This window comes from Coregonus lavaretus, assembly GCF_964263955.1.
Source record: "Coregonus lavaretus genome assembly, contig: HAP1_SCAFFOLD_1785, whole genome shotgun sequence".
NCBI lineage: Eukaryota > Metazoa > Chordata > Actinopteri > Salmoniformes > Salmonidae > Coregonus > Coregonus lavaretus.
Window position 1 is genome coordinate 1 of NW_028165668.1, and position 72,089 is coordinate 72,089.

A 72,089-nucleotide genomic window follows, 5' to 3' on the forward strand; every position below is an offset into this window, starting at 1 on the left:
ATCCAGGGCCAAAGGCTTTCTCTATATGATTGTACGTTAATTCGCGTTTTAAATTGTCCTCACATATTTACATTTACATTTACATCATTTAGCAGATGCTCTTATCCAGAGCGACTTACAAATTGGTGCATTCAACTTATGATAGCCAGTAGGACAACCACTTTTTTTTTTTTTTTTGAATTTATTTAGGGCACAATTATATTTCATTTACATAAGGTAAGTAATGCCATGTATTTTAATTTCATATACTGTAGGCACACCTATTCTTATCGCTACAGGCTACACACTGCCAAAATCTGTCAAGATCCAACAGTTCCATTAGGTGCTTACATTCAGCTGTTGCAATGATGCCCCGGGGGCTAATGTGCTTTAATGACGCACTCCAGCTACCTTTTGAAATGTTCCTGTTGAAAAACAATATCCCAAGTATAAATACAGTAATATACACACTTAAGGGTAAAAAAAATAGCTTCAAGGGTTGGCCATCATTACTCTGACTGATGTCATCGGCCTCCATAGCCACAGGAAGTAAAGGTGCTGAGGGTGCTGTAGCACCCACTGATAAATCACAAGAAAAAATAAAAGAATATTATATGAAAAATATCCCCCAACACCCCCGATTAGAACGGTGCCTTCAGAAAGTATTCACACCCCTTGACTTTTTCAAGTGTTACAGCCTGAATTTAAAATTGATTAAATTAAGATTTTTGTGTCACTGGCCTACACACAATACCCCATAATGTCAAAGTGGAATTATGTTATTTATCTTACAAATTAATACAAAATGAAAAGCTGAAATGTCTTCAGTGAATAAGTACTCAACCCCTTTGTTATTGCTAGCCTCAATAAATTCAGGAGTACAAATCTGCTTAACAAGTCACATTATAAGTTGCATGGACTCACTCTGTGTGCAATAATAGTGTTAAACATGATTTTTGAATGACTACCTCATCTCTGTACCCCACACATCCAATTATCTCTAAGGTCCCTCAGTCGAGCAGTGAATTTCAAAGACAGAAACCAGGGAGGTTTCCCAATGGCTTGTAAAGAAGGGCACCAATTGGTAGATGGGTAAAAATAAAATAAAAAACAGACGTTGAATATCCCTTTGAGCATGGTGAAGTTATTATTTACACTTTGGATGGTGTATCAATACACCCAGTCACTACAAAGATACAGGTGTCCTTCCTAACTCAGTTGCTGGAGAAAAAGGAAACCACTCAGGGATTTCACCATGAGGCCAATGGTGACTTTAAGACAGTTACAGAGTTTAATGGCTGTGATAGGAGAAAACTGAGGATGGATCAACAACATTGTAGGTACTCCACAATACTAACCTTATTAACAGAGTGAAAAGAAGGAAGCCTCTACAGAATAAAAATATTCCAAAACATGCATCCTGTTGGCAACAAGGCACTAAAATAAAACTGCAAAAGAAAATTGGAAAAGCAATACACTTTTTTTCCTGAATACAAAGTGTTATGTTAGGGAAAAATCCAATACAACACATTATTGAGTACCACTCTCCATATTTTCAAGCATAGTGGTGGCTGCATCATAATAATAATAATAATAATAATAATATGCCATTTAGCAGACGCTTTTATCCAAAGCGACTTACAGTCATGCGTGCATACATTTTTTTTTTTTTAAATTTTTGTATGCTTGTAATTGTTAAGGACTAGGGATTTTTCAGGATAAAAAATAAAAGGAATGGAGCTAAGCACAGGCAAAACCCTAGAGGAAAACCTGGTTCAGTCTGCTTTCCACCAGGCACTGGGAGATGAATTCACCTTTCAACAGGTAAATAACCTAAAACACAAGGCCAACTCTACACTGGAGTTGCTTCCCAAGAACACATTTTTTTATTTAATCAATTTTGAATTCAGGCTTTAACAACAAAATGTGGAAAAGTCAAGGGGTATGAATACTTTCTGAAGGCACCGTACTTATCATAGAATTAAAACGTATACCTTCAAGGTATTGTATAGGGGTCATTAATTGGTGGTTAGTTTGTATGAGTTTAGTCTTACCTGTAAGGTGCATCCGAACACTCCGATCATGAGCATGGCGATACATAGGTATTCCGAGAACACATCCCACCATGGCTTTAGAACCCGGAACTCTGGGTTCTGTGATGAGGCAAAGTTCCGAAACTCAGTTACTGGTATCATCCTGATCACTGTAGCAAAGTGAGGAAGAAGAGGAGGAGGCAGAAAGAATGAGGAAGTGACCAGTTGAGGATTAAACCAAAAATAAGCATATCATAAACAACATATTACTATATCATAAAGTATGGCTTTAGTTATAGTCACTATATTACAACATATATATGTTTAAGGTTATAGTAAGCCCACCCCACAATAGAAAACGCAGGTTGACGTTTATTGTCATGAATTTTGCCCTGGAGGCAGAACCGAGTGATTTCCGCATGGCCAGCTGCAAAGTCAAAATCGGCTATATTGTAAAAATTCATGAAGACAAAAATGATCTTTTTGGTCTATATTTAAAGTTAGGGATTAGGGATAAAATCAGGTTTGATGTCTTGTGCCAGCTAGTGACCACTCTGCAGAGCTGCCTACAGGGTGCCCCAGTATCTGTGAGTTAGAAACCTCTAGCGCCCAGGAAGCTCCGATTCAATCTCCCATTCACCAACTCTGAAACGTTATAATGTCAAAATATGTTTGTTACTCACCAAAGAGTTTTGCTGAGCAACTATCTTCATTTACCACCGTTACGGCCGGTATGTGCTTTCAAAAAAGGTGTAAATAAAAATGTACAAGCAACCTTTTTTGGAAGTGCATACCGGCCATAACGGGAGTAAATGAAGATAGTTGCTCAGAGAACATTTTCTGAATAACGAACGTACACTCAATGGCCAATTTATAGGTACACCCATCTAGTACCGGATCGGACCCCCCTTTGCCTCCACAGCAGCCTGACTTTTTCGGGACATGGCGTTCAATCGTTGCTCAATTGCTATCGAAGGATCTAACATTTGCCAGGAAAAACTTCCCCACACCAGTACACCACCAGCCTGTACCGTGACACCAGGCAGGATGAGGCCATGGACTCATTCTGCTTATGCCAAATCCTGACTCTGCAATCAGCATGATGCAACAGGAACCGGGATTCGTCGGACCAGGCGATATTTTTCCAGTCCTCATTTGTTCAGTGTTGGTGATCGCGTGCCCACTGTTTTTAGCTGATAGGAGTGGAACCCGGTGTGGTCGTCTGCTGTAATAGCCCATCCGTGACAATGATCGACGAGTTGTGCGTTCTGAGATGCCATTCTGCATACCACTGTGGTACTGCTCTGTTATTTGTCTGTTTGTGGCCCGCCTGTTAGCTTGCACGATTCTTAACTTTTTTTTTTCTTTCACCATTCTCTGTAAACTCTAGACACTGTCGTGCGTGAAAGCCCCAGGAGGGCGGCCGTTTCTGAGATACTGGATCCGGCGCGCCTGGCACCGACGATCATACCACACTCAAAGTCGCTTAGGTCACTTGTTTTGCCCATTCTAACGTTCAATAGAACAGTAACTGAATGCCTCAATGCCTGTCTGCCTGCTTTATATAGCAACCCACGGCCACGTGACTCACTGTCTGTAGGAGCGATCCATTTCGTGAACTGGGTGGTGTGCCTTATAAACTTGCCACTGAGTGTATTTTGACATTATGACGCTTGCAGAGCTGGTGAATAGGAGTTTGAATCTGAGCTTTCTGGGCATTAGAGAGGTCTCTAATGCACAGATATCCAGGAGACCTCCAGGGCAAGATTAATGACACTAAATGCCAACTACTTAGAAAACTCATCTGACACAAAGACTGGATTATAAGCGACATGTCTCTACCTGATAATAACCAATAATTTAGGAAGAAAGATTTATTTTGAGTTTTCAAAAGGGGTTGGGGAGGGAATAGAATGTGTTTCTCCTGATGTGTCTCCTACAGTATCTATGAGCCTTGCATGGGAAAATGAGGGGCTGTCCTGTAGCCGGTACTGTAGTCCAAAGTGGATAAACTACGCTGAACAAAAACATAAACGCAACATGTAAAGTGTTGGTCCCATGTTCCATGAGCTGAAATAAAAGATCCCAGAAATGTTCCATACGCACAAAAGGCTTATTTCTCTCAAATGTTGTGCACAAATTTGTTTACATCCCTGTTAGTGAGCATTTCTCCTTTGTCAAGATAATCCATCCACCTGACAGGTGTGGCATACAAGAAGCTGATTAAACGGCATGATCATTACACAGGTGCACCTTGTGCTGGGGACAATAAAAGGCCACTCTAAAATGTGCAGTACACAATTCCTAGAAGCTGAAAATGTCCCAGTTCTTCCATGGCCTGCATACACACCAGACATGTCACCCATTGAGCATGTTTGGGATGCTCCAGGTTGACGTGTACGACAGCGTGTTCCAGTTCCCGTCAATATCCAGCAACTTCGCACAGCCATTGAAGAGGAGTGGGACAACATTCCACAGGCCACAATCAACAGCCTGATCAACTCTATTAGAAGGAGATGTGTCGCGCTACATGAGGCAAATGGTGGTCACACCAGATCCTGACTGGTTTTCTGAACCACGCCCCTACCTTTGTTTTAAAGGTATCTGTGACCAACAGATGTATATCTGTATTCTCAGTCATGTGAAATCCTTAGATTTGGGCCTAATTTATTTATTTCAATTGACTGATTTCCTTATATGAACTGTAACTCAATAAAATCTTAGAACTTGTTGCATGTTGCATTTATATTTTTGTTCTGTATAGTATGACAATACAACAACGGCTGATCAACAAAGAGAGGTCTCTCTCTTTAAGGAAAGTGATACAGTTGAGGTAATCATATCTTGGGTGTTCACTGTTGGTATAAGCCTCTAAATTCAAGAGGTACATGACCATTTCACAACAGGCTTGGTAATGTTGTCTCCCACGTGTCAGTGGATTTAATAGCCTAGCTAATGACTGAGAATGCAACTATTTCATTCTGAAAACTTTACTTATATTGACCAAAACTATGAACATTTCAACATGCTTTGTGAAAGTAGCTTACACTTTTATAGGGTAGCCAGCCTATAACTTATCCTATAAGTAATAAAACGGACACTTTATGACACATGTATTACAGTGCACTACCCAATGAATCAGGAAAACACAGACTATTGCACATGAGCCAATTGATTTTACAGTTCGTTATGGCCACCGCCATACCTTCTGAGAAAAACACCTGTCAGACAAAATTGAAGACCTCATCTTCGTTTACAAAAGTATAGGCTTAGACTATGAATTCACATAATCTCTTTTCAAAACAATTCATAGGAGTTATTTTTTAAGTTCAAATGTATTAAAGATAAAGAATACGTTTAAAGAACCAAAAGTTCTCATATATTTCTGATATGAATTGTTTCAGAGCGGGCAATTTACCTGAGCTCGTGCGAGATCCACAGGGGGAGGGGGGTAGTCCGCGAGTTGCTCTCCTAAAAGAAAGTATCAGAACGCCGACGCATTGCTGCCGGGCAAGTCAATAGGCTATTGATGCCGGGAAATCCTTCTTGTTTTCGGCTTTTAGTCGATGACAACATGGACCCAAGTTTAAGTTTGAGATAGTTGTTTGAGTGTGAGGTGTCGTTTAGTAGCCTACCACGCCACACATGATTGTCGAAGTCCATACAGGTAATACAAGCCTTCTGCCTCCTAAAACACGTACGACGCATCGACGCTCAATCTTCCTTTGACTGGCCCACCCAGTGACAGTCATGCCAAAAAAAATTATCAACGGATGTGTCAATGTTTTGCTTACATAGGCTATTAAATAGGAATGTCACCTTGACATTGATCTAGAATAAAGAGAAGTACATCATCATTATTATTCAGCATGTTTTGTTTCTTTCTTGGTCTGTATAATAATTTCTAGGCAGGAAAGTAGCCTAGCTGTCGCTAAGGAAACTCAACTCCATTAATTTCAATGGAGCCGAGTTGCGATGAGTGTCGGCAGTGGACCTCTGACTACATCGAGTCGGAATCAGTCGATACTTACAAAAATGCCCATTCTTTAATGTTTACCTTGTACCTATGTTTGTCCTGTGTAACTGCATTCCTTTATTTGGGTGCTGCAATCAGCAGTTTTTGATAAAAATAGCATTTTACCGACCTCCACCAAGGGAGCCGTTGTTAATGGAGAAGGAGCAGCTCAGTTTTGGCAGGGGATGCATAGAAAGCAATGTTTTAAATCAAAAACGATGCATTGCAACTCCCACTGACAACTCTATAACAATCAGGACAAGCACAGGTACACAGTTAGCATTAAATACTTGATCTTTATAAAAGTAACCAGAAGACTGGTAGTGCATGTTTGAAGTGGCAAACTTCATACATTTCGCAGTGCAATTTGACAGACATCACATAGAATGCAATTTTTTTGCAAAAACTACAGATTAGCAACACCCAAAGAAAAGAACGCAGATCACCATGCGCAATGCCAAGTGTCGGCTTGAGTGGTGTAAAGCTAGCCTCTAATGGACTGGAGTAGTAGAAACACGTTCTCTGGAGTGATGAATCAGGCTTCACCATCTGGAAGTCCCGACAGACAAATCTGGGTTTGGCGGATGCCAGGAGAAGGCTACCTGCCCCAATGCATTGTACTAACTGTAAAGTTTGGTGGAGGAGGAATAATGGTCTGGGGCTGTTTTTCATGGTTCGGGTTAGGCCCCTTAGTTCCAGTGAAGGGAAATCTTAACGCTACAGCATACAATGACATTCTAGACGATTCTGTGCTTCCAACTTTGTGGCAACCGTTTGGGGAAGGCCCTTTCCTGTTTCAGCATAACAATGCCCCCATGGACAAAGCGAGGTCCATACAAAAATGGTTTGTCGAGATCGGTGTGGAAGAACTTGACAGGCCTGCACAGAGCCCTGACCTCAACCCCATTGAACACCTTTGGGATGAATTGGAACGCCGACTGCAAGCCAGGCCTAATCGCCCAACATCAGTGCCCAACCTCACTAATGCTCTTGTGACTGAATGGAAGCAAGTCCCCGCAACAATGTTCCAACATCTAGTGGAAAGCCTTCCCAGAAGAGTGGAGGCTGTTATAGCAGCAAAGGGCGGACCAAATCCATATTAATGCCCACGATTTTGGAATGAGATGTTCTACGAGCATGTGTCCACATACTTTTGGTCATGTAGTGTATATGGAGTTGAGTTTAGGCTACTGTTCTAAATCTACTGTAGCCCAGTGCCTATTTGGCATTCCGCTGCCAGATTCACCAAGGGAATGCAAAATGTCAAGTCATCATGAATGGCCTGTACTTACTATTAATTACTGGGGTTATAGCCTACAGCTTGTAGTTACATAATAAAATAAGAAATAATATTGAACAAATATGAAACATTAAACCATTAATAATAAAATATGTAAACTATGAATGTTATTTTGCTAATTTAATCCAAAATCCACATCAATGTTATCATCAATAACTGGTATGACGAAAATCTGTGTTTAGGCGCCATCTTGTGGCAACATGATGCTGACCACAGAGTTTCTAAACCCAGAAGAGCAACATCGCGAGACTTCCGGGAACGCTTGCGAATCAGACCAGGCCGGGGTTTGGCCTTAGATAAGTCAATGAGAGAAGTGAAACATTCTTCCTTAGTTGTACATTTTTTCGAAATGTAAAAGGCACAACCTAGATTCGAGCCAATGTCTTAAGTAGTTGAGCATGTTATTACTCTAACCTCGTGAAATTGACAAACTGACAAGTTTTCATTTTCGTCAAAACTTTATAGCGAAGGCCGTGCCTTTAATTTGAAGGCCTGCACATGCGCAGTTCTGCGTGAGACGACCGTTAGACCCGAATACGTGTTCTGCGCATGACTTTAGCCAGCCAAAGTCGCCATAACGTCGCCTACAAGCGTGATCGGGGATTTCTATTGGATTAGCAGTTTCTGCCCATCTTCGTACTGTCTTTGTGCAGACACTCCCTGATCAGGGCCCGGTATCCCAAAAAGCATTAAGGCTAAATTCATCGATGGTCCTAACGATGAATTTAGCTTTAAGATGCTTTTGGGAATCCGGATCCAGGTGCCTTTCTCTCAAAGCTAATTGGAGTATTGCTAAACTAGGATCAGATCACCCTGTTAATCTTATTCATTATGATCGAAAAGGCAAAAACGTATCCTATATCAGCACTCCTAAAATCAGATGCTGTGTGAATACGAGCCCAGAACTGGGATTTCGACAAAGAAACATATGCCACGGTTAAAATAAACATTATTTTAATATACAATGTGTTTTGTACAGTGTGTGTTTGCTGAAAAATGTACAAAGCATTTCTTTATTCTATTACATTTGTTTTAACTTCTGAGAAGAGGAAAAAAAGTCCCTTTCAAAAGAGGCAACATATCTTTACAAATGTTCAAATTTAGGCATTCAACAGGCATGCCTAAATACAATGCATGCTGCGCATTAATCAGGAAAACAATATCAGAGTCAAATTTTAATACAAAGTCGTTGTTGTCAGTCAAAGCAAACAAGGCCAGAAAATGAATAAATAAAAAACGTCACCTCTTAAATTCTTCTGTACAAGACTCTATTGGAATAGAATATCAATGTACAAAACATCACTAAAAACTTAGTTTAAACCGCTGTTACAAATACATTTCTTTAAGTAGCCCTTCCTAAATGGCACCCTTTTCTCCATTTAGTTTTGGCTGGCTCCGGCCCACTGACATTTTCTTCTCCATCGACAGAGCAGCGGAATTCAATTCAGCGTGAGTCATCAGGCAATATTTAGTGCACAACTCTTGATAAGGGCCCATAGGGCTCTGGTCAAACGTAGTGCACGACATAGGGAATAGGGTGCCATTTGGGACTTACACTTTTCTTTTCTTCTCATTTAGTGACATTATCAATGTGACTTAATCCACAACAATGGTCACTTGACTTGTGGTTTGGCCAGATGTGTGTACAAGTGTTAAAACCCAATAGCAATCGCAAGGGGAGTTTGGAGATATATTTGTGTGTAATGTTTAAACATTCATTGACACTTTTGTCCTCATGGGCAGACCTTGTGAGTTTCCTACTCTAAAAACGATTCAGTGCTACAGTATTCTCATTCTCTTTATGATTGGTTTGCGACGGTATTGAGCCGATAGTATCTAGACTCAGTCTTGGGGCTCTCTAGGCGTACTTCGACCACTGTAGGCTAAGTCTCCAACCCTTGGCCCAAGCACCAACGCGCTTTCTTGCCACCTCAGGCACCAGAGAGTGGTCTGTATACTGATGATGGTAATCATGCCAGCAGGCATAGTAATTAATGGCACTTTGCATTAGGAAAACCCTAAAATTCCCCATATGTCCACAGACGTTGCCAAAAGTACTACAGATGTAGGATCTTTAATTTGAGAGTTTGCTACAGCAGGAAAATAATCCTGCAGCAACAGGAAATGTGAATTATGTGGATTATAATTAATGGACATTTTTGTGTAGGGGTTGATACATTTTTCGTTAGGGCAAATCAAATCTGACATTTAAAGTTGAAATTACAAACTTTAGAAGCCTTTTTAAACCTTGAATACACTACACATTTGCATTTACTGCTGTGCAGGAAAATTCTCAGCAACAGGTACTTTGTCTTACAGGTACTTTGTCTTTTTGTTGTTGAAAGTATGCAATTTTGTATATTTCTTCCCCTCCCCCAAATATTTGGTTTACAGGCTGGTCTTGAAATAGAAAAAAGTGACTACTAATTCAGTAGACAGAGGTTAGTTAGTAGCCTTTCAAATATATTGTACAGCCCTTTCTCCTCTTGGTGTAGACCAGGGAAACATTGGTCATTGGTCCAAGGGGGCGCTATAATGCTACTGTGGTGGTATGGGATGGAGCACATAGAAGTAGAGTAGAACAGATGAAACAATCTAGAACTCCTATTTCTATGACTTTGCCCATCTGCATTGTTCTCACAGGAACAGTGAGTGAATCAACGTGCTGGATCATAAACTATATCAAATCAAACAATTTATCATTAAACAACTTGTCACACATGACTGAAGTTGTGTGAAACCAACAGGGCTAGGGAGGGCCTCTGCGATCTTGTGTTTTTCAGAAGACCTGTGTTTCTGTTTTCTATTCAAGGCGGGGGCACTTTTCCATGGAAGACTGAGGACTGAAGAAGACTCAGCCAGGGATGGTGGCGAGCGTACGACTCAAGTCCCCTTGCCGAAGGCACCGTGTCTGGAGTTATGGTACGAACCCTCCTGTCCCTGAACACCCTAAACTACCACCCTCACAACCGCCAGTGACCTCCGTCCTCTCATGCTTCAGACACTGGGCCAGGTCCTTTTGGCAGGGCTCCATGGTAACGGCCACGCCCACGCCACTGCGGCCCGACATCATGCGGGTCACCTCCGACCACGTGTCGGTCTCCGGGTCATAACACTCCACGCTGTCCAGGAACGTGTTCCCGTCATAACCTCCTGTAGAACGGGGGAGGAGAGGAGAATCAATCTTTAGGACATACGATGGGATTTATAACACTTTTATAACATAAGATAATTGCATCTCAAATGTAAATAATAATACATGTATTTTATATAGTGCTTTTCATTACATGTTGAATCTCAAAGTCGCTTTAAAAAAACAAACCAAACAAAACAATTTAACAAAACAAAATGGAGGATCTGGCAGTTATTGGGCGATGGTCTTCCACAGCTTTAGATTATAGGCAGTTCAGAAAGGTAGTATCATGAGCGGAGGGAGCATTGATGGTACAGCCTGGCAGGGAGGTAGAGACATCTGACAGACCGGCCATGGAGCTCTTCATCGGGCACCTCGTCGTCTTCGATGTTCACAGCTCCTCCTCTGTAGATCAGGCTGGATCGTCCACTACTGAAATGTAGCACGCGCCTGGGTGATGCTTCGGCCACTGTAAAAGTGCCAGTAAGACCACCACACCTCAGCAGTAGTCCTGAAAAGCCCCCTATGACGCGAGCCTCTACACCACCTCCCTCTAGGAACTGGAGCAGGAGGCCAAAAAGCTGATGTTGTTGACCAGGTGTTGCTGCTGCATTATTCAAATCGAGCTAGCTGTCAAATATAAACTGACTTGCCATAATCAGTCCTGCAATTCAGTGGGTCACCACCAGATATATTACGTCTCAAATTATCAAAAAAAAAAAAAAAGTTCATAAAAAAAATAAAAATCACACAAAAAACACTTAAAAAAAATAAGACATGCTCTCTCTATGTCATCCCACTTGAGACTGTAAAACTAAAAGTGACCTAAAATCTGTAGTACTAAATACTGCTACTGCACATCATATGGGGGTTGATTCTGTCATAGTAGGCAAGACTAGAAATGTATCAGCTAAAACACATGGGTATTTGGGGCGGCCTCTAGGGCTTTGTTTACGGCATTCAAAGAAAGAATTCTTGCACCGAAGCAAATTACTCATAATTACACTGGAGCATTGTTGCACTGGCAACAGTTTTTACAATACCCACCCAGTACATAGATCTTCCCATGGTGCGCGGTGACCCCCAGGGCAGAGCGCCGGTGCCTCATGGAGGCTGCAAAGCTCCAGGTGTCAGTCTCAACGTCGTAGCGCTCCACTGTGTTCAGCTGGTTGGTGCCGTCGTAGCCCCCCATCACGTAGATACGGTTCCCCAGCGCACACACACCTGATGTGTCAAAGTTCATTATTAGAAGGCCCTTCTTGACACAGGTGGGACTTTAGGCCTACACACAGGTTTCACTCTGATTCTCTACCCTTCACCCAAAAAAGTGCATTTAAAATCCATTTGAAAACATTGGATTTGTGTAAGCATGGCTGGAGAATTTCCACCATATTCCTTACACCTGTCCACGCCTTTTAAATAAATGAAGGGGCGTGTAAGCGCACACTTCGGGAGAAGGGTAGAGAATCAGACCATAAATTCTGTCCAAAGTCAGTGTGCCCCCTTTGTTCCTCACCTGCTCCAGAGCGCACAGTGTTCATGGCAGACATGCTCTTCCACTCATCTCTCTCTGGGTTGTAACACTCTGAGGAGGAGAGGCGGTGGGTGCCGTCGAACCCCCCCACCGCGTACAGCAGCCGGTTGATCACCGCCACGCCCACCCCGATACGCCGCGTCAACATGGGGGCCACCAGGTGCCACTGGTCCCTGTCCGGGTCATACCTGAGGAGGAGTGGAGAGACAGACACTGTTAGTCAGACACACTGACAAAACCTGCGGAGCAGGATCGAGACAGAATCAACCAACTGGACTATATTTAGGTTGGAAAATTGTGACATCAAAGTCATTTCTTCCTGGTCTATTTTCAGGCACAATCAACAAATACTTTCCTTGAGATAAAAAAAATAATACTGTATATACTTCCTTGTATAAAATATGTTAAGTTCCATATCAATACGTCACTTTGTTCCGCACAAAATACCAAGTCCTATGACGCCAAGGGCACTGTTCCAATCCTACATATCTAACCAATCATAACCCCAATCTAAGGACACAAAACGCAACTCCCGCTTCCTTCATCAAACCTCCCAATCAGATCTCAGTTCTACGAACCTCTCCACGCTGTTATGATGAATACATCCATGCGACCCTCCAACAGCATAGATCATCCCGTCAATCACCCCCACTCCTATCCTGTTCCTTGGTACACTCATGGGAGCACAAGGCAACCAGCAGTTGTTCATGGGATTATACAAATCCAACGTGTTGGAGTCCATATTCCCGTCAGGAGCGTTGTTCCTTCCTCCAACAGCGTAGAACAGCCCAGAGATGACCACGGCGGCCAGGCCACTCCGGGGGACCTGAAGGTCAGCTAGCCTCAGCCAGGACCCGGTACAGGGGTTGTAGGCTTCCAGGTAGGACAGGGACTGGCGGAAGTACCCCCCTGCCGTGTAGATGAGCTGGGGCACCTTGGGCGTGCGGCACGAGATCACCTAGGAGGACCACAAAAATCAATCAATTGATCAATCAGGAGATTACCTTGGAGGAAGATACGTGTTGGAAATAAGTTCTGTTGTATAATGTGTTATCTTCTGGGTTTTGTACTTTTTAAACTTTATTTAAAATCAAGGTTCTTGGCATCATCAGGAAACAGTATTGGATGTTAAGTGCTAGATACAGCAGCAAGGTCATTGATGTAAATCAGAAACAACAAGGGTCCAAATGGAAAGGAGGGTTTTGTACTTTTTAACTGTACCATCAAAAAAAAAATTCTAAAAAACTATATCAACCACCCATCCATCTCACCTTGGTGGGCTTGTGGAGGGTGAGATCCTGGAAGATCTGAGCCAGGTAGTCTTTACACTGGTCGTCCCACTCCAGAGACTGCAGCTGGGCTTGGAGGAAGTGTGGGGTGAGGGAGTGGCACCGCACTGCCTGGAGCAGGGCCTGGACATAGGGCCGCCGGTTCTCCCGGTCGTACCGGACCCACGCCACACAAGCCTGAAAAACCACTGACTCACAGCGCACGTTGAGTTCGTCACGGCTGATGAGGGTGACCAGCTGGCATTGGGAGAGGTTGAAGAACTCCTCCTGGGTCGCCACCTAAAGGGGAGAAGGAGGAAAAGAAGGAGACTGTTTTAGACAGGCATCACTTGGTCGCCCGTCTAAAATGAAGTCATGGAGAATAACAAGGAATTATTGGATATGGGGCATGGGCAACTGTTAGGCTTTTAGAATTAAAAAGGGGAGTAATGAAGCATTTTGGAGAAAACAATTTTCAATGAGTACACTGAAGCACACAGTACACCTCTGGTATTCATCTTATTATGACTCATGATCATTCTTTTGGGTGTGTGTGTGTGTGTGTGTGTGTGTGTGTGTGTGTGTGTGTGTGTGTGTGTGTGTGTATATATATGTGTGAATCAGTGATCTTTGCAGAACATATGAGACACCTCTCTTCCTGGTAACCAGCCAGCCAACCAGCTCTACCATGTTAAGTTTCAGTCTGACTCCCAGTGAAGTTATGCAGACTGACTGCTAGTACATTGAACATACAGGTAAACCCCATGAGCCCGCCCACACGACTCACCCATTCCACACATTGCTCACCCAACACACGCACAAAACTAACCCAACACACACTCACCTAACCCACTACCACACAATAGCACAGGTATATTATTCATGTTGAGTGTTCACCAAGGGCCAATGCAGAAAAGACAGACTACAGAAACAAAGATGGTGTACAGACCAGCTGAGACTATTTACTTAGTAATAACACACTGTGGTGCAGGTGGTGATGCACCACCCTAGCAAAGCCTTGATGTTTCCCTTAACTAAACACAGTGATTCAGTTGAGGAAACAGTCTCTGGCTTTTCAAAGACACCAGTTACAGTAAGGAACTACAGATCTGAGAATAGCCATTCATCTTTATAGCAGCTGAATGGTCTGACACAGTGACAGTGAAATATAATATAATAATAATAATAATAATATATAATGCCATTTAGCAGACGCTTTTATCCAAAGCGACTTACAGTCATGTGTGCATACATTTTTACATATGGGTGGTCCCGGGGATCGAACCCACTACCCTGGCGTTACAAGCGCCATGCTCTACCAATTGAGCTACAGAGGACCACAATGAAACTAATGATAAGGTTGACTGAATGACTCATCCATATCAAATCGAGATTAGGAGAGCTGAACAGTATCTGCTTGAATCAATTCAACTGATCAGAGACAGGCAACGTGGTTATTTCCTGGAAAAACCCATAGGGCATATGGAAAGGTTAAGGAGCAAAGTGTCATGGTGAAACACTTGGTATCATCAACATGCTCTGGATACTGGAACTCCAGCTGCAGCCCAATTCACTATCCTTCTCTCCGAAGTGTGCACTTGTTCACTCCCTTCATGAGTTTAAAAGGATTCTACACTCTATGGTTTGGGGAAATCGCAAAACCCAAATAACTATTTTTTTAGGCAAAGCTGATCCTGAATCAATTATGAGGGGGGAAAGCTAACGGGATGTGTGTATTTTAAAGGGATTGTTCGGGATTTTGGCAATGAAGCCTGTTATCTACTTCCCCAGAGTCAGATGAACTTGTGGATACCATTTTATGTTTTGCGAGCCAATTCTAACTAGCTTAGTGAAAAGACGGGAAGTCTTCGGGTACAGCTAGCATGCTAGTTAGCATTGGCTTGCGAAACTACCTCTAACTTCCTTCATACTAAATTAGATGCAGAGACATAAAAATAGTATCCACGAGGTCATCCGACTCTGGTGAGGTAGATATTTGCTAAAAACCCGAACTATCCCTTTAAGGCTGTAACGTAACAAAATGTGGAAAAAGTCAAGAGGTCTGAATACTTTCCGAATGCACTTTATGTACGCCACATACCTGGCTGAAGTTCATGTAGATATATTCCCGGGCTTTCTGGTGGAGCTCCGTGCAGCTGATCTGCTCGGCGAAGCTGGCTATGCCGATGGCGTTGCTAGGGTCCAGCTGTGTAACCAGGAAGTCGCAGCAGGCCTTGACCACACTGTCGATCTGGTACATGACGGCGCCGTTCATGACGTGGATCACACACTTCTCCCCCACAGAGATGCTGGCCGTGTAGGCAAACTCTATCAGCCTGCCCATTACCTGAGAGAAAGGAAGAGAAAATATTGGAAATGGAGAGAAGAGATGGGGAAAGGAAAGAGTAAAGGAAAGGGGGTGGGAGGGCAGGAGAGAGAGAGAGAGAGAGAAGAGAGGAGAGAGAGAGAGAGAAGAGAGAGAGAGAGGTGGGAGAAATATTGAATGAGACGAGAGTAGAGCCACAGTTAGACAAGATCAAGGAGAAAACAAGGACAGAAAGGGGTTGATTCATTTCTATTATTATCGTTGCATGAGGGTCCAGACTGACACAAACTGCCTCAGTATTGAGGAACTACACAATCAAATAAAACTCATCTAAATTGTATTTGTCACATGCGCCGAATAAAACTTTACCGTGAAATGCTTAGTTACGAGTCCTTTCCCAACAATGCAGAGTTAAAAAGTAAGACAATTAGCAAATAAAAATTGAAAATAGTAACACAATAAATACTATTAAAGCCATGGCAGTGTGGCACAGTTCTGAGTTAGCCTTTGACAGAGAGCAGTCAGAGAGCTGCTGGCTTATCAGTTCCCTCATTAGTCAACATGGCTAATCCGGCACGCTCTGTGAGCTTGGCATGTCTGCCTGTGTGCGTGTGTCTAAAGGAAGGGGCATGATTACGATCTCTCTGAGATAACTCAGTGGGGCTGTACGCACCAGCTGGAACAAGAAAGCCAGCGATAAAAGCAGGTGTGTGTGTGTGTGTGTGTATGTGCGTATTCTTACTACTGAAATACAACTGTCTTTCCTATAGAGTCAATCTTTGGTCACTCGTAGGAAAATGTGGAGTGATTGCATTCCTATCTTGAATGCAACGTGGATAATTACAACAGTGATTTCTAAAAGTCAAGCTCTACTGTTACGTCTGGATAAAACGCGGCCTTCCCTTCCTCCTACTGACACTAGTCTCCCTCCTCTATCCAGTGTTCCCCACTATTACTCACTGATTCTCACATGATTTGGATACAGTGGGTTTCAATAGAGTTAGTTAACACTTTACTTTAGGCCAACAGGTATAAAGGTTTATTACATGCCTATGGTAAGTCTTATAAAATGTGTTATAACACTCACCCGGGGGTGTATCCCCTCGATGGGCACCACCTCCATCCCACACTCCTTCAGGCCGTTGGTGAACATGGCTCTGAAGACCGGAGAGGACGATGCCAGCACCACCTGTAGACGTGAACTGTCAGGTTGATATCTCAAACATATAAGTAGGGTTCCTACTGTATACGAACAATTCAATGAAGCAATATAATCGGTTATGCAACTTTTTCCAATTCGTTATGAGATTCCCCAAGATCGCCATGCACTCCTCTTTCACAAGATGGTTTTAAAAGGTCCCCCTCATTCACTAGCATAACCATTATTATTATTGTAAAAAATTAAAGGCCAAGTGCTTTCAAAAACGTGATTTTCCTGTGTTTTATATACATTTTCACACTGAGGTTGGAATAATACTGTGAAATTGTGAAAATGATGATAATGCCCTTTTAGCATAAGAGCTGTCCGATGGAGTTTTGGCCTGCCTGGTGACATCACCAGAGGGTAAATTCGTTAATAGACCAATAAGAAGGAGAGTTCCAAACCAAATAACAGCTAATTTTCAGTTTTCCCCTCCCTACTTAGACCACAAATTGCTCTTTGCTAGGAAGCTATTTTAGTTTATTTTTGACAATTTTAATTGAAAAACAAAATCACAGTAAGGTCCTTAATTGTTACCCAGAAATGATTTGATATGTCTTTTTTTTAAACGGCTGCATTAGAGCTTTAAAGGAGATCGGAGTGCAAAACAGACAGAATAGTGTTAGAAACAAGACATAGGATGAGGACCAGAAGGGAAGGGCACAGACCCCCCGTCGCCAAGGGGGCATGAGTGGTCCGAAGTCGGGAGCGTTACCGCTACACCAGACTCCGTCCCTAGCATAACCATTATTGACACAATGCTACACACCTTGTGTGCCACGAAGTCCACGGCCTCCAGGTCGTTGTAGCACACACGCAGCGTCACGTCACACAGCTGGCCGTCCAGCCGCAGCTCGTTCATGATGGCAAAGGCGGCCGCTGTGTGGCTCTCCAGCGTGTAGCTGAAGACGCGGTGGCCGTTGCGCGTCGATGGCGTCACCACCGCCTTGCACTCCGTCGGGCACTCGTTAGACATCCTGACTGACGAAGGATCCTTCCTGGTGCTTCTGTTGAAGCTGCGACAACAACTAAGAACGGTGTTGGGGGTGACTACTGCCGGACATCCTTGCTCGCTGAGGGGCAAGGAAACACTAGGGAAAGGTTGAAAACTGGAGAAGTTAGGGAGGGATTGTAGAAGGCTAGGACCCTTTCCCTAAGGTCTTTGTTGTTTTTGGTTGAATGTATGTCTGTGACTAGAGTTCAGAGAGTATCAAATCGGCTCTCTTAGAAAGGTCCGTAAAACAGTTTCTTAGCCCTTACTCCTTATTCCTCAATTCCAGCCATTGTGTCTATAAGAGTTTTTTGTACAGTCCTACTTATTCCACAAGCCCATACATAGTGTACATTCAGGTGCTAGTGTAAAACTAAAACTACTGCCAGTCATGGTTATGTATGCTATAACCAGGCCAATCGTAATCCACTGCGATTTATCGCATCATTCAAACCAGTGTTCTAGATTCTCTCCCACCTGCCCTCGAGTAAACTTCTCTTCTTCTCTTTTAATTAAAGGGACAGAAATATTTATGGTCTTTATGGCAGGAAGTATGCAGCAGGTCTTACAAGCCGCAGTAGGGAAATTATTTAACGTTTGCTTGTTGATGTGTTTTTCTCCTAAAGGGGAACTTTCTGAACAAAGGAGAGAGTCATCAACAGTCAGAAAAAGACAGACAGACAGATGCGTCTAGTACTCTGACATCTTCTCTCAAGTCCAACTACTCAGTTCAGAAGTTGTCTTTTTAAAAGTTACGTTATTTCAAGCGTCCACAGAGTCCAAAGACATCAATTTCCAACAGAAAAATGTTTTGCCTGTGAAGATAAGCGATCGCAGGTCAAAACTTGCTTATTGATTTTTCACTCTGAGGCCCAAGAAACAGACACTGATATACTGCTGCATCTTAAAATGGTGGTCATAATTATAAAATCAGGACATAGCTCATGGAGCTAGCTCCACTTCTGCCAGGAGTTGGGAAGAAGAGGGATAAGGATAGGGTGGTAGAGGGGTGTAAACTCCTAAACTCTGTACAGAGAGAAAAAAGAACAGGTGCCAAAAATGTCGTCAGCGTAAGCTAGCAGCCCTCAGGATTCAGGAATGAGAGGGAGAGCTCAGTTTAGTTTGGTTGATCAGTTGCTCCACTCTAGAAGCTTTCCCAGAAGTCGCCCCGCTCTGGAATCTCAATTTGTACTGTTGTGTTTACTGGGAAGGTCTGGGCGCCGTTGGCAACTAGAAGAGAAGAGAGAAAGACAGGACAGTTCGGTGTTAGGGTGGATAGTGTTTATCTAATAGTGATGGGGGAGGGGGGGAATCAATACATTTACATATCGGGATATTACAATAAAAATGTTGCACTAGTTGGCTGTATCTGCACCAAAATATCAGTATTTTCCCTTCATAGCTTGTTCGCCATCTTCTTTTAAATAAAGATCCTATTTGTTTTTAGCACTTTTATTTCCATGACTGATCAAAACTTGTTTCTCAAGGCTCTCTCCTGTCCCTCTGCAGCAGACATACAGTGAGCAATATGTTGGGAACATTGAATAAAATCACAGTATCGAATTGCAATACATATAGAATCGTGAGAATCGCAACACATATCGTACAGCCACCAAAGTATCGTGATAATATCCTATTGTGAGGCCTCTGGCAGTTCCCAGCCCTGTTATCTAACAGTTGTTTTATTGGTCAATGGTCATCCTTATTGACAACCATCTTCAGATGTTGTTTTTACATGTTTGGTGCCAAACCTTTTGCCTGGTATCCAAATTTAACCCACCCTGACCCTCTTCTTTGATTTTATTGATTTGCTTGTTTTCACTGTAATTTCTTTCACTTCAACAATAGTGAAACAGATAGCGGATTGAGTTTGAGTATCAATCTAGAGCTTTCATTTTTGAGCGAGAGTGATTTAGTGTTATACGACAAGCGAATGACTCAGCTAACGAACATTCCGAAGCGATCTAACCTCAATCACTCCAGTCAGAACAAAAGTCACACCCATGAATCCTCTTTGGAGGAGTCACAGTTTCTCTTAGTCACTGTGACTAGTGTCAATGTGCTTTTAGACGACATCACAGCTCTTGGAGAGCTTGAGTGTCTACAGATTCCACACAAGGGAATGCGGAGTCCCCCCCCCCCCAGACATGGGTTCAAATACCATTAGAAAGAATTTCAAATACTGCACCTGTGCTTGATTGAGCGTGCCTGTTGCAATGGAACCAATAGAGAAGTCTCAAAAGTGCAAACCCCACCCACCTGGCTCTCCAGGCAGACGAGCAAACGCTCAAAGTATTTGAAAGATTTCTAAAAGTGTCTGAACCCAGGTCTGGCGGGGAGTGGGTAAGATAGATCAGAGCCTCGGCTAGTGGTTGGGCTGAGTGACGTACTTCATTCTGAGGAAGACAGAGTGAGTGACTTATATTAGGACAGAATTGAAGTAGTCAGCGTGACTGTGTTTTTTTCCCTGGACTGTCCTGTGACCAATCTGGCTACAGCAGTGGAGAGTAGGAAAATAAACACACACACACACACAAGTTGATAAGTAAGCTACAGGCTATACAGGTGTTAAGCCTGTTCATTCACAACTAGGCCAATACAAAAGTCACTATAGAGAGAGGGTAATAGTTACTCAGCATCAATTGTTATCGTGTTATTGCAGCTGCTCTGGCCTGAGTGGGTAACATCACTGCAATGTTACGTTTTGCACTTAATGATTACCTGTACAAGTAGATAAGAAAACTGACTGGCTGGACTGAAGGGCTGGGAGGACAAGTTATATGGCCTACCTGTTCTAGGCTGCCTCCCAAATGGCACCCTATTCCCTATATAGTGCACTACTTTTGACCGGGGCCCATAGGGCTCTGGTCAAAAGCAGTGCACTGTGTGTACTCTTAGAAAAGGTGCCATCTAGAACCTAAAAGGGTTATTCGACTATCCCCATAAGAGACCCCTTTGAAGAACCCTTGTTGGTTCCAGGTAGAACCCTTTTGGTTCCAAGTATAACCATTTTGGGATCCATGTAGAACCCTTTCCACAGAGGGCTCTACATGGAAGCCAACATGGTTATACCTGGAACCAAAACGGGTTCTCTTATGGGGACAGCCGAATAACCCTTTTGGAACCATGTTTTTCTAAGAGTGTAGGGAATAGGGTGCCATTTGGGATGCAGCCTTAGTTGTATGGTCTGCCTACCTCCAGTTCTATGTACGTCATTCTACTACCCTCCCACTATATTACATGCAATCCTGTACAACTCACTGAAGTGAAACAAAGATTAGACTATTATTATATGGTTGGACCATTCTCTGTAATGAAGACAATGCTTACATTGGACAATGTTTGATATCATATTATTACAATGTGTAGGCCTAACTAAAGTATAGTTGGGTCATTCCTACAATGAGGTGCATTTTGGACCTCGTAACTTTTAAAAAAAGTTCAGAAAAGGACGTTTGACTTTCAGAAAAACATATTGGTCAAGCTCAGGTACTTAATTTTAAAAAAATGAGTTTTACCTGTTAGGTGCATAATCCTAACAGGGTGGAACTGTTGAGCCTGAAGCCATATCCCTGTGAGTGAGCAAGATTGAGCTAGCATAATGGTGAACACTTGAAAATGATTTTTACTTCTCTATCAAACATATTTTAAGCTTTTGAAATTTGGTGAATTCTCTCTATAATTTAGCCTAACAGGGTGGACATTTATGAGTTGGACATACAGACTAACAACATGAAACATGGACAAATAGATACAACTGAGTGTTTATATTTATTTAGCTTTGCACCGTTGTTTTCTCACCAAAGAAATTAAGGGTTGTTTTCTTAAGTGGAGAATTACAACAAACTAACAGGGTGGAAAGTGATATCAGGGGCACACAGAAAATCTTAAATAAAATACAATAATCATGAAAAAAAATGTATTGTTGAGAGATAATTTAACTAGGACTATAAAATAATGAAGAAAGATTCTAAATATTTAATGGCTTATATTTCTCGTGGAAGATGAATAACACCCAGGGACATGACAAAACGCCTACATCCACTGAAAGAAAACTGTTCCAAAATGCATTAAATTTCAGTTTCAAGATCCATATTTTTGTGTTTTTAGGGTAAAGGACACCTGACCTTATATTTAAAGCCTTTTGGAATCCACATTTTACACTAAAGAAGAAGTGATATTTCCTGGGGTAAGAAAAGGCACTGCATTGTAGGAATGGCCCAGTTACACTATGTTACTATAGTATAGTTATCCATTATAGCCTAACTAGGAGATGTAGGAGGTAGCTTAACTAGGAGATGAAGGAGTTATAGTTTAACTAGATGTAGGCTACAAAGCAGCAGTAGTAGACCTACAGTTGAAGTCGGAGGTTTACATACACTTAGGTTGGAGTCATTAAAAACTTGTTTTTCAACCACTCCACAAATTTCTTGTTAACAAACTATAGTTTTGGCAAGTCGGTTAGGACATCTACTTTGTGCATGACACAAGTAATTTTTCCAACAATTTTTTACAGACAGATTATTTCACTTATAATTCACTGTATCACAATTTCAGTGGGTCATAAGTTTACATACACTAAGTTGACTGTGCCTTTAAACAGCTTGGAAAATTCCAGAAAATGATGTCATGGCTTTAGAAGCTTCTGATAGGCTAATTGACATCATTTGAGTCAATTGGAGGTGTACCTGTGGATATATTTCAAGGCCTACCTTCAAACCCAGTGCCTCTTTGCTTGACATCATGGGAAAATCCAAAGAAATCAGCCAAGACCTGGTTCATCCTTGGGAGCAATTTCCAAATGCCTGAAGGTACCACGTTCATCTGTACAAACAATAGTACGCAAGTATAAACACCATGGGACCACGCAGCCGTCATACCGCTCAGGAAGGAGACGCGTTCTGTCTCCTAGAGATGAATGTACTTTGGTGCGAAAAGTGCAAATCAATCCCAGAACAACAGCAAAGGACCTTGTGAAGATGCTGGAGGACACAGGTACAAAAGTATCTATATCCACAGTAAAACAAGTCCTATATCGACATAACCTGAAAGGCCGCTCAGCAAGAAAGAAGCCACTGCGCCAAAACTACCGTAACAAAGCCAGACTACGGTTTGCAACTGCACATGGGGACAAAGATTGTACTTTTTGGAGAAATGTCCTCTGGTCTGATGAAACAAAAATAGAACTGTTTGGCCATATTGACCATCGTTATGTTTGGAGGAAAAAGGGGGTTGCTTGCAAGCCGAAGAACACCATCCCAACCGTGAAGCACGGGGGTGGCAGCGTCATGCTGTGGAGGTGCTTTGCTGCAGGAGGGACTGGTGCACTTCACAAAATAGATGGCATCATGAGGAAGGAAAATGATGTGGATATATTGAAGCAACATCTCAAGACATCAGTCAGGAAGTTAATGCTTGGTCGCAAATGGGACTTCCAAATGGACAATGACCCCAAGCATACTTCAAAGTTGTGGCAAAATGGCTTAAGGACAACAAAGTCAAGGTATTGGAGTGGCCATCACGAAGCCCTGACCTCAATCCTATAGAAAATTTGTGGGCAGAACTGAAAAAGAGTGTGCAAGCAAGGAGGCCTACAAACCTGACTCAGTTACACCAGCTCTGTCAGGAGGAATGGGCCAAAATTCACCCAACTTATTGTGGGAAGCTTGTGGAAGGCTACCCGAATCGTTTGACCCAAGTTAAACAATTTAAAGGCAATGCTACCAAATACTAATTGAGTGTATGTAAACTTCTGACCCACTGGGAATGTGAAGAAAGAAATAAAAGCTGAAATAAATCATTCTCTCTACTATTATTCTGACATTTCACATTTTTTAAATATAGTGGTGATCCTAACTGACCTAAAACAGGGGATTTTTACTAGGATTTAATGTCAGGAATTGTGAAAAACTGAGTTTAAATGTATTTGGCTAAGGTGTATGTAAAATTCCAACTTCAACTGTATATTGTGTATTTGTTGTGTGAAAAGCAGGAGTTTGAAATCTCATGGAAGGCCTATCCCTCCCAGTTTCTTGAGAAAAAAAAGTCACAGTTTAGTAGTAGCTTGTTGCTCAACACTCACTCTGACAACTCACATAGTATGCTCATCATGGAAGAACTCACCCCTTCAACTAGCTGTGTTTACTCAACTTCATGATACATACACTAAGTGGACAAAACATTAAGAACACCTTCCTAATATTTATTTGGACTCTACAAGGTGTTGAAAGTATTCCACAGGATGCTGGCCCATGTTGACTCCAATGCTTCCCACAGTTTTGTCAAGTTGGCTGGATGTCCTTTTGGTGGTGGACCATTCTTGATACACACAGGAAACTGTTGAGTGAAAAACTCAGCAGCATTGCAGTTCTTGACACAAACCTACTACCATACCCCGTTCAAAGGCACTTAAATTAAGTCTTGCCCATTCACCCTCTGAATGTCACACATACACAATCCATATCTCAATTGTCTCAAGGCTTAAAAATCCTTCTTTAACCTGTCTCCTCCCCTTCATCTACACTGACTGAAGTGGATTTAACAAGTGACATCAATACGGGATCATAGCTTTCACCTGGTCCGTCTCAGGGAAAGAGCAGGTATTCTTAATATTTTGTACACTCAGTGTACATCTCGATGGAGTTGAGTTGCGACGAGTGTGAGCGGACTGTAACTGTGTAACTGCCAGCTTTTCTTTGGGTGCTAAAATCTGTAGTTTTTTTTATAAAAGTAGCATTTTACGTGAACCCTGCAAAGGGTGATGTTATTTGTTAACGGAGAAGGAGCAGCCCATCATTGCTGGACAGACTTTTTAGTTTTGGAAGCGGACAAAAAATATGCATTCAAAATCCAACTAACAACTCTATAACAATCAGGACAAGCACAGGTACAGAGTAAGCTTTAAAGAATGGATATTTATAAAAGTATTGTGTGGTAGTGCACGCTTGAAGTCGTAACTTCCTACTCCATTGAAAAACTGTGGATTGCGGGGCGCAATTTGACAGCCGTCAAAAACTACAGATTTCAGCACCCAAAGAAAAACCTGAGTTACAAAGGACAAACATATGCCGCGTTCACGTGCTAGTCGGAACTCCAAAATTTCCGACTTGCTAACTGGTTGCAGTTATACACGTGCCGTGTTCAAGCAGTTAGCAAGTCGGAAATGTCAGTTTCTTTGATCTGACTAGCACGTGAACGCAGCAATAGGTACAGTGGCTTGTGAAGGTATTCACCTCCCTTGGCATTTTTCCTATTTTGTTGCCTTACAACCTGGAATTAAAATTGATTTTTGGGGGGTTTATATCATTTGATTTACACAACATGCCTACCACTTTGAAGATGCAAAATAATTTTTTGGGTGAAACAAACAAGATAAAAAAACTGAAAACTTGAGCGTGCATAACTATTCACCCCCCCCCCAAAGTCAATACTTTGTAGAGCCACCTTTTTCAGCAATTACAGCTGCAAGTCTCTTGGGGTATGTCTCTATAAGCTTGGCACATCTAGCCACTGGGATTTTTGCCCATTCTTCAAGGCAAAACTGCTCCAGCTCCTTCAAGTTGGATGGATTCCACTGGTGTACAGCAATCTTTAAGTCATACCACAGATTCTCAATTGGTTTGAGGTCTGGGCTTTGACTAGGCCATTCCAAGACATTTAAACGTTTCCCCTTAAACCACTCGAGTGTTGCTTTAGCAGTATGCTTAGGGTCATTGTCCTGCTAGAAGGTGAACCTCCATCCCAGTCTCAAATCTCTGGAAGACTGAAACAGGTTTCCCCTCATGAATTTCCCTGTATTTAGCGCCATCATCATTCCTTTAATTCTGACTAGTTTCCCAGTCCCTGCCGATGAAAAACATCCCCACAGCATGATGCTGCCACCACGCTTCACTGTGGGGATGGTGTTCTATGGTTGATGAGAGGTGTTGGGTTTGCGCCAGACATTAAGTTTTCCTTGATGACCAAAAAGCTCAATTTTAGTCTAATCGGACCAGAGTACCTTCTTCCATATGTTTGGGGAGTCTCCCACATGGCTTTTGGCAAACACCAAATGTGTTTGCTTATATTTTTTCTTTAAGCAATGGATTCTTTCCTGGCCACTCTTCCATAAAGCCCAGCTCTGTGGAGTGTACGGCTTAAAGTGGTCCTATGAACAGATACTCCAATCTCCGCTGTGGAGCTTTGCAGCTCCTTCAGGGTTATCTTTGGTCTCTTTGTTGCCTCTCTGATTAATGCCCTCCTTGCCTGGTCCGTGAGTTTTGGTGAGCGGCCCTCTCTTGGCAGGTTTGTTGTGGTGCCATATTCTTTTAATTTTGTAATAATGGATTGAAATGGTGCTCCGTGGGATGTTCAAAGTTTCGGATTTAAAAAATTATAACCCAACCCTGATCTGTACTTCTCCACAACTTTGTCTCTGACCTGTTTGGAGAGCTCCTTGGTCTTCATGGTGCCGCTTGCTTGGTGGTGCCCCTTGCTTAGTGGTGTTGCAGACTCTGGGGCCTTTCAGAACAAGTGTATATATACTGATATCATGTGACAGATCATGTGACACAGATTGCACACAGGTGGACTTTACTTAACTAATTATGTGACTTCTGAAGGTAATTGGTTGCACCAGATCTTATTTAGGGGCTTCATGGCAAAGGGGGTAAATACATATGCACGCATCACTTTTCCATTACTTATTTTTTATAATTTTTTGAAACAAGTTATTTTTTTCATTTCACTTCACCAATTTTGACTATTTTGTGTATGTGCATTACATGAAATCCAAATAAAAATCCATTAAAATTACAGGTTGTAATGCAACAAAATATGAAAAACGCCAAGGGGGGTGAATACTTTTGCAAGGCACTGTACAAGGGAAAGCATTAAGGCGTAGTTCACCTAAATTATAAAATGACACATTGGTTTCCTTACCCTGTAAGCAGTCTATGGACAAGGTATGACAGCAATTCATGCTTCGGTTTAGTTTCCCTGGCACTGTTTCAACATGCTAATGTTTTAGCATTTGTGGCACAAATCCCATTCACGTCATGAGACCGATATTAGCATTTTTCACGTATCATGTCCAAATCGCCCCAAAATATAAAAAAATGTATTGTGAAGCTCAACAAAGTAAATTATAGATGATTTGAACATGATGCAAGAAAAATGCCATGACTTGTGGCGGTACCATAGAAATATAATTAATAGAACAGGCGTCCCCATTCAACTCAATGATGGCATAATGGGTAGACTGGCAGCAGTGGTGGTCGGTGCCACTTAAGATGAGGGAGGACGATAATTTTTTTACGGGCCTTATTTCTATTACAGCATTTTGGAGGACTGTCATTCATATTCCATTCACCTAGCTCAATGTAACATCGATAGGTTTAGATTACTACACGATACTCAGATTTTCCCTATACTCATCATGAGGTTGCTACAACCTAGCCTATGAATGAAAGTTTACAACGTAGGTGCACAAGTCGAGAGAAAAATTGAAGTAATCAAGGTGACAAACATTGACACATTCAATACCGCCTTGCACACTCTTGCCTGCATCTAGCTGATCTAGGGTGTAATCGTTACTCCAAAAGTTGCAAACAAGAGTTTCTATTGGACAAATTCAGGTATGTTCATCCCAATTTTGTTGGCCTCCGTTAAAGAAACGTTTTTCAACAGAATCGGCGGAATTAATACACCCCTGATCATACGCAAACACAGTTCACTTTCATAGCAGCAACATACAATCAGCATGATCACTTTGCTTGTTAATTTCTTCTCGCATCTTCGCTCTCTCCTCCTCTCACCTTTTCCCTTTGCTTGTGGACGAAAAAACCTTTCCAAACCAAATCTTCATATCATAACCGCTACACACAGCCTACATCTTTGTCACCATTTTAGCTAACGTCATACTCATAAAACAACATAGCTACTAGAACTAACGCGTAGTAAACCAGCTACAATCATGGAGTACAGCCAGCAGTTTAGCAGTTACACCGGCAGGCCCCGGTGGCAATAAATTAATCAAACCAAAAGCTTACCTTGACTTGGAAAAAAGTTTCAGTGTTGGATAGCCATAGCCTGCTAGCTAACATGGCATCCCTCTCTGTTTGAGCCAGGTGTTTGAGTAGGCTAAACTATCTAGCTACATTCGCTAGCTAAGTAAGTGAAAGTGAAAACAAATTACACAACGACATATAGCTAGTTCTCTCTCTCTCGCTTCTTCATTTTTTAAGCGATTTATTTGTTCAAAACTGTTCAACTATTGTCTTTCTCTCTCTTTGAGTCAACTACTCACCACATGTTATGCCCTGCAGTGCTAGCTAGCTGTAGCTTATGCTTCCAGTACCAGATTCATTCTCTGATCCTTTGATTGGGTGGACAACATGTCAGTTCATGCTTCAAGAGCTCTGATAGGTTGGAGGACGTCCTCCGGAAGTTGTCATAATTACTGTGTAAGTCTATGGAAAGGGGTGAGAACCATGAGCCTCCTAGGTTTTGTATTGAAGTCAATGTACCCAGAGGAGGACAAAACTAGCTGTCCTCCAGATCCTCATGGCGCTACTCTACAGAGTGCTGTTGAGGATTCATTGCAAAACAGTGCGTTTTAATCAATTATTTGGTGACATGAATATATTTAGTATAGTTTTATCTAAAAAGGATAAGATTTTAATGTTTCACTATTTTTATGAAATTCACTCTCCTCTGAGGAGCCTCCACTGACTGTCAGACATTGAGTGTACCCATGCCTAGGTTTAAGATGGGAAGGTTAAGACAACTGATTCACAACAATGTGGAGGTTCTACCGATCTGAATCAACCATGGGACCAACTCAAGCATTGTAGCTATACTGCTTAGGCAGAAGGCAAGCGGTCTGAAGCAGATCATAAGGTTTGTGGGGGGGGAAATAGCTTTTTAAGCTAATGCCAGGAAAAAGACAAACGATCTAGCCAGCTAGCTAACGTGTAGGTTAAAGATTACAAGGTTAAGACAACGGGGTTCTAATATCCCATAACTCTTTGCAATTAATGGGACCAGCTTTGCTAATTAGAAACGGCCCTGTAGTCGGTAGCCTACACTCATCTGGGCGGATCGCGCTAGAACCCTGTATGGAAGACATCCATATTACAGGGATCTAAACTAGAGCTCAACAGGCCTACAATCCCCGGCCTAAAGTGGACACTTTCTCCGCGCCAAATACGATAACGTTACTCCGCGTAGAAGGACAATGTGTTTCAATTTGATGTGCGACATGAGATACGCACTTGCAACAATTTAGACTACAAAACTGCTGGATTGACTGGGGGAATCTGTATTGTTGCTTAATCGGAGTTGCACTAGTAACCCGAGCCCATAACTTTCTCGCGCTTCTTAAATCATTAATTGACACAGACATTGTACATTTTGATAGATATTGACACTAGACAAACGACAAAATGAGCGACTACCGGTAGCCTAACCTTTCCTAAACTATTAGAAACAATGGCTTATGTCAAACAAGATTGATAGATTGGCAATGCGCCTTGTCAGTGACTCATCTCATCGTGGACTGTGTAACAGTAACTAGCGCTGACTGTGATGAGGGAGTTGGAGGGAGCAAATTATGGAACTGCGTGTACCAAAACATGACCAAGAGTCCTTATGTAAACCGATATAGACGGACATAAAGAAAGTGCTTACCACGCAATTATAATGCATCATATGATTTTGTTACAGATTTCAGACAAAGGGATGGCGATTTCCCACCAAATAGGCTACAGTGATATATTTAGCTTCCTTGGTGAGTCAAACATGTATAGCTACACATTGAAGTGGTGGCATGTACTTACGTTATTACTTCACTACTCGTTCACAACAAGCTATGACCATTAGGAAACCAGTCAATTTAACTGTTAGGCTACAGAAACAAAACACCACGGCTATTAAAAGCAAAAGTTGTGAAAAACGGTGTCTGTCTAAATTTGCTTCGCTGTCAACTGCCTGGCATTATTGGTGTCGACTCGATTCGTAGACAAAAATGTTACCAATTGGAATCGTAAACATTATTCATGAACATAAACATTCTCGTGCAAACGACGAATTCCCGAACATTCTATCGCTTCGGCTTTCTTAACAGTAAAATAGACTCACATAGCTGAATAGTTCCATCGCTGTCTGTGCGCCACATAGGAACAGGGGAAAGCTGTAACTCACCATGACTAAGCATTGTACTAAACTGATTCTCGCTGCCAAAATAAGAGTGGGCCTCAAGACGAGTCTGGTGGCCTCCATAGACAAGTATGAGCGGTGAACCGCAAGCGGAGGGAGGGGACTTTTACGGAAGAGGAGTTCTGAGAATAAAGGAAGCGGGACTAGTTCTGTAACGTTCTAAATGCGCTTCTGTCAATCAAATCTGGACAAAATGAGCCCAATTTTCTCCAAATATATATTATAAAGCCGTATTCGAAGAAATTGTCAGTTTTTACTAATGCAAAATCTGTGAAATAAATGTATGTGCACTATATAAGGAAATAAGGAACAAAGCATTGAATGAAGTGGAACAAAGCATTGAATGAAGTGCTGGCTGTGCAATTTTCAATAAAGCTGAGTTACAAGTTCACACAGAAACAAAGCACAGAGAAAACTGAATGAATCATGACAATAAACTACAGTAGATTGAATGAAGCTAGCTTTTACACTGACAGTGTAGATTTTTCTTTGAATGAATGACGTCATTCTGAAATAGACCGCTGTTCAGTTGAATATGCCTATCTGAAAATATACATTTAGTTACATTCAACAACCCCCTAATAACGATTCTTATATGCCTCACCTGAAATAGCTCACTTCATATTCCCATGGATTTGACCCTTTGGGTAAATTCTCCATTGAAGTTCACGAGAGATGATTCTTGTACAATTGGACACCTAATAAACTGCTTGTTCCAGGTACGGACGGGGCTGACACACCAATAAAAAAAATCTCACATGGGCAGTGATCTGTCTAGAGAAAATACGTGATTCCAGCAAATACTGTATGTTCCAGAACCGAGACACAAGGTGGCAATGAAAGCTTAGTTTGTTATGCTGGGCATACACTACACGACTTTTAACATTTTAACAATTTAGACGTGCTCACATTTCCCTATTTCCTTGTCTCAAATATTTTATTCCTCGCATCCTCAACCCCAGGACCGGCGTTTCTCGGTTGTCGCAAGAAAAAAATGCCAAGCAAACAGCAAGCTGCTGCCTTTATAACTGTGCGCACTATTATGTGCAGAAACATAAAAAAACAGACGAGGGGCAGAATATGGACACGCAAATGGTTGGGCAGGACCATATGGATTTATATTCTACAGAGGGAATTGAAGGTGAAAACTTTTAATATTGAAAAGGCAGCTGCATTCTCTCCACAGCTCCACCAATCTGTCTAAACCCCGCCCATTTCTACAATGTATCTTCTTAAATGTTAAACCTAACCCTAACCTTAACCACACTGCTAACCTTATGCCTAACTCTAACCTTAAATTAATACCAAAAAACTAATTTTGTTTTCATGAATTTTTATGATATAGCTTGTTTTGACTTTCTGGCTGTGGTAACTAGTGACAACCTGCGTGTTGTTGTTGCTTTCCTCTTCTCCATCATGTGCTTAGTGCTCATTGGCTATTGGCAGTAGTCCTTGTGCAATCGCATACTACAAGATGCACGACAAAAATTAATTATTGGGACATCAGATAGGGGTCTGGAGAAGGGAACAGCCATCATCTGTGCGTCCTTGAACCGCTCAAACTACGCCAGTCCCGACGTACTGATCCTAGCCCAAGTTCATAGGATTTCACCCCAATCATGATAATTCGTGGTGAAATCTTGTAGTGTATGCCCGGAGTTGACCCTACTATACCTCCAAAGGGACAGATCGAAATTTGATCCAACTCAAGGTGTCATAAAAAATTATACAATAATAATATAAAATATACTACATGACCAGAAGTATGTGGACACCTGCTCGTCGAACATCTCATCCCAAAATCATGGGCATTAATATGGAGTTGGTCCCCACTTTGCTGCTATAACAGCCTCCACTCTTCAGGGAAGGCCTTCCACTAGATGTTGGAACATTGATGTGGGGACTTGCTTCCATTCAGCCACGAGAGCATTAGTGAGGTTGGGCACTGATGTTGGGTGATTAGGCCTGGCTCGCAGTCGGCGTTTCAATTCATCCTAAAGATGTTCGATGTGGTTGAGGTCAGGGCTCTGTTTAGGCTGAACCATGAAAAACAGCCCCAGATCATTATTCCTCCTCCACCAAACTTTACAGTTGGCACTATGCATTCGGGCAGGTAGCGTTCTCCTGCCATCCGCCAAACCCAGATTTGTCCGTCGGACTGCCAGATGGTGAGGCGTGATTCATCACTCGAGAGAACGCGTTTCCACTGCTTCAGAGTCCAATGGCGGCGAGCTTCACACCACTCCAGCCGACGCTTGGCATTGCGCATGGTGATATTAGGCTTGTGTACGGCTGCTCGGCCATGGAAACCCATTTTATGAAGCTCCTGACAAACAGTTCTTGTGCTGACATTGGTTCCAGACGTAGTTTGGAACTCGGTAGTGAGTGTTGCAACCGAGGACAGACGATTTTTACGTGCTACACACTTCAGCACTCTGCGGTCCCGTTCTGTGAGCTTGTGTGGCCTACGACTTCGCGGCTGAGCTGTTGTTGCGCCAAGACATTTCCACTTCCCAATAACAGCACTTACAGTTGACCGGGGCAGCTGTAGCAGGGCAGAAATTTGACGAACTGACTTGTTGGAGAGGCATCCTATGACGGTGCCATGTTGAAAGTCACTGAGCTCTTCAGTAAGGCCATTTACTGCCAATGTTTATCTATGGAGACTGCATGGCTGTGTGCTCGATTTTATACACCTGTGAGCAACAGGTGTGGCTGAAATAGCCGAAAATATAGAACATTTATGTGTATGGGTAGTCCTGGGGTTCGAACCCACTACCTTGGCGTTACAAGCGCCGTGCTCTACCAGCTGAGCTACAATATATTTGATACATTCCACTTATTACTCTCCAGTCATTACAATAAGCCTGTCCTCCCCAATTAACGTGCCACCAACCTCCTGTGATACACACATAATTTAAAAAGTGACAGAGATTGCGCAATAAAGTTTGGGGGTGCTGGTGAACCATGATATGCAGGCATAATCAAAGTTACAATGGACTAGCGCACTTGCCAGAGTCTTTAGGGTGTCTATAGGTTTCCAAGTGGCGGCAGATTTTCATGCGAGTATTCAAAAATCTGCTTAAAAACAGTATGCACATTTCAGGGTTTCCTTTAGGAAAATTTAAATTTACCAGACACTTGAGAAATATACCGGACATCCATATGCATTCAGATCCGACTTGGCGCAGCCAGCACCATCAATAAACAAAGGATATTTTAAGCCACATTTACGTGTCCTTAAAAACAGCCTATAACAAATACACTATTCCTTGTGTTTCGATATGTAGCATATGCAAAACATTATAGCCAATTTTTGTTTTTGTTTTTTGGGCTTCTTTCCTAAAACAATAATTGTCCACCCCACGGCTCAGCTGTTGGAGATTTGAGCACTAAATGCATCAGGGTATTGCATGCATAGGCCTATAGGCTTAGGTGTCCACTGTATGATACTAATATAAAAAAAGATATATAGCCTATATAAAGGAAGAGAAGCTTAGGCCTAGCCCCATAGAGATTGAGATAGAGATATGCCGGCGGCATGCTACGACACCGACATGCATTTCTTTATGTCAGATGGCTATTGCGTCTGCTATACAGATATAGACATACAGAAGGAGGCTAATTCATTAATTTTTTATAATAATATTTTGTATAAAGATAAGCATTATATTGTTAGATTATAGGTGTAACTCTGGTAGGACTGAAACATTCTTCCTCACCTCAAGTTCAGCTGTTGGTGTCAGTTGGTAGGCACTTGCCTTTGTTGGTAATTGCTGCAATATAGCCTGTTCCAAACTTTTGTGAAGGTTTAAACCAGTTAAACCTGCAAGTGCCTACCATACCCAACAAATAACAGAAATAGGCTAATGTTACTTATTTTACACCAGACCTACTTATAACCTATCTAAACTAAATACTGAGCACACAATTAAAAAGACAGATCGAATTTAATTTAGCCAATGAACAAAACAGGTTTTGCATATTTAAAGAACTGGTTTTGATTCATGAATAGGCTTACAATAATAACAATGATATATAATCATAATAATAATAAAACAAACTATTATAAATAATGTAAGTTCCCGAAATGTCATCCTACCTGAATAGGGAGTTGCACAGTAGCCTGTATTCTTCTCATCTTAGTCTACTACAATATTACAACTTATATTAAATTCCCCTTGTAGGCTTTTCACTTTAGTTATACTCTTTTCCCTCTAACTTTTGTTTTACTTAAATGAAAAACGCCTCCATCTTCGCAATCAACAGTAGCCTAGGCCAAGGCTCCTCTGTTGCACTCTCTCATCAGTAGCAGGCGCACCTGCGCGCAAGGCGTGAGAGAATGGTGCTGAAGCCCAAATTCAGGGTGTAGGCTATGATAGACAGCCTCTGCTGGACAATTTGGCCTGCTACAATTTATTTATCTATTTATTTATCTGCTTTAAAAATATATATCAGCCAAATGCTGGCAATTACCAGCTAAGGAAAACCCTGGAGCATTTTCCCATAAGAGTTGAGTTTCCATCAAATTGACTTGTTGCAGATAAAAGTCTGTGTGTATATACGTAATGCACATAAAAATACCTTTTGAGGTTAAATTCCCATGTACTGAATACAAAATACAAGTTACATTTGTTTCCATTGCATTTTCAACTCTAGTCATACTGATGGTTTTGTCATAAAAAATGTTGCGTAGGGCATTGGCACGTTCACTCTAGCCAACAGCTTGCACATACAGTGCAGCTGTAGTCTACTACATGATGAGATTATTATGGACAAAGTGCAAGATTATTTGTATTTGTCAAATGGCAAGCATCGATCATCATGTCACCAGAATAAGACCCTCGATATTTATTGAAAGGAGCACCAACCTCGTCACTGTGCACTTTCACAACCCTGTGAAGTTCATAATAACTTATTTCATCTGTAGCCTAATATACTGCATGGGGGTGACGGACGTTGTGATACAAAGGCAACAGTGTGCTTTAGGACCGTGCGGACGCCTCCGAGCGGTCAGGTAGGCTGTTTGGAGTGTTTATCCAAAAAAGTAATAATAATATGTCCCCCCCACTTCTAAAACCAAAGTTGCGCCCCTGGATCTGATAGATGCAGCTCTGCCTTACCACTGAGCTAGTGTACAGCTAGGGACTGTTCCTCAAACTCAACAGTAAGGGCCTTACAGTAAAGTGGGCTATCCCCAAAGTCGTGTGCCTACGCTCCCTCACCCTGAACCTATAAACCCGACACCTTCTCAGGATCGTCCGGGCCAAAGCTTAAACTTCAGCACAGTATGAGCGGGCCGCCCTCCTCTGGGTTGGCTTAGCCCAGAGACACCCCTCTTACGACTCCTACCAATGCACTCAGTACCTATAGTTGGGTCTCAGATTCCATTATACCAGCCGGTCGGGTTCCAGATAGACTAATTAACCAGATGCTAAAAATCCTCAATTAATCAAGTCTATTTCAGACCCCTAGAGTAAAACGACATGCACTTGTATGACTCTTTGATGACACAGGGTTTCAGAACAATAAAGCAAGTTTATTCCAAATTCCAGGAACAGGCATAAAAAAGACCAGATCAATCAGTCAATCACAAATCAATATCACCAATCAATGACAAGCGCCCTTAAATAAACCCTTATTGCAGTGCCAATAAAATATTTGTTGTCTTTCACAATTTTATGAGAAGCACAGTATTTAATAACAAGATAAACGGATTCTTACCTTCTACAACTTATAAACAGCTTTTTGTCTCCCCCCTCAGGATGATCAGTCCCTCAGTTGGTGTCTAAAAAACTCTTAACAGCTACTAACACTTCTATCAATTAGGTAACCTTAAGGATTCCTCCTAGAATTTTACTTTAATACTTTTAAGAATAAAAAATATATATAAGTACAAAACATTTTTATACTTGTATATATTTTAAGCTAAAAAGCTACAGCAAAAATATTCTTCCAGCAGGCAACAGGTTCTTCTAGCAAGCTCAAAGAGAGTCGTACCTCTCCCAAAAATCCAGCCTCTTTTATACCCTACTCCTCATCTTCTGCTAACTCATTGTGACTAACACCTGCCCCGATCACGCATTCAGTAGTTGACACCTAATGTGGCCATTTCTCAAAAGGTGCTTTTTCAGCACCCACTAGCCCCCACCTTTTCCTCACCTAGGCAAGAGGTGCGCCTCCACAGGATGCCCCCCCTCCCCCCTCCTTGCCTCCTCCTGGCTGCTCTGACCTGGGGATTTCCAGGGAAAGCTAACACCCTTAATATACTTCATTAACATTACTTTTTAAAACATTACTTTTTAAACATTAACCTTTCTTATTCTCTTCTAAATTCACTCAATTCTAATTATACTCCAACCTAATTTATTACTCCAGTTATATCTTAAACACCCAACATTTTAAACATCTCAACATTATAACATTTCATCATTATCACATTTCATTATCAAACCTCCTAGCCTCTTCAACATAATCCAAATGTGCTGTATTCTTCTTCATGCTCCGTGCGTGGTTGCAAGTGAAACTTCTTCATGAGTGTGTGTGTGTGTTAGTGGGGCCTTCCTAGCCATGCTCTCTGTTACTAAAATGTTACAGAAACTAGGCCTTAGCCTGCTATCCTTGACAATATATTGAAGCGTTAGGTTCTACGTGCGCAAGGAATAGCCGCTCGGATTGGTGAGGAGGCAGAGCGTGTGTTAAGCTTTCCTGAATAACTCGGCCTGCCGGGAGCATATGTGGGCACATTATTATAGGACGACTTGGGAGAATGATGACCTGCAACAGACAGCGCATTCAGTATCAGAAGTAAAAATACAGCCGGACTGGCCTGCTACTGTGCCTTTCTAGACCTCATAAACTGTCGAGAGTAAACACACAACTGATCCAAATGAAATGAAACATTTAAATCACACGGCTTTTGCGCCGTTATTCAAATTACATTTTCACTGCAGCCTAGAGTAGGCTAGAATGTTGTACTCACTTGAAAACAATAATGCAATTATTCATTGTAGGACAGTCTACACTCTTAGAAAAAAGGGTTCCAAAAGGGTTCTTTGGCTATCCCCATAGGAGAACCCTTTTTGGTTCCAGGTCGAACCCTTTTTGGTTTCAGGTAGAATCTTTTTGGGTTCCATGTACAACCCTCTGTGGAAAGGGTTCTACATGGATCCCAAAAGGGTTCTACCTGAGGACAGCCGAAGAACCCTTTTAGGTTCCAGATCGCACCTTATTTTATAAGAGTGTAGGTAGGAGATTTTTGAGCTGTGTGTCATGTTTTCACTGTTCTTTCATGCACAATGATGCCTATTGCAGATCTGGACAAACGATCTACCTACCACTATTCTCACTATGAATGGTGGATAGAGGGCAGGATAGACTGTTAGACTGGTAGATTATACTTACCTGTGGTATGGTAAACGTTAGCACACGGAAAAGCGTAGTGCATAAGGGAAGTACCAAAACACCTTGATATAGGCCAGGCGCATGCAAGCAGGAAATTTGGCTAGGATGGAAGAAATGATATAGTAAAACCTGCAAAATAGTGAATGTAAACATTTACATTTTAGTCATTTAGCAGATGTTCTTATCCAGAGCGACTTACAGTTAGTGAGTGCATACATTTTCCATACTGGCCCCCCGTGGGAAACCAGGGAGAAAACGTGCTACCCTCACCTGTGCCCCCAAAAAGTTTGACAACCCTCCCCTATTTTGGACCACCCCTCCCCCCAGTAAATTGCGATCTGTCCATAACATCCAATTATCTCATATCGCCATTCTCCAATTACCTGGGGCCTTTAGGAACAGGATCTATGAGAAAAAAACATGTCTTAGACATGATTTGCACATCAATGCTGTTGCTCATTCAGAGATAGATCATCTTAATTGGCAATAACCACCACAGGGCTAAGATGATCGAAACCACTCTTTGCAGAGAAGGTATTTAAAGGCCCAGTGCAGTCAAAAACATGATTTCCCTGTGTTATACAGTACCAGTCAAACGTTTGGACACACCTACTCATTCCAGGGTTTTTCTTTATTTGTACTATTTTCTAAAATGTAGAATAATTGTGAAGACATCAAAACTATGAAATAACACATATGGAATCATGTAGTAACCAAAAAAGTGTTAAACATATCAAAAAATATTTTATATTTGAGATTCTTCAAAGTAGCCACCCTTTGCCTTGGTTACAGCTTTGCACACTCTTGGCATTCTCTCAACCAGCTTCACCTGGAATTCATTTGTTTCCAACAGTCTTGAAGGAGTTCCCACCTATGCTGAGCACTTGTTGGCTGCTTTTCCTTCACTCTGCGGTCCGACTCATCCCAAACCATCTCAAATGGGTTGAGGTCGGGGGATTGTGGAGGCCAGGTCATCTGATGCAGCCCTCCATCACTCTCCATCACTCTCCTTCCTAAAATCTAAAATATATTTCATTTGTTTCACAATTTTTTGGTTACTACATGATTCTATATGTGTTATTTCATAGTTTTGATGTCTTCACTATTGTTCTACAATGTAGAACATTTTAAAAATAAAGAAAAACCCTTGAATGAGTAGATGTGTCCAAACTTTTGACTGGTACTGTATATATTTACACACTATGAGGTTGGAATAATACTCTGAAATTGTGAAAATGATGATAATGCCCTTTTAGTGTAAAAGCTGTTTGAAAAGCCACTCAGACCACTCCCAGACAGTCCTAGCAAAAATCTTGCTAGAGAAATTGCTCTTTGCTAAGAAGTTATTTATGTTTCATTTTGACCATTTTAATGGAAAACAATCACAGATAGGTACTTAATTGTTACCCAGAAATGATTTGATATTGAGATAAAAACAGCTGCATTGGACCTTTAATAAACTTAATATTGCAGGAGTAGCCCAGAGCCAGCCTGCAGCAGGGACCACATTGAAACTCATTGATGTCTAAAATCCAAAGGTTAATGTCTATGCTTGAATGAAAATCAATGTTCACACTTCATTCCAATAACATCTTATAGAGCCTTGGGAGACAATTCTTAAATCAGCTTTAATTTGTGTGACACTAGCAACTCATCTGTGTGAATTCACTATATCCATGGCCCATTCTGCCATTCCACTGCAGGAAGGAAAGGTGGCCCAGGGCCAGTGCTTGGGTATTCCTGGGACTGATACATGGGAGTCTCTACCTCACCCTCTACCCCGGCTCCTTAGTTGTGCATAAGAGACTGAGAACAGCTGGGGGGAATCGATTTTACAGTCCTGCAGCGCAGTGGTGAGTGCCCCAGGAAGGAAGCCAATGTTAGCGTTCACCGACCTTTGACATCTTTCAGAACATGGTCATGGAGGTAGTGGCACAGTGTGGTGCTAACAAGTTGGGAAACCTATAGGCCTATATAAATCAAATCAAATCAAATCAAATTGTATTTGCCACATGTGCCGAATACAACAGGTGTAGACATTACAGTGAAATGCTTACTTACAAGCCCTTAACCAAAAAATGCAGTTTTTTAAAGAAAAAAGTAAAATAAAAAAAGTGTTAAGTAAAAAAAAGAAAAGCAAATAACTAGAGAGCAGCAGAAAAATTAAATAACAGTAGGGAGGCTATATACAGGGGGGTACCGGTACAGAGTCAATGTGCGGGGGCACCGGCTAGTCGAGGTAATTGAGGTAATATGTACATGTGTTTAGAGTTAAAGTGACTATGCATAAATAATAAACAGAGTAGCAGCAGCGTAAAAGAGGGAGAACAGTCTATGACTAGGGTGGCTGGAGTCTTTGACAATTTTTAGGGCCTTCCTCTGACACCGCCTGGTATAGAGGTCCTGGATGGCAGGAAGCTTGGCCCCAGTGATGGACTGGGCCGTACGCACTACCCTCTGTAGTGCCTTGCGGTCAGAGGTAGAGCAATTGCCATACCAGGCGGTGATGCAACCAGTCAGGATGCTCTCGATGGTGCAGCTGTATAACTTTTTGAGGATCTGAGGACCCATGCCAAATCATTTCAGTCTCCTGAGGGGGAATAGGCTTTGTCGTGCCCTCTTCATGAGTGTCATGGTGTGTTTGGACCATGATAGTTTGTTGGTGATGTGGACACCAAGGAACTTGAAGCTCTCAACCTGTTCCACTACAGCCGCATCGATGAGAATGGGGGCGTGCTCAGTCCTCTTTTTTTTTTTCCTGTAGTCCACAATCATCTCCTTTGTCTTGATCACGTTGAGGGAGAGGTTGTTATCCTGGCACCACACGGCCAGGTCTCTGACCTCCTCCCTATAGGCTGTCTCATTGTTGTCGGTGATCAGGCCTACCACTGTTGTGTCGTCGGCAAACTTAATGATGGTGTTGGAGTCGTGCCTGGCCATGCAGTCATGGTTGAACAGGGTGTACAGGAGGGGACTGAGCACGCACCCCTGAGGGGCCCCCGTGTTGAGGATCAGCGTGGCATATGTGTTGTTACCTACCCTTACCACCTGGGGGTGGCCCGTCAGGAAGTCCAGGATCCAGTTGCAGAGGGAGGTGTTTAGTCCCAGGAACCTTAGCTTAGTGATGAGCTTTGAGGGCACTATGGTGTTGATCGCTGAGCTGTAGTCAATTAATAGCATTCTCACGTAGGTGTTCCTCTTGTCCAGGTGGGAAAGAGCAGTGTGGGGTGCAATAGAGATTGCGTCATCTGTGGATCTGTTGGGGCGGTATGCAAATTGGAGTGGGTCTAAGGTTTCTGGGATAATGGTGTTGATATGAGCCATGACCAGCCTTTCAAAGCACTTCATGGCTACAGACGTGAGTGCTACGGGTAGGTAGTCATTTAGGCAGGTTATCTTAGTGTCCTTGGGCACAGGGACTATGGTAGTCTGCTTGAAACATGTTGGTATTACAGACTCAGTCAGGGACATGTTGAAAATGTCAGTGAAGACACTTGCCAGTTGGTCAGCACATGCTCGGAGTACACGCCTTGGTAATCCGTCTGGCCCTGCGGCCTTGTGAATGTTGACCTGCTTAAAAGTCTTACTCACATCGGCTATGGAGAGCATGATCACGTAGTCATTCGGAACAGCTGATGCTCTCATGCATGATTCAGTGTTGCTTGCCTCGAAGCAAGCATAGAAGTGATTTAGCTCGTCTGGTAGGCTTGTATCACTGGGCAGCTCGTGGCTGTGCTTCCCTTTGTAGTCTGTAATAGTTTTCAAGCCCTGCCACATCCGATGAGCATCAGAGCCGGTGTAGTACGATTCAATCTTAGTCCTGTATTGACACTTTGCCTGTTTGATGGTTCGTCGGAGGGCATAGCGGGATTTCTTATAAGTGTCCGGGTTAGAGTCAATAGTGTTAGCTCTACCCTTTAGCTCAGTGCATATGTTGCCTGTAATCCATGGCTTCTGGTTGGGGTATGTACGTACGGTCACTGTGGGGACGACGTCATCAATGCACTTATTGATGAAGCCAGTGACTGATGTGGTGTACTCCTCAATGCTATCGAAGAATCCCGGAACATATTCCAGTCTGTGCTAGTAAAACAGTCCTGTAGCTTAGCATCTGCGTCATCTGACCACTTTTTTATTAACCGAGTCACTGGTGCTTCCTGCTTTAGTTTTTGCTTATAAGCAGGAATCAGGAGGATAGAGTTATGGTCAGATTTGCCAAATGGAGGGTGAGGGAGAGCTTTGTATGTGTCTTTGTGTGTGGAGTAAAGGTGGTCTAGAGTTTATTTTCCTCTGGTTGCACATTTAACATGCTGGTAGAAATGAGGTAGAACTGATTTAAGTTTCCCTGCATTAAAGTCCCCGGCCACTAGGAGCGCTGCCTCTGGATGAGCGTTTTCCTGTTGACTTATGGCCTTATACAGCTCATTGAGTGCAATCTTAGTGCCAGCATCGGTTTGTGGTGGTAGATAGACAGCTACAAAAAATATAGATGAAAACTCTCTTGGTAAATAGTGTGGTCTACAGCTTATCATGAGATACTCTACCTCCGGAGAGCAAAACCTTGAGACTTCCTTAGTACACCGTGTGGTATTAGTATTGAATGGATTTGTCTTTTCAAAGGCAGACCAGCTGGTATTATGTTACTGTATGCTGTACACTACGTTGCTTGTATAGTAGACTCATAAATCATCCACACGTCTCTGGTGTGTATGTGTTATTCACTGTGAACCGTCTAATAACCCGAAAGCCATCGCTATAGAAATAGCTAATCCTGAGGTGTTTAAAGTCTCACAATACTAGCAAAACACACTTCACTCTACAGGGATAATAAAACTCAATGATCCTAACTGTAACCCTAATCTATGGAACAGACAGAATTTGTACTTAAAATTGTGTTTTTTAGACACAAGTGCAAGCTATATAGAGTAGGCCATTCAAGGAATTGGTCTGATGGTGCCCTCTGATGTCATCGGCCTCCCACCTTACTTGTGGAACAAAACAGAGGAGCAATGGAAAACAAAAGAGGAAAGGCCTGCCTGCCCATGTCATGAGGATACCTGGACCACCAATTGAGATGTGCCTTTTGTTAAGTAAATCAGATGATACATTAACTGAAAAGGAGACTGGAGTGCAACTTTAGATTGCTATAACCCTTTTATTACCATACATGAGTATGTCAATTTCTGGACCATTTCTGGACCATTTCTAGACAGTAACTATGACGCACAGCCAGAGGACAAGACTAGTGTACCTTGGATGCGTTACGAGCATGGATTATGGGTCAGCCTGGTGAAACGACCCCTCTTTATGTCTACATGTAACTAGTGTATTCATTAGTGCACTGCACACCTTGGCAAAACATAGCAAAACATTTTGCTACGGAAAATGAAAACAAGGCTTTCTTATTGGACAAGCTCAGGTAGTCGTCCCTTCCTGTTACAGTCTTTTTTCTCCCATTTGACGCTGTATTAATACGACCCTGGTGTAACAGGTTAACAGAGACAGGAAGGAGATGGGTCAGGGGCCTGGCTTTGAAGAATAGGCTCTTTGTGTGTTTGCAGTCAGTCAGACAGACAGGAGCTGGATGACGGAAATATTTGAATCTTGTCAGAAGCTATACAGTATCCAGACCAATGTTATTAACAGATGTTGGAGAGGAGGGTCTGAGACTGTTTCCTGTCACAGTTCTCTAAGAAATGCTATTTCATTCACTCAGCTCCTCCACAATGGGAGGACATGCACGCCAATGCATGTATGCACAAGTGCACGCAGGTTTGCACACACACACATACAGTGCCTTGCAAAAGTATTCATCCCCCTTGGCGTTTTTCCTATTCTGTTGCATTACAACCTGTCATTTAAATGGATTATTATTTGGATTTCATGTAATGGACACACACAAAATAGTCAAAATTGGTGAAGTGAAATGAAAAAAATAACTTGTTTCAAAAAATAAATAACGGAAAAGTGGTGCGTGCATATGTATTCACCCCCTTTGCTATGAAGCCCCTAAAAAAGATATGATGCAACCAATTACCTTCAGAAGTCACATAATTAGTTAAATAAAGTCCACCTGTGTGCAATCTAAGTGTCACATGATCTGTCACATGATCTCAGTATATATACACCTGTTCTGAAAGGCCCCAGAGTCTGCAACACCACCAAGCAAGGGGCACCACCAAGCAAGCGGCACCATGAAGACCAAGGAGCTCTCCAAACAGGTCAGGGACAAAGTTGTGGAGAAGTACAGATCAGGGTTGGGTTATAAAAAAATATCTGAAACTTTGAACATCGCACGGAGCACCATTAAATCCATTATTAAAAAATGGAAAAAATATGGCACCATAACAAACCTGCCAAGAGAGGGCCGCTCACCAAAACACACGGACCAGGCAAGGAGGGCATTAATCAGAGAGGCAACAAAGAGACCAAAGATAACCCTGAAGGAGCTGCAAAGCTCCACAGCGGAGATTGGAGTATCTGTCCATAGGACCACTTTAAGCCGTACACTCCACAGAGCTGGGCTTTACGGAAGAGTGGCCAGAAAAAGAAATTTCTTAAAGAAAAAAAAAAGAAAACACATTTGGTGTTCGTCAAAAGCCATGTGGGAGACTCCCCAAACATATGGAAGAAGGTACTCTGGTCAGACGAGACTAAAATTTAGCTTTTTGGCCATCAAGGAAAACGCTATGTCTGGCGCAAACCCAACACCTCTCATCACCCCGAGAACACCATCCCCACAGTGAAGCATGGTGGTGGCAGCATCATGCTGTGGGGATGTTTTTCATCGGCAGGGACTGGGAAACTGGTCAGAATTGAAGGAATGATGGATGGCACTAGATACAGGGAAATTCTTGAGGGACTGGGACGGAGGTTCACCTTCCAGAGGAGACAATGACCCTAAGCATACTGCTAAAGCAACACTTGAATGGTTTAAGGGGAAACATTTAAATGTCTTGGAATGGCCTAGTCAAAGCCCAGACCTCAATCCAATTGAGAATCTGTGGTATGACTTAAAGATTGCTGTACACCAGCGGAACCCATCCAACTTGAAGGAGCTGGAGCAGTTTTGCCTTGAAGAATGGGCAAAAATCCCAGTGGCTAGATGTGCCAAGCTTACAGAGACATACCCCAAGATACTTGCAGCTGTAATTGCTGCAAAATGAATAGTTATGTATGCTCATGTTTTCTGTTTCCTTTGTCTTATTTCTTGTTTGTTTCAGAATATTTTGCATCTTCAAAGTGGTAGGCATGTTGTGTAAATCAAATTATACATACCCCCAAAACATCTATTTTAATTCCATGTTGGCATAAGGCAACAAAATAGGAAAAATGACAAGGGGGGTGAATACTTTCGCAAGCCACTTCAGAAAGTATTCATACCCCTTGACTTATTCCACATTCTGTTGTGTTACAGCATGAATTCAAAATGTATTAAATTGTTGTTTTTCTCACCCATCTACACACAATACCACATAAGGACAAAGTGAAAACATGTTTTCAGACATTTTTGCACAAAAAAAAAATGCAATACATAAATATCTCATTTACATAAGTATTCACACCCCTGAGTCAATACATGTTAGAATCACCTTTGACAGCAATTACAGCTATGAGTCTTTCTGGGTAAGTCTCTAAGAGCTTTGCACACCTGGATAGTACAATATTTGCACATTATTATTTTTAAAATTCTTCAAGCTCTGTCAAGTTGGTTGTTGATCACTGCTGGACAGCCATTTTCAAGTCTTGCCATAGATTTTCAAGTCGATTTAAGTCCAAACTGTAACTAGGCCACTCAGGAACATTCACTGTCTTCTCAGTAAGCAACTCCAGTGTAGATTTGGCCTTGTGCTTTAGGTTATTGTCCTGCTGAAAGGTGAATTTGTCTCCCAGTGTCTGTTGGAAAGCAGACTGAACCAGGTTTTCCTCTAGGATTTTGCCTGTGCTTAGCTCTATTCCATTTCTTTTTATCCTAAAAAACTCCCTAGTCCTTGCCAATGACAAGCATACCCATAACATGATGCAGCCACCACCATGCTTGAAAATATAAAGAGTGGTACTCAGTGATGTGTTGTGTTAGAATTGATCCAAACATAACGATGTGTATTCAGGATATAAAACTGATTTCTTTGCCACATTTTTTGCAAACAGGATGCATGTTTTGAAATGTTTTTATTCTGAACAGGCTTCCTTCTTTTCACTCTGTCATTTAGGTTAGTATTGTGGAGTAACTACAATGTTGTTGATCCATCTTCAGTTTTCTCCTATCACAGCCATTAAACTCTGGAAATGTTTTCAAGTCACCATCGGCCTCATGGTGAAATCCCTGAGTGGTTTCCTTCCTCTCTGGCAACTGAGTTAGGAAGGACACCTGTATCTTGGTAGTGACTGGGTGCATTGATATACCATCCAAATTGTAATTAATAACTTCTCCATGCTCAAAGAATATTCAATGTCTGCTTTTTTTTTTTACCCATCTACCAATAGGTGCCCTTCTTTGTGGTTAAATCTGTGTTTGAAATTCACTGCTGGACTGAGGGACCTTACAGATAATTGTATGTGTGGGGTATAGAGATAAGGTAGTCATTCAAAAATCATGTAAAACACTATTATTGCACACAGTGAGTCCATGCAACTTATTATGTGAATTGTTAAGCACATTTTTACTCCTGAACATATTTAGGCTTGCCAAGACATTTCAGATTTTCATTTTGAATGAATTAGTCAAACATAATTCCACTTTAACATTATGGTGTATTGTGTCTAGGCCAGTGACACAAAATCTCAATTTAAATTCAGGCTGTAACAACAAAATGTGGTCAAAGGGTGTAAATACTTTCTGAAGACACTGTACATGCACACCTATACATGCACACTCCTGGAGAGTGAACACAAACCTTATAATCAGATTTTTCAGAAAACAGTTGTTTTAATAATGGTAGAGATATTTTTACTGTAGTACAAAAAGCATATACTTTACAGTAAAGTACAAGCCATATGAAATTCCTTTAGAAATACAAAAATAAATTGCTCAATACACAACATACAGTACAAAAGTATGGTGTACCATCTCATTCATCCATGTACAGAACTGTACACGTTTTATTTTTTAAACGCTAGATGACATTACCTGTTTAAATGTAGAAAAATATACATTCAGGTCCATAGACTGTATAGGAAAACCCTCTCTAATGCCAGTAATAACGGATGTGTCGATAGGTTTGTAACTTATAATTGCACTGTATACATCTGTGTATCTTCCCACTTTAATCTTGATTTATTGCGTACAAGCACGTTCTTGTCTAACGTTACCAAACAGCCAATGCAGCTGCATGACGACGACTAGCAGGTTAGGATTTACGTAACCTTGTTTGCATAGATGTAGGCATTAGGCCTGTGACCTGTTGTTTTATTGGTTCTAACATGGTCTTCAAAGCAGAGACCCCCAAGTGCAAGAGATGGTTCTTATCGATACAATAACACAAGAGGAACATGAAGTGAACATGACTGCATGAAGTCCATCGCTGATTAGAGCTTTAGGTAGTTGGGTTCATGGTGACATTCTTATTGTAGTGGATGTGATGTCATTTAAAATATGAATTCCAATCAGGAACCAACAACGGTAGTTTGTTGTCACTAAAACATTGTGGAGACTTTCTCCTCCAATTATCATCTTAGTCACAGGTGGCTGGTGGCACCTTAATTGGGGAGGAGGGGCTTATAGTAATGGCTGGAACAGAATGAATGGAACAGCATCAAACTTGGTTTATATGGGTTTTAATACCATTCCATTGATTCTATTCCAGCCATTATTATGAGCCGTCCTCCCCTCACCAGCATCCTGTGATCATAGTATTGTTTGACTTCTCCCTCCCACGTCCCACAACGTTTAGGTGCATGTGTCGGTTTCCATTCTGTGTTTGTATTTTAAAGAGCAACTGGTGGGTGGACAACACACCATCCACTTCCTGTATAGGCTTCTGTTTGGGCACACTGTGTAGCTGTATGGGGTTATCACAACCGGAGTCTCGGGCCGCATCCCAAATGTCAAAAGTAGTGCAGTATATAGGGAATAGGGTGCCATTTGGGACACAGACGGGTACAACATGGACCTTCGAGCCAGCGAAGTCCAGTTGTCCACAGGCATATTATCATCATGTCCATATTATGCCCTCTTTAAGGCATTTAAAACAACAAAAAAACATAGAAAACGTTGGGTGAAGTAAACCGATGCACACTCGCCACAACAACTCAACATGGTTGGAATGTCCAGTTTACAGTCTTTAGTTACAATAGTCTTTTAGTTCTAGAACAGAATGTCCACTGTTTTGACACTTAGCAAACTATAACATGGAATCTAAATCCATGGCTTTCAATGGTCTCTCAATGCAGAGTTAACTTAGTGCAAATGAGATACGGAAGGTTTTTGTGAATAGTTATGGAAGATTTCTTCCACCTGGCTTGATGTTTTGTCATTATTCTTACAACATCAGTCCTTTGATGAGGTGATCTTGCTGCAAGCGCACCACTACAGACTTGCTGAAGCGAGAGATATGTCTAAACTTGATGCTCTCATCAAAAACACATGTAGCAGTATCTGTCGCAATCACAGATCATTCCCCTGTCTTTTTGAGGGTTTGCTCCTATGCTTAGTTCATTGGCCAGAAGAGTGCTATAGATGTAGGCTAGTCTGCAGGAGGCCATCGGAGTAGAGTTGCCAAACAGGAAGTGATGCAGTTTTCAGGTGGCCATATTGAGCACTCCTGTTGTCCACCACTTCAATAGGAAGCTCACTCCATAGAAATAAAATTACTTGCAGGGACAAAGCCCTATGGTTTACTCTCTCAAACACAGAGCTGCCCATAGGGTCCCTCAGGCCTGTCTTATCAGGAGGCCATACGGAGCACTTATGTTGTCCATCTTCTATAGGGAGTTCCCTGTCCATCACAGAGATATCCACTGTAGGCTCTTTAGACCTTGAAGAGCTTGGGGTAGAGAGCCTTTATGGGTGACTGAGCCGTGATGATGTTCCCAGAGGAGATCGTCGTCTCCAGGCCTTCCAGCTTCTGCGATGCCACCTCCGTCTTACTGAAGCTACACTCCAGGAACGGCACCCCCATCCTCTTCACCTGCCCGTCCTTGGTTATGAGACACGGGCGGCAGAGCAGTTTTAAAATGGCGCGACGCATGTCTTTGCTGGTCAGGGTGTATATTACGGGGTTGAGGAGCGAGTTCACCATGGCAACGCCCAGGAAGTAGTCTGCCTTGAGGAGCAGTCGGCAGTGGCGGGCGGGGCAGAATGAGTCTAGGCCGAGGAGGAGGAAGAGCGGCAACCAACAAGCGATGAAGACGCCGAGGACAATAGTGACCGTCTTGAGAAGCGCCATATACTTCTGGGATTTCCTGGCGAGGCCTTTGCGAAGACTTCCCTTTGCAACTCCGAGGCGTTGGCGCTGGGTGTTAGTGCGCACAATACGGAAGACGCGGGCGTAGAGAACGACGATGGCGAGGAGCACGCCGCTGAACACGGACACGCAGCACAGGATATAAGACTTGGCGAAGAGCGGGAGAACCGTGGAGCACCGGTCCAGACGACCCATACAGTTCCAGCCCAGGACGGGGAGCACCCCCAGCAGCCCTGCTAACGCCCAGCTCCCCCCGATCAGAGCCAGCATCCGACCCTTCTTCGCCCCGTGGTACGGTTTCATTGTCACCATGGTAATGTGGCGTTCTATAGCGATGGCCAGTAGGCTGATGACGGAGGCGGCTAATGTAATAAAGACGCCTCCTTCCCTCAGAAACCAGAGTATTGGAGTTAGTCTCAGTGTATTAGGACCCGACATGATGATATTGGCCATGTAGGTGACACCGGCCAGCAGATCCGACAGAGTCAGGTTACCTAGGAAGAAAAAATTGAAAATTAATGGAATTGCATATGGTGGAAAAAATGTCATATTGTAACATTACATTTTTGGAAGTTATATACAATATAGTCATAGTAATAAAGTTGTCCTCTGCAGAGAGGGGAGTGGATGTAGCACAAAAACAACAACAACAACAGTTACCTAGGAGATAGTACATGGGCAGGTGGAACTTCTTATTGGTCCAGATGGCTATTAGAACCACAGCATTCTCCAGGATGATAAGAAGACACACTACCAGGAAGGCTATGGCTTCAGGTTTTAACCCCTCACGATACCGGTCTGTCTGGAGCTTGCCTGTGTAGTTGTAGTGGGTCACAATGACATCATTGTTCTGGTAATCCCAGAAGAATTGGAGCAGGCTTGGAGAGGAGGAGGTGTTGGTGGGTAGAGAGTCTATAGATTCAGTGGGGAAGGCCCCAGCGTAGACAGCACGGGAGGCTTCCATCTCCATGCTTCTGTACAGTTGGTTAAGTCTTCTTTAGTGAACTCTTTGGAAAACTCTTTAATACCTTATTCTAGGTATTAATTAACGCATAGTTGAACTTGTCATGCTTCAGTTACCGGTCAATACCAGTTGGTATGGGGACTCTCTGTGGTATGGAGGCACTAAGCATCAGAGTTGAGTTCTGAAACTCACACCTCCATAGAATGACAGAACTATAATCTAATAGACACATGTAAAGGAGATGTTAGATGCAGCTGAGCCAGGTAGTCTTGGCTCTATTTCCCCACCATGTCGCTGATCACAGGTGTTATGCTTGTCACTGACACCAGGGGGTGCTCATGTGCTCTGTTTGGAGGTCTTGACTGAACTGCTTATTGTCCAACTCCTGTGAATTAAATAATACAGACGACATTAGGGTGAGAACAGTACAGTAAGACTATAATTACAAATACATAATGAAAAACAAAAACAAAATAACAAACCATTTATCTACATTCAAGAACATTTCAATTAAAAGTGCCTTAAAACGTTTGCTAAAGTGACTAATTCTGCATTCAACATTGGGTTTATGGGGAGTGTGGAGCAGAGTCGACATTGTGATAGCGACACATGCACTTAGTTTAAAACACAGTGACAACACCACTTGGTCTAAAAGTTGACTGAGCTAGCGAGTACGTAAAAAGAGGCCATGTGAAATGTGTCAAGCACTTTCCTTAACTACCTTAATTATGTTAAAAAGAGTGAGTCAATCATGATAACGATATTAGACATTCATCGTCATAACAGTGCGTGCGTAAAGTTGGCACATGAGGCCACTTTCAACCGCCAGCGTCGTCATAGCACAGTCGGGGTGAAATGTGAGTGGGTTGGAATACATTTGAGTTGCACATGTTTCCAGAACGAAATCAGTGTAAAATGTATGGAATTTAATCTGGAATGCATTTACTTTCATACATAATGCCTTGTCAAAAGAAACTAAAATCAGAGTGGTGAATGTATTTGATCAGACAATGTTTATGTTAGAAAACCATTAAGTGTGATTCGGGTCGCATTCCTTTGAGTCTTGTGTCTTGAGAAGGGATTTCTTTTTCTCGCCTTGAGTCATATGTTAACATTTAACAAATGGTCTTGTCTGGAAACGTTAACTCAAATTCAATCTGTAGCCAATGAAATTGGGGCAACATAAACTTGAAGTTCCAAGGTTCAAACCATAGAATTGGTATTCTGAGTATTCTGTTTCAAACAAACTACTAAAAAATGCATAGCCTACACACATTCCTCAATATAGCCTGGATATAATAGGATAAATATAGAGAAGTCTGTAACTGTTCTTAGAAATAATATGATAATGACAGCTGTTGTATCTCACTGCACATTGCCATGGAATTACATCCCAGTAATCAAAATTGGTTCAAAGACATATTTTCAACGTCTTGTGCTCATAGGCCTACATTTCCAATTCAGCCCATTGACCGGTAATTACCCCAATCACATCAGAGCTTTTTCAGAATTGATCGGATTGGTCAAAAGATTGGACTGCCTGTCTAAACCCAGCCTAATTGCCGTACGCTGATTACCCCAATAATGTCTCATTGGGATGGGCATGGGCTGTAAAGTTCCCACGGTCCACAGACCAAAAAATACGTTTACTGCCTGTGCATTCCACATATAATGGTATAGGCTACATACATGTCAAACGAAATCTAATAAACAAAAATAAATAGGATTAAACCGAATTTAAACATGTTTTGAGAAGAGATTCAGCACACTGCAGACACCTTTATCTTTTCCAACAGACGTAAAGCAAGATGCAATTTGTGCGCGTAAAAGCAACGCATCCATTGACCGCGTAATGGTAAAAAACTTTCTATTTACATAGACCAGCACTACGACATTGCATCTGTGAATACAGATATTAAATAAACCTACCTTGAATATTATTTGGAGAGGTCTTATCTATGCGTTGAAGAGAATCCACACTAACCACAGCACAAAAGATAACTGACAAGCAAGAGACCGGAGCAGCAGAACCTAACGTGAAACATCCAGGGGGGTAGGTCTTAGCTCTCTCTCTCTCTCTCTCCACATTATCCAATGATGTTTTTGGACTCAATTCAACATTTAAAGCTACAGGGGGCAAGCAGTACAGGGAGGAAAAAGTGAGGGGCAAGAGAAGAGGATATTGTCGAAGATTCGTGGTATTGTGGTTCTTTGAATTTTTTTCTCCATAGAAATACAATGAATAGAATAGACCCACAGAACATTTGGCTGGATTCTATAGTCTAATACTCATTTGATCATTTATTAGGGTACGTGTTTCATGGAGACAGGACACATAAAACAGTTTTATATCTCTGGCTTGATTATAGTAGGTAGTTACTGTTAACCTCATCTGGAAGCGTAATTAATTCCCAATGTTTATGTAGTGTTATAGACTAGCCTAATTCCAGGGATTGCTAGTAACATGCTCAGACCTGCTATGTGTTATCACCTGCCAAACCGCTCCAGGCATTGGCTACAGATTGAACCAGGTCTGTTAACACGTTGAGAGTGCCTGGCCAACCACTGTAATGTAATGTTCCATGATTGGGATGTCTGGCTTAAAGCATGTATCATTCACGTGTGTGTGGGTGCTTACATATACTTGGATACAGGGCTGTGCACATACCTTTGGAGAAGCAGGTGCTCAAAGACACTCATCCCACTGTAAGCAAGCTACCTAGCCTAAGCTACTGCCCACAGATAATAATAATATAATAATAATATGCCATTTAGCAGACGCTTTTATCCAAAGCGACTTACAGTCATGCATGCATACATTTTTGTGTATGGGTGGTCCCGGGGATCGAACCCACTACCTTGGCGTTACAAGCGCCGTGCTCTACCAGCTGATAGGGCAGTATATGGGCTATCAGCTGATCATATTTATTTATTTATTTAACCTTTATTTAACCAGGTAAGCTGATCATAGCAAATGTAGATGATGTAGGCTAAATCAGCAAGCTAACTGTTATCTAAGCTGTTGTAACAATTGAACTCCTCTGCTAACATCAGCTTTTGTAGGCCTACTTAAAAACCAGTCTAATTGAACCCTTCCCAGACCGTGAGAGACGACATACAACTTAAAAAGTAACCAGTGTGCCACTACTCATACTACCGCTAGGCGCCAGTAGATTCTGCTTGTGCAACAGCAGGAGGATGGAGGCAGAAGAGCGGGGAGGGGGAATTTTCCAACATTAGAAAACGAGATATTAGCTAAATTGATGGGAAATTCTTTACAGAACAGGAATGCTACCAATCTAAAAGAGCACTTTTCTCACAGAGCCCCTAGAGTCCTATCTGTGGATGTGCCTGCTTGGATCCACACACACACACAGCTAAAGGGAAGGGAAAGGGGATACCTAGTCAGTTGAACAACTGAATGCGTTCAACTGAAAAGTGCATTTAACCCAAACCCTCTGAATCAGCAATGTCTTACTATAATTGTAAGGACTTTTTGGGGACCAACAACCCCAACCCACAAATTTGCTTGAGACACCATGCTTCAGTTGATGCATGTATTTTGTGATGGCATCACAATGGGAAAAAAAATCATATTTTCATTTCCCAAAGTTCTAGGCATCAGTTTGAAACGCCCAGTGTGCGTCCCTAATGACACCCTATTCCCTATGTAGTGCACTATAGTCAGGCACCCACCCTATTCCCTATGTAGTGCACTATGTAGGGAATAGGGTGCCGTTTGGGATGGTCTTTTTCAAAAGTTGGCTCAGCCTATGATAAATGTTTACTCTGTCGATCCTCTCATGTGTGTCAGTATGTCAACGAGCCATCCTTAACTGACATTATCAGACTACGAGAAATGCAAGCACTTGACCCATCTGTCCATACATGAGCGTGTGCACACACACACTGAGAAGACAATCACATGAGAACACACCCACGCACGCACGCACACGGGCACACGCGCGCACACACACGCGCGCACAGAGATGACTCACACACACACACATACACACACACACACACACACACACACACACACACACATACACAGGAACCAGACTTAATCCCCCTGGGAGGGTGATCAGGGTAGCTCCCAGATAACGCTAATCCCATAAACAAACAGTAGTTGGTAACAGGCAGAGTTAGAAGGGGAGAGGCATTGTCTCTTGGGCTCACCTGGTTATATGTACTAGACCTGGGTTCAATTAATATTCATTTTCTTACAAATACTTAAACTGTGGTTGATTGAGATTGTCTGGCGCTATGGAACCAACGGAGTACTTGCAAAAGTGCAAACCCTGCCCATCTAGCACTTCAGGCAGGCTCAGACAAACACTGAAAGTATTTGAAAGAAAACAAATACTATTTGAACCCAGGTGTGTTTATGTCTGCTACAGGTAGAACGTTGGAACAGCCAACAGGATTAGAGCAGAACATCCATAATCCAACCATTAACAAACAGTTGGTGGAACCTCTCATTTGAATGATCTGCGGTTCAACGTTCAGGTGTCACATTCACCTCCCACGTTTGAGTGGCAGACTGGGATTTATATTGATTTTGTGTGTATGTGTGTGTATAGTATATGCATATGCGTGTGTGTGTGTGTACAGTGTGTGTGTACATGTTTTAGTATCCTTGTGATTACCAAAAGTCCTCACAAGAATAGTAAACCAACTAAAATTCAGAGAAGTGAGGACATTTTGCCGGTCCTCACTTGTAAAAAGACTAGTTTAGGCTTAGGGGTTAGGTTTAGAGTTAAGGTTAGAATTAGGGTTAGTGGTTAGGTTTAGGGTTAGGAGTTGGGGTTAGGTTTAGGGGTTAAGGTCACAAAATACATGCATCAACAGAAGCATGGTGACTCAAGCTAATTTGTCATTTTGTGGGTTGGGGAGTTCTACTGTATTTGAGCCACATTTGGCTTGCTTGTGTGTTTGCACGCTATGGTGTGTATGTGTGTGTTTGCACGCTCAGATACTCATGCACACACACACACACACACACACACACACACACACACACACACACACACACACACAAACAACACACACACCACAAATATATATTTTATTGTCACATACATCAGATAGGTGCAGCAAAATGTGTTGTTTTACATGGCTCGTGTGTGTATGTGTGTCCATGTTGATGTGCATGCTTGTGTGTGTTTCTATGTGTGTCTGTCTAATGTTTGTGTGTTTATCTGCGTCATCACCACCAAATCACTCCAGTGCTGCTGTGGTGTGGTGGTGTGGGAGTGTGTCCCTATCAGGGGGTCATTACAGACTAATATCCTGTGGTTGCCTGTCCTGTGAGTGAAAGCAGACAGAGGCCTTGAACATCAAAGGGCCTCCGTGGGATGATGGTGTCTGTCTCATGTGGGGTGGATGAGTGACCTAACAGACAGACAGACATACAGACAAAGCTGATGAGTGTTGGGCTGAGGAAATGCAGCCTCCCTTTCTGTTTTTCATACCCATTTCAGACAGAAGATGTGGTATATAAGGCTATGTTTTATGACCCTTGTTTCAAACTTTATTTACCACTTTCTTGCAGGTATGCCCCTTTTATTCATATCAGTGGGTAACTGGCAAATTGGGAGGGTTGGGGGGTGTTGTTAAACCATGGGGGCTGTTTGAAAGGGGTGAAGGCTCCTTTTTAGATAAAACTATACCAAATATATTAATATGTCACCAAATAACTGATTGAAACACACTGTTTTACAATGAAGGTCTACAGTAGCCTCAACAGCACAGGTCTACAGTAGTCTACAGTAGCCTCAAAAGGCCAGTCTGCTTGGGTAGCACCATGGTGTAGCCGGAGGACAGTTAGTTTCCGTCCTCCTCTGGGTACATTGACTTCAATACAAAACCTAGGAGGCTCATGGTTCTCACCCCCTTCCATAGACTTACACAGTAATTATGACAACTTCCGGAGGACGTCCTCCAACCTATCAGAGCTCTTGTAGCATGAACTGACATGCTGTCCACCCAATCAAAGGATCAGAGAATGAATCTAGTATTGAAATTATAAGATACAGCTAACTAGCACTGGAAAAAGCCATTGCTTCAACAAAAAAAAATAAGCAAACACGTTTGGTGTTCACCAAAAGGCATGTGGGAGACTCCCCAAACATATGGAAGAACGTACTCTGGTCAGATGAGACAAAAATTGAGCTTTTTGGCTATCAAGGAAAACGCTATGTCTGGCGCAAACCCAACACCTCTCATCACCCCGAGAACACCATCCCCACAGTGAAGCATGGTGGTGGCAGCATCATGCTGTGGGGATGTTTTTCATCGGCAGGGAATGGGAAACTGGTCAGAATTGAAGGAATGATGGATGGCGCTAAATACAGGGAAATTCTTGAGGGAAACCTGTTTCAGTTTTCCACAGATTTGAGACTGGGACGGAGGTTCACCTTCCAGCAGGACAATAACCCTAAGCATACTGCTAAAGCAACACTCGAGTGGTTTAAGGGGAAACATTTACATTTCTTGGAATGGCCTAGTCAAAGCCCAGACCTCAATCCAATTGAGAATCTGTGGTATGACTTAAAGATTGTTGTACACCAGCGGAACCCATCCAGCTTGAAGGAGCTGGAGCAGTTTTGCCTTGAAGAATGAGAAAAAATCCCAGTGGCTAGATGTGCCAAGCTAATAGAGACATACCCCAAGAGACTTGCCGCTGTAATTGCTGCAAAAGGTGTCTCTACAAAGTATTGACTTTGGGGGGAGGTGAATAATTCTGCACGCTCAAGTTTTCAGTTTTTTTGTCTTATTTGATGTTTGTTTCACAAGAAAAAATATTTTGCATCTTCAAAGTGGTAGGCATGTTGTGTAAATCAAATGATACAAACCCCCCAAAAATCAATTTTCATTCCAGGTTGTAAGACAACAAAATAGGAAAAATGCCAAGGGGGGTGAATACTTTCGCAAGCCACTGTAAGTCGTTTTTTGGGGGTATCTGTACTTTACTTTACTATTTATATTCGTGAAAACTTTTACTTCCCTACATTCCTAAAGAAAATAATGTACTTTTTACTCCATACATTTTCCCTGACACCCAAAAGTAGTCGTTACATTATGAATGTTTAGCACGACAGGAAAATGGTCAAATTCACGTACTTATCAAGACAACATCCCTGGTCATCCCTACTGCCTCTGATCTGGTGGACTCACTAAACACACATGCTTTGTTTGTAAATGATGTCTGAGTATTTGAGTGTTCCCTTGACTATCCGTCAATTTAAAAAAACAAGAAAATGGTGCCGTCTGGCTTGCTTAATATAAGGAATTCTAAATGATTTATACTTTTACTTAAAAAAAAATATTTTAGCAATTACATTTACTTTTGATACTTAAGTATATTTAAAACCAAATACTTTTAGACTTTTACTCAAGTAGTATTGTACTGGGTGACTTTCACTTGAGTAATTTTCTATTAAGGTATCTTTACTTTTACTCAAGTATGACAATTAGATACTTTTTCCACCACTGATGATGGGTATAGGGAACATTTGAGTATCATGTAGTAGTCTAAACTTATCGATGTAATATTGACAGTCATCCAACATGCTGTAATAGAAATAAGGCCATGCTCATAAAATAAATAATCGTCCTCCCTCATCTTAAACAGCACCGACCGCCACTGGTTTGCATGTAAAATTAAGGAGGTGTTAAACAATTCAAGTGTTAATGAATTTACTTGCAAAAAAACAGAGAACCATTCACACAGACCCAATACCTGTATTTTGGTTACTTGTATTTTGGTAACATCCTACCATTTCTCTTTCTCTCGTATTTCTTCTATACATCAACACTGTGAAATCCTGTACTGGTCAAATAAATTATCCAGCCCTTTGGCACACAAACACTAGGATGCTGCTGATCCCTTTCAGCTGAACAAGCTTCTCTCTTCCCTCTGAGCTGGGTGTGGATGTAGCCATGGCCTTGGTAGCCCTGGCGCTGTGGGCAGTTATGAGGTGAAGGAGGTGATTATTCTATGTTGACCACAGTCTCTCCCCTACATGGAGGTCGCCATGACGATGATCAGATCTAGGAAGTGAGGTAATAGTGAGGTTTCTATCATTTCTCCGGACTGGCAGAGGTAAGTGGCCGCAAGTTTCGACTCACTCACTAGTAGAAGTGTGTTTAAACTTTTTATGCCCTGATATTTAATGTCTATGTAGAGGGAGATGGTTGTCAAGAGGAGAAAGTACAGTAACTGCTCACTCTAAGAAAAAAATACTTTACTATCATAGGACCACCCACAGTTTGATTTAATCCTTAACTCCCATGGCATTTAATTCTTAACTCTCATGGCATTTAATCCTTAACTCTCATGGCATTTAATCCTTAACTCTCATGGGTTTTATTTCACAATGTTGGTCTTAAAGCAAAATAGCTATGTCCTATGTGTGAACCGGACCCACACTTGCTTGCCAGGCCTATAAAACATCAGGCCCTTTTATTTCACTACTTCAGCTCTACATCTATAGCTAAGCCTTATAAGCTCCAACCCCCAGCTCTATAGCTACACAGCCTTATAGGCTCCAACCACCAGCTCTATAGCTACACAGCCTTATAGGCTCCAACCACCAGCTCTATAGATACACAGCCTTATAGGCTCCAACCACCAGCTCTATAGCTACACAGCCTTATAGGCTCCAACCACCAGTTCTATAGCTACACAGCCTCATAGGCTCCAACCACCAGCTCTATAGCTACACAGCCTTATATGCTCCAACCCCCAGCTCTATAGCTACACAGCCTTATAGGCTCCAACCACCAGCTCTATAGCTACATAGCCTCATAGGCTCCAACCACCAGCTCTATAGCTACACAGCCTTATAGGCTCCAACCCCCAGCTCTATAGCTACACAGCCTTATAGGCTCCAACCACCAGCTCTATAGCTACACAGCCTTATAGGCTCCAACCACCAGCTCTATAGCTACACAGCCTCATAGGCTCCAACCACCAGCTCTATAGCTACACAGCCTTATAGGCTCCAACCCCCAGCTCTATAGCTACACAGCCTTATAGGCTCCAACCCCCAGCTCTTTAGCTACACAGCCTTATAGGCTCCAACCACCAGCTCTATAGCTACACAGCCTCATAGGCTCCAACCACCAGCTCTATAGCTACACAGCCTTATAGGCTCCAACCCCCAGCTCTATAGCTACACAGCCTTATAGGCTCCAACCCCCAGCTCTATAGCTACACAGCCTTATAGGCTCCAACCCCCAGCTCTATAGCTACACAGCCTTATAGGCTCCAACCACCAGCTCTATAGCTACACAGCCTCATAGGCTCCAACCACCAGCTCTATAGCTACACAGCCTTATAGGCTCCAACCCCCAGCTCTATAGCTACACAGCCTTATAGGCTCCAACCCCCAGCTCTATAGCTACACAGCCTTATAGGCTCCAACCCCCAGCTCTATAGCTACACAGCCTACAACCACCAAGTGCCCATGTCTTTAGGGAGACAGAGTATGTCTGACTGGCCAACAGTCCTATGTTGTGTTTTGTTTCCTGTTTGGACCCCAGGAAGAGTAGTCGCTGACTTGGCAGCAGCTAATTGGGGATCCTAATAAAATACTAAATACTAAATATACTAAATAAATACTATCCAGTATCCTTTATACTAAAAGAAAATACCAAGGCACTCTTCATGTTTGGTAAAGAAATTAAAAAGCCTTTATGAATTGGACTATCAGCATCTAGTCCCCCACTTCACCACCAGGCTATATCATTTCTTCAGGCTATCAGCTTGTCACCCACTGCACTCTCTCACCCCCCCATTCCCCGCCCCACCCCTCCACACACACACACACACACACACACACACACACACACACACACACACACACACACACACACACACTTAAATCCCTACTCACTGATAAGGCCTAACAACAGACCCCAGACCAGGTCACTAATGATAAGAGTGCATTCCTTCCTCAACTGTTACCATCTGAGTGTTTTTCCATGTCAATGTCCCTATATCCCACATCTCTCTTTCTCTCTCTCTCTCTCTCTCTCTCACGTTACATGAGCAAGACCTAAGACTGTTATTATGTTGTTTGTTTGGATTTTCCAGCCCACTTGCAGCAGTTTGGAAGTGGAGTTCCACACGAGGCTCGGTTTATGAGGTCAATTTCATTTGAAGCGGCTGCAGAGAAAGCACAGTGGCTTTTCGCAGGATGAGTTAAAGTAACTGTCTAGTGTTTCCAGATTTCTATAAAATATGACCTATAATTAATTACAATATAAGTGAAATAGTTTCCCTTCCAATTTTGTTTAATTAATTATGTTAAAAAGCATATTTTCTGTGTTGGAATGGTGTGGGGCTACACCAACAACATAAAGGTGTGGGCGTGTATTGGCCATTAAAAATATTAATGCGAGTAGACCGCTGATTGGCCAGCTCCTCCTCCTCAGGAAGATGACATCATCCACTATGAGGAAATTGCAATCTTTTTTGAAACGGTCTGTTTGAGATACAAGTTTGAGGTGGGTTTTCTTTTCTCCAATTTAGGCTTTAGCCACAAATACGAGAATAGGATGAGTCAGCAACATTATTTGGGTATGAGTTAACAGAATATTAACTTTTAATAGTGAGATTTTCACTGGACAGTTACTTTAAGGAATGAGTTAAAAGAAAGTGGGTGGGCGAGGTAAGGGGCTTGTCTTCCACTACTGATATTGGTTGAGTGGTTTTGTGGGGATAGCAGGAAAGAATCCGCAAGCAGTGAGTCATCACAATTAGGCCTAAACCTAATTCTCCATAGGAAATGGCCCCTAGTGGCTCAATTACAGAGATAACAAGGAGATAACACCCTGGACAGAGAAAGAGATAAATAGATGGGACACCTTTAAAGTCCTACTCCAGTCTCCTTTTCACCTCATTTAACTCCTGATTTACTACCTGATTAAAGGTCTTACTCACATCGGCTACGGAGAGTGTGATCACACAGTCGTCCGGAACAGCTGGTGCTCTCGCGCATGGTTCAGTGTTGCTTCAGGGTTGGGGTGTAGGGTTTGAGCATAGCCTGAAGATAGGGAGGGGAAGTTCCCTTGCTGCTCTGTAGGCATGCACCATAGTCTTGTAGTGGATGCCACCTTCGACTGGAAGCCAATGGAGTGTACGGAGGAGCGGGGTGACATGGGAGAACTTGGGAAGGTCTAGATGTAGTCTGGATGTAGTCAGCCCAGCTCTGGCAGACCACAGTCTTAATGAGAAGCAGACCAGGGCCCTGTTGGGGTTTTGTGTGTGATACTGACACCCCTTTCGGGCTCTACTGGACTGTGTAACACATCATAGAGACAGGCAGACAGGCCTCCACAGGGCACGCTGCGACTGTGTTCCCCTCAGGCCCCCTCCTGTGGACACATCTCATTCAATCTCACTCAATCCCCAAGATTGATGCCTGATGAGTCGCTCACTCCTCCCAGTTGCCAGACTTCACACTCATCCCCTATGGGACCTGTGTGGGTGTCGGTCGAAGACTTCAGACACAGTGAGCCCCAATGGACGCCGTGTCAATGACACATGGTGGTAATCAAAATAAATGGGAGGACGACACAATAAAACACCACACCACACAGCTGTGCAGTGCAGGCATGCAGTGCAGGCATGAACCCCTGTGGATTTCAACTCTCGCTTGAGGATTGTGTTGCTTGAGAGTAATTCCTGGTCTTTTCTCTTTCTTTAGACCCATGGAATTCCATCTCTCTTTACCCCTTTTAGTTGAAAATAAACTAGAAAGCAGCAAGAATGTAAATGAAAGCCAGACTCAGACCTAGAATGCATCCCAAATGGCACCCTATTCCCTATATAGTGCACTACTTTTGACCAGAAGAAGTGCACTATAAAGTGAATAGGCTGCCATTTGGGGCTCAGACTCAGCGTTTGGCCTCTCCTGTATCCTGAGCTAATTTGTTGAACATGCAGCCATGAAAACCGATAAGGTGAAAGGCTGAACTAGCAGAAAGCCAAGACATGCTCCAGCCTGAAACTCTCCTTTCACTCCAGTCTCTTTTGTTTAGGAAGTAGAAGTGCTTTATATACTGAAGTTCAGGATGGATGGGCAATATGTATGGCCTGGGCACAACCCCAGACACCCAAATGGAGGCTAGCTAAAAAGTTAGCGTGACTGGAAATGATTTGAAGGGAATTCTGAGTTGCTCTCACTTCCTTTTTTCCCCTTCAAGTACTTCCTTAAAAGCATGTTCCTTCCAATTTAATATCCATGTAAAAAGGGGTGATTTGACAAAGGCAAATTAGCTCCTCGCATCCCCAATCCTTTTTCAAACGCGACCAAGCGATGATGACAGCATTACACAAGGTTGACTCCGTTCCTTCCTATTGGTGGTCTGGTGTCGTCGTGATATTCTTGTCAGGTTACCAATAGAGTGAGAGTGTGAGAGCACGGGCAGACCTGGGTTCAAATAGTATTTAACAATATTTCAAATACTTTAGCTGTACTTGATTGTGAGACTGGCAGGCTGCAGCGAGCAGGGCTCTGGAGCTTTTCTCTAGCACGCCAGGGTCATTAGCTGAGGTTTGGATGGCACTTCAAAAAAGATGACAGATATCAAAAATAATGATGATGTACCATGAAACTCAAACTTTGGTTTATTACTCAACAAACCGACCGACCCTCAAAAAACCATTAAGTCTCCTGGCATTCAATAGAAATGCCGATGGCAGAACATGAGTGGTTTCTTCAACAATTGGATTCTCTGTAGAACCCCATAAACACTATTGTACTATAATTGTGAGGGAGGTTTTAGTGATGTTTTGAGCATGTCTAGTAAAATGTAAATGTAGGGAAACAACAATGAGAGAGCTAACTCAAAGTTTATGCAACAGAAAATTTCACACTTGCCAGAATCAATAAGAAAGAGGGGAGCAAAACAATGAAAAAAGAAAGAGGGTTCTTCTACAACAAGAGTTACTACAACATGCGTCCTTGATTTAAAGCAAGTTAACACACTTGGAACGCGTTCAACTGATAGCTTAATGTGTGTTATCCATAAATCATTTAGTCTCCTCTCTCTTTTCCGAGAATATGTTTTTTTAAAGCAGCGGTGAATATTTAAACCTCTCTGCACGTCTGTAATTTGTCATATCATCCTGAGAAAGCCTAGCAACCAGCCTAGCGACCAGGTGTCAACAGTTGAATGAGTTGACAAAAATGTAACAAGCTAGAAGATACAGTTAAGATGTGTAGATAAGATCAGTTAAGACGATCAGTTAAGAACAAGCAACCCAAATAGAGCCTTCACACAAACAAGCTTCATGGTCACAATAAATTCAATCATAACTTTAGTTATGTAAGATATAATTTATAGCCCATTTGATAATGACAAGGAACTATATAACACATAACACATCTCGATCATGTGTAGTACTTACTATATAATGTTGCAGTAGCCCATGTGGCTCAGTAGGTAGAGCATGGGTTGTGGGTTCGATTCCCATGAGGGACCAGTATGAAAATGTATGAAATTGTATGCACTCACTACTGTAAGTCGCCCTGGATAAGAGCGTCTGCTAAAATGTAAACGTAGAATACTGCAGTAAATACTACAGTAGCGTTAAAAAAAACATAACATTTAACTATAGAAAACAGTATTTAATTTGCATATACCCTGCCCATACCCCTCTCCCCCATATCCCAATTTGTGCCACCCATAAGTGAGAAACGTGTGGACCATATTGTGTTCCGTACAGGTTATCGAAAAATGCAGAAGCTCTGAAGTATCGATTCAGACCTCAGTCCTATTTACAGGTTATGGAAAATTTGCTCTTTTAGTATTTCTCCAGTAGGTTTCCTCAAGGAGAAAGCCTCCATGTCTATTTCAAAGATAATAATAAAAAAAAAACTATAGTAAATACTACAGTAATGTCCGCAAAAACACTACAGTAAATACTACAGAATACTACAATCTGCAAAAACACTACATGAATTACTATAGTATATACTACAGTTATTTTACTACATAATTTATACTATAGTTAACTGTAAACTAACTACGGTATACTACAGGAAATACTACAGGACTAAAGTCTGCAAAAACACTACAGTGAATATTATAGTAAAGTCTGCAAAAACACTACAGTGAATACTAAAGTATTTATACCATTGTATACAAAAGTATTTTTTCATGTGGGGGGTGACACGACTATTACTGTTCATGAAGTCCACAGAGTGGCAGTTGGAGTTATATAATGTGTCATCATCATCTGGAAGCCATTACATTGGTCCATGATGGGTTGGGCCGGACTGGGCCGGGGTAAACGTGAGCCCAACACAGAACTGTAATGTCTTCCCCGGGTTCCTCAACGCCAAGTCTCTCTTTCTGTGTGTCAGGATTTGTAATGTAGCCCCCAAACCACATCTCCATCTCCGAGCGGTGTGTGTGGGAATGGGTGCGGGGGGGGGGGGGGGGGGGGTTTGTGTGTGTATTTGTGTATGCATGCGTGCCCTGTGTGCATCTGTGTGTGTGTGTGTGTGTCTGTCTGCCCTTTCAACTGTTCCACTGCTAGCAATTAGCCTCTCAGGTCACAAGCACTACCAGCTGGGTCCTGTTTCTGTTTCTGAGTGCCGACTGGACTCAACTCGAAGCAGACTTTAGTCAATGGGGTCTGATGTCTACATCAGCATGGTGCTGCATAGCACACCGGCAGATACAAAACAGCTGCTGTCGTCTAGGATACTAAATTGCCCGGCAGTGAAAAGTGAAAGCCAGGGAGGTGAGTTGAACATATGTGGTTGGACAGCCTGACTGCTCAGTACTCAACATGGTCCACAAGGGTTTCCTCTTCTGTCCCCAGGGATTGAAACACTGTACCATAATCACACACCACACTCATTTAAATGGTCTCACGTATACACACATTCTGCAGTGCACCCCAAAATCCTTTACCATACACAACGATTTTGTATATAGTATCATGATATGATGATCATATTCATGAGTATACCGTGCCTTCGGAAAGTATTCAGACCCCTTGACTTTTTTCACATTTTGTTACGTTACAGCCTTATTCTTTTTTTTAAACTCAGTAATCTAGATACAATACCCCATAATGACAAAGCGAAAACAGGTTATTCTACATTTTTGCAAATGTATTAAAAATAAAAAAGATAAATACCTGAGGTCGAAGGAATTGTCCGTAGAGCTCCAAGACAGGATTGTGTCGAGGCACAGATCTGGGGAAGGGTATGAAAAAATGTCTGCAGCATTGAAGGTCCTCAAGAACACAGTGGCCTCCATCATTCTTAAATGGAAGAAGTTTGGAACCACCAAGACTCTTCCTAGAGCTGGATGCCAAACTGAGCAATCGGGGGAGAAGGGCCTTGGTCAGGGAGGTGACCAAGAACCCGATGGTCACTCTGACAGAGCTCTAGAGTTCCTCTGTGGAGATGGGAGAACCTTCCAGAAGGACAACCATCTCTGCATCACCACCAATTAGGCCTTTACCAGACGGAAGCCACTCCTCAGTAAAAGGCACATGACAGCCCGCTTTGAGTTTGCCAAAAGGCACCTAAAGACTCTCTGACCATGAGGAACAAGATTCTCTGGTCTGATAAAACCAAGATTGAACTCTTTGGCCTGTATGCCAAGCGTCACGTCTGGAGGAAACCTGGCACCATCCCTACGGTGAAGCATGGTGGTGGCAGCATCATGCTGTGGGGATGTTTTTCAGCGGCAGGGACTGGGAGACTAGTCAGGATCGAGGGAAAGATGAATGGAGCAAAGTACAGAGAGATCCTTCATGAAAACCTGCTCAGGACCTCAGACTGGGGTGAAGGTTCACCTTCCAACAGGACAACGACCCTAAGCACACAGCCAAGACAACGCAGGAGTGGCTTCGGGACAAGTCTCTGAATGTCCTTGAGTGGCCCAGCCAGAGCCCGGACTTGAACCCGATCGAACATCCCTGGAGAGACCTGAAAATAGCTGTGCAGCAACGCTCTCCATCCAACCTGACAGAGCTTGAGAGCATCTGCAGAGAAGAATGGGAGACATTCCCCAAATACAGGTGTGCCAAGCTTGTAGCGTCATACCAAAGAAGACTCGATGCTGTAATCGCTGCCAAAAATGCTTAAATGAAGTACTGAGTAAAGGGTCTGAATACATTTGTAAATGTGTTATTTCATTATTATTATTACATTAGCAAAAATATCTAAAAACCTGTTTTTGCTTTGTCATTATGGGGTATTATGTGTAAATTGATGAGGGGGGAAAAACTATTTAATCAATTTTAGAATAAAGCTGTAACATAACAAAATGTGGAAAAAGTCAAGGGGTCTGAATACTTTGTACTGAATACATGTATCTACATGTGACCAAGCACACGTACATGCACACACACACTTGGCAAAAACGATCTCCAAAACCCTGGTTTGACTCCTCATTTTTCAGGTGGTCCCTCTCTCTTTGCCCCCATCGTCTACTAGATCACAAATACTCTTTTTAAAATATTTTCTGGGAAGAAAACAACCCTAACCCTAACCCTGACCTTAACCTTTGGTTTATCTCAGGCCGTTTCACTCTTTCATGTTCAGATTACTTGGAGAGGCATTTGATCAAACAATGCATTTGAGGTCTAATTGTTGTTAAGTTTAAAATGTAAATAACAACAAATGTAAACTGTAAATGTATATTGACAAAAAATGTGATTTCGCTTATTTGGTTTACCAAACTTCAGTAAATCGCTCAGTAGTCATTGCAGTTCTGCATACTTCTATGTAATTCCCAATCAGTGTTTTGCGACTGAGGAGATCACCAGGTCAATGGGAGTCTCAGCCATCTTCCCAACTACATGTTGGAGTATTTTGTTTGGGTTGCTTCAGTAGAAAGGGGGTATTTTTGTTTTCCTGTGACTGATGGTCCTTGTTGTTTATGGAAGCGCAATTATACGAGCGACTGAGCAGCCATATTGGTCCCCAATGGCCTCCCAATAACAACCCTATGGAAGTCAAAGGGGGGCTAACTAGCTATTGAGCTAGCTGTTAACTGTGTTACTGTTCAACAACACAGGAGACCAAGGCTCCTAGTCTGACAGGTTTCACATGTTAGTGAGCAGGAATGAAAAGAGACAGAGGCAGTTTTAGTTGAGGGAGAACTTGGAAAATTAGGCGATGTCGGATTTCACGAGCTTCCTAGTGTGCCTCTGACATTCTCATTGACGTTCCCATTGGGATGTGTCATCAGGGACCTTTCCCCTCCCTTCCCAGTTTAGGTATGCACAGCTCTGCCAATAGAAATGTGGACTGAAGAGGAGAGAAAGAGAGAGTGAGAAAGAGAAAGAGAAATAGAGAAAGAGAGGGGGTGGCGGGCGATGACAGTGAAAAGACGATGAATCCTAGATCTGCCGACAGATGAGGCCTTTTAACTAAATAATACTACTTTCACATAGGATTTATGGTATTTTGCCTGGGGAAAAAATTGGCCAATGTTTATAACCCCCTTACAAACAGGCCCATTTTTACCACATTCTTTCCTGCATACATCTTTTATACCTCATTTGCACATGCCCCCATGCCAGGGGCAAGTGGTAGTAGTGGTGTGTAGATGTGGGTGGGCTTCAGAGAAAAATAACTGGGGTAATCAATATTTATTGAAAATTAAAAGGCGCAACGCTCACTCACCATGGTAGTCTATGTTGCGTTGCGACTTTTCCTTTTCCTTTTCAATTATATATATATATATATATATATACAGTGAGGGAAAAAAGTATTTGATCCCCTGCTGATTTTGTACATTTGACCACTGACAAAGACATGATCAGTCTATCATTTTAATGGTAGGTTTATTTGAACAGTGAGAGACAGAATAACAACAAAAAAATCCAGAAAAACGCATGTCACAAATGTAATGAATTGATTTGCATTTTAATGAGGGAAATAAGTATTTGACACCTCTGCAAAACATGACTTAGTACTTGATGGCAAAACCCTTGTTGGCAATCACAGAGGTCAGACATTTCTTGTAGTTGGCCACCAGGTTTGCACACATCTCAGGAGGGATTTTGTCCCACTCCTCTTTGCAGATCTTCTCCAAGTCATTAAGGTTTCGAGCCTGACGTTTGGCAACTCGAACCTTCAGCTCCCTCCACAGATTTTCTATGCGATTAAGGTCTGGAGACTGGCTAGGCCACTCCAGGACCTTAATATGCTTCTTCTTGAGCCACTCCTTTGTTGCCTTGGCCGTGTGTTTTGGGTCATTGTCATGCTGGAATGCCCATCCACGACCCATTTTCAATGCCCTGGAGGTTCTCACCCAAGATTTGACGGTACAGGCCCCGTCCATCGTCCCTTTGATGCGGTGAAGTTGTCCTGTCCCCTTAGCAGAAAAACACCCCCAAAGCAAAAATGTTTCCACCTCCATGTTTGATGGTGGGGATGGTGTTCTTGGGGTCATAGGCAGCATTCCTCCTCCTCCAAACACGGCGAGTTGAGTTGACGCCAAAGAGCTCGATTTTGGTCTCATCTGACCACAACACTTTCACCCAGTTCTCCTCTGAATCATTCAGATGTTCATTGGCAAACTTCAGATGGGCCTGTATATGTGCTTTCTTGAGCAGGGGGACCTTGCGGGCGCTGCAGGATTTCAGTCCTTCACGGCGTAGTGTGTTACCAATTGTTTTCTTGGTGACTATGGTCCCAGCTGCCTTGAGATCATTGACAAGATCCTCCCGTGTAGTTCTGGGCTGATTCCTCACCGTTGTCATGATCATTGCAACTCCACGAGGTGAGATCTTGCATGGAGCCCCAGGCCGAGGTAGATTGACAGTTATTTTGTGTTTCTTCCATTTGCGAATAATCTCACCAACTGTTGTCACCTTCTCACCAAGCTGCTTGGCGATGGTCTTGTAGCCCATTCCAGCCTTGTGTAGGTCTACAATCTTGTTCCTGACATCCTTGGAGAGCTCTTTGGTCTTGGCCATGGTGGAGAGTTTGGAATCTGATTGATTGATTGCTTCTGTGGACAGGTGTCTTTTATACAGGTAACAAACTGAGATTAGGAGCACTCCCTTTAAGAGTGTGCTCCTAATCTCAGCTTGTTACCTGTATAAAAGACACCTGGGAGCCAGAAATCTTTCTGATTGAGAGGGGGTCAAATACTTATTTCCCTCATTAAAATGCAAATTAATTTATAACAATTTTTACATGCTTTTTTCTGGATTTTTGTTGTTGTTATTCTCTCTCACTGTTCAAATAAACCTACCATTAAAATTATAGACTGATCATTTCTTTGTCAGTGGGCAAACGTACAAAATCAGCAGGGGATCAAATACCTTTTTCCCTCACTGTATATATATATATATATACACTACCGTTCAAAAGTTTGGGGTCACTTAGAAATGTCCTTGTTTTCCATGAAAACATACATGAAATTAGTTTGAATAGGAAATATAGCAAAATGAATAGGACATGTTGTTATTGACAAGGTTAGAAATAATGATTTTTAATTGAAATAATAATTGTGTCCTTCAAACTTTGCTTTCGTCAAAGAATCCTCAATTTGCAGCAATTACTGCCTTGCAGACCTTTGGCATTCTAGTTGTCAATTTGTTGAGGTAATCTGAAGAGATGTCACCCCATGCTTCCTGAAGCACCTCCCACAAGTTGGATTGGCTTGATGGGCACTTCTGCTCGGTCAAGCTGCTCCCACAACAGCTCAATAGGGTTGAGATCCGGTGACTGTGCTGGCTAGTCCATTATAGACAGAATACCAGCTGACTGCTTCTTCCCTAAATAGTTATTGCATAGTTCGGAGCTGTGCTTTGGGTCATTGTCCTCATTGTAGGAGGAAATTGGCTCCAATTAAGCGCCGTCCACAGGGTATGGCATGGCGTTGCAAAATGGAGTGATAGCCTTCCTTCTTCAAGATCCCTTTTATCCTGTACAAATCTCCCACTTTACCACCACCAAAGCACCCCCAGACCATCACATTGCCTCCACCATGCTTGACAGATGGCCTCAAGCACTCCTCCAGCATCTTTTCATTTGGTCTGCGTCTCACAAATGTTCTTCTTTGTGATCCGAACACCTCAAACTTCAATTCGTCTGTCCATAACGCTTTTTTCCAATCTTCCTCTGTCCAGTGTCTGTGTTCTTTTGCCTATCTTAATATTTTCTTTTTATTGGCCAGTCTGAGATATGGCTTTTTCTTTGCAACTCTGCCTAGAAGGTTAGCATCCCTGAGTCGCCTCTTCACCGTTGACGTTAAGACTGGTGTTTTGTGGGTACTAAGCTGCCAGTTGAGGACCTGTGAGGCGTCTGTTTCTCAAACTAGACACTCTAATGTATTTGTCCCCTTGCTCAGTTGTGCACCGGGGCCTCCCACTCCTCTTTCTATTCTGGTTAGAGCCAGTTTGCGCTGTTCTGTGAAGGGAGTAGTACACAGCGTTGTACGAGATCTTCAGTTTCTTGGCAATTTCTCGCATGGAATAGCCTTCATTTCTTAGAACAAGAATAGACTGGCGCGTTTCAGAAGAAAGTTTTTTGTTTCTGGCCATTTTGAGCCTGTTATCAAACCCACAATTGCTAATGCTCCAGATACTCAATTAGTCTCAAGAAGGCCAGTTTTATTGCTTCTTTAATCAGCACAACAGTTTTCAGCTGTGCTAACATAACTGCAAAAGGGGTTTCTAATGATCAATTAGCCTTTAAAATGATAAACACAATGTGCCATTGGAACACAGGACTGATGGTTGCTGATAGTGGGCCTCTGTACGCCTATGTAGGTATTCCATAAAAAATCTGCCGTTTCCAGCTACAATAGCCATTTACAACATTACCAATGTCTACACTGTATTTCTGATCAATTTTATGTTATTTTAATGGACAAAAAAATTGTGCCCCAAACTTTTGAATGGTAGTGTGTATATATATATATATACATATAAAAAAAATTTGGACTGCACCTCGACTCAAGTTGGTTGAGCGCCCTCAACTTTCTTCCATTATCAATAGGCTATTTATTTACTCCGCCCATGCATAGAGTACCACAGTATGAGTCATAATACCCATAAAACCTTTTTATGCTAATTAGATTTTTTGAATTTCACCTTGTCCAAGAGAGATTTACATGGTTATTAAAATGTGACCTACACGAATCACATCCCTTATTTTAAGTGTTTCTATTATCCCCTATGGGAAAATGAATGGTTGGAACTGATTGGAACCATTTCATTGTTTGACTGCTAGGTTTTATAGGTATTATGACACCTCACTGTGGGGCTCTATGGGCAGCCTACTCTATTTCATTGAGACCACACAATTAGCCTACTAGCTAGATGCACTTGCTCTTACATGCCCAACTAGGAGAGGAGAGGTGCCCTACATAACTTGAAGCAGCGAATTCTGGTGAATAATGGACAAATATGTGATTTTAATACAATAGGTAAGCCTAGACTAACGCATACAAAGAAGAAAGATGACCGTTTCCAAATAATCTGTGGGACAACAAAAATATTTTCATCCCAAAGTCGTCAATCTGACTGCCTGCTCCCAACCACAGCATGAAAAATGTGACTGCACCTCAATGATCTACGTTGGGACCCGCAGGCCCAGCGGGAATGCAGCCCTCTACAACACAACTATCTGATCAGTCAACACACATGTTTTATAGGAAGAATATAATGGAATAGGCTATAACAGAATCAAATACAACAAATATTTCCCCCTCACAACCGCTGTCATATAAAACAGTTATATTTTGAACAGTTGCAGTGCGTCGGTAAAATCACTGTGGAAGCCAGAGAAAAAAAGCCATATTACAACATATGTGTTAATTGCGTTGTTTGCTCTATAACCTGTTAGTTCATATGCCTTGATGCCGTGATAATAGGGTCTAAGGCCTAGACAATAAGAAGACACAGTGGCAGAATAAATTCAACCACACCTTTGTTTCATCACAAAACAAGAACAACATCTGTCTGTTGAAGTCCACAAAACATGTTGCCTGTAAAAAACAGTTACATGACCTACAGCAAGTTCATGTTTCCGACATTTTCGGACTGCTAAACAACTATTGATTTAGAACCATGGAGAGTTACCGCAAGTCGCAAAGAAAACAGGCGCTGCCTCCACTATTCCAGCACCATTTCAACATTTCAACATAATCTAATCACATATGCTTAGTCTAATACAGTGACAACTAAAATATACCAAAAACGATTTAGTCCAATCAACATGAGCTAAATATGATGTGGCTGTCCAAGGTAGCCTAGTGATCTCTGTGTGTGTGTGTGTGTGTGTGTGAGAGTGTGTGAGAGTGCAATTAGAAAAAACATGTTGACACCCTACTTGTAGA

The 72,089-nt window shown here is 42.3% G+C and overlaps 2 protein-coding genes and 1 long non-coding RNA gene across 3 annotated transcripts; all 3 read right to left on the reverse strand.

The window, feature by feature from the left end:
- Positions 1-331: 331 nt before the first annotated feature.
- LOC311115624 lies at positions 332-5,754 on the reverse strand. The gene is made up of 3 exons (XR_014611301.1): positions 5,431-5,754; positions 2,034-2,182; positions 332-404 (listed from the first exon to the last, which is right to left on the reverse strand). It is a non-coding gene; the product is annotated as an uncharacterized lncRNA (long non-coding RNA).
- Positions 5,755-8,264: 2,510 nt separating this feature from the next.
- Positions 8,265-30,007, reverse strand: LOC311115623 (kelch-like ECH-associated protein 1B). The gene is made up of 9 exons (XM_084190782.1): positions 29,898-30,007; positions 17,559-19,010; positions 16,676-16,777; positions 15,364-15,609; positions 13,266-13,562; positions 12,573-12,952; positions 11,977-12,182; positions 11,508-11,684; positions 8,265-10,480 (listed from the first exon to the last, which is right to left on the reverse strand). The coding sequence occupies exons 2-9, from the start codon at positions 17,763-17,765 to the stop codon at positions 10,245-10,247; spliced, it is 1,851 nt and encodes a 616-aa protein (XP_084046908.1). The 5' UTR covers positions 17,766-19,010; positions 29,898-30,007; the 3' UTR covers positions 8,265-10,244.
- A 15,533-nt stretch (positions 30,008-45,540) lies between these two features.
- On the reverse strand, positions 45,541-51,751 carry LOC311115622 (sphingosine 1-phosphate receptor 1-like). The gene is made up of 3 exons (XM_084190781.1): positions 51,678-51,751; positions 49,445-50,133; positions 45,541-49,278 (listed from the first exon to the last, which is right to left on the reverse strand). Exons 2-3 carry the CDS (start codon positions 49,752-49,754, stop codon positions 48,350-48,352), a joined length of 1,239 nt encoding a protein of 412 aa, XP_084046907.1. The 5' UTR covers positions 49,755-50,133; positions 51,678-51,751; the 3' UTR covers positions 45,541-48,349.
- Between the last annotated feature and the right edge of the window lie 20,338 nt (positions 51,752-72,089).

What these genes read in the sequence shown, in the direction of transcription:
- LOC311115623 (XM_084190782.1), bottom strand. Translation starts at nt 17,765, where the DNA reads ATGTCTAACGAGTGCCCGACGGAGTGCAAGGCGGTGGTGACGCCATCG. An exon ending in TCTACATGAACTTCAGCCAG is followed by an intron (nt 13,563 to 15,363) that starts GTATGTGGCGTA and finishes TCTCCCCTTTAG; the next exon opens with GTGGCGACCCAGGAGGAGTT. An exon ending in TGGGAAGATCTATGTACTGG is followed by an intron (nt 10,481 to 11,507) that starts GTGGGTATTGTA and finishes CCCGTTCTACAG; the next exon opens with GAGGTTATGACGGGAACACG.
- LOC311115622 (XM_084190781.1), bottom strand. Translation starts at nt 49,754, where the DNA reads ATGGAGATGGAAGCCTCCCGTGCTGTCTACGCTGGGGCCTTCCCCACT. An exon ending in GCCCATGTACTATCTCCTAG is followed by an intron (nt 49,279 to 49,444) that starts GTAACTGTTGTT and finishes TTTTCTTCCTAG; the next exon opens with GTAACCTGACTCTGTCGGAT.